This window comes from Vulpes lagopus, chromosome 4, assembly GCF_018345385.1.
Source record: "Vulpes lagopus strain Blue_001 chromosome 4, ASM1834538v1, whole genome shotgun sequence".
Lineage (NCBI taxonomy): Eukaryota > Metazoa > Chordata > Mammalia > Carnivora > Canidae > Vulpes > Vulpes lagopus.
The window spans coordinates 50,574,091-50,625,700 of record NC_054827.1 but is presented as its reverse complement, the minus strand read 5'-3'; the positions used below and the strand labels follow the sequence as shown (position 1 = coordinate 50,625,700).

Genomic DNA, 51,610 nt, shown 5'->3' with positions numbered 1-51,610 from the left:
AAAAAATTTATTCATAGAGACACACAGAGAGAGAGAGAGAGAGAGAGAGGCAGAGTCACAGGCAGAAGGAGAAGCAGGCACCATGCAGAGAGCCTGACGTGGGACTCGATCCAGGGTCTCCAGGATCACGCCCTAGGCTGCAGGCAGCGCTAAACTGCTGCGCCACAGGGGCTGCACTTTTCTTTTAGTTTTTTAGAAAAGATTTTATTTATTTATTTTAGAGAGAGAGTGAGAGTGAACAGTAGAGGGAGAGGGACAGACTCTGTACTGAGCCTGGAGCCCCAAGTGGGGCTTGATCCCATGAACCTGAGATCATGACCTGAGCCAAAAATCAAGAGCTGACATTTAACATGACATTTAACATTTATCATGACTTGAGCCAAAGGCAGATGCGCAACCACTGAGACACCCAGGCACCTCAACCTATTGCCTTATTTTCTATCAACGCTTTGTTCCTATTGCCAACAACACAGTATTGTGTTTAGTTGTATATAATCCTTTTGGACTGAGTTCCTTAAGGGTCAGGACTGTGCATTATCTATCTTTGCATCCCTAGCTCCTAGGATATGCTTGGCACACAATAAAACAATAATTAGATGGGAACCAGAATTATATGAGGTCAGGTCTCATAAGTCTTTTGTTCTACCATCTATGATATGCTTAATTAGTCAGTGAACAAGTATCTGTGAGCTTTCTTGTGCAAGGTATGGTACTGGCTCTAACACTTTTGAAATGAGCTATGACTCAGCAAAGAGCCAAACGGAATATGATCAAACAGGAACCACAGCCTTAGTGGACAGGGCTTCTAAAAATATATCTACTTTCCTCTCTCATAAAGAGTTAACTGTGGAGCCCCAAACTTTGTTTTTCCCCTCCATTCTGAAAGAGGAAAGAGGAGAAGGTAGGGCACCTGGGTGACTCAGTGGTTGAACATCTGCCTTTGGCTCAAGTCATGATCCTGGGGTCCTAGGACTGAGTCCCACATGGGCTCCCCATAGGGAGCTGCTTCTCCCTTTGCCTATGTGTCTGCCTCTCTCTTTCTGTGTGTCTCTCATGAATAAATAATTTTTAAAAATTTTTTTTAAAAAAAGAGGCAGGGGAAGGCACATGACATACCCAAGACCTGCATTCACCGCACTCAACAGAATACCATAAGACCAAATAATAAACTTTAATTTGAGTATATTGCAGTACAATATAATAATTCTTTTGAAGTACAAAAATAATTTTAAAAATTTTCCATTTGCAAGTAAAATTTGCTACCAACTACATTGATGTTCTGAACTGTACATATGACACTACATTCCTAAGCCTGTACCCTCTTCTCTCCTGTATCATCACATATAAGAAAAACTACCAAGCAATCTTGAGACCCCGCCAATAGTTCAAAAGTAGCTATCCTTACTAACAGAATTGGATGGTATCCCTCTTAAACTAGACTATGCTTTTTTGGCTCAATACTATAGATTAAAAACTTTTTAGAAATTAGTTTAAAATTCCAGGAATTGCTAGTTTTGGAGTATCTGCTTTTCTCAAAAGACAGGACAATGGCAGGGAGAAGCTAGATTGTTAAATTCCACAAAAACTCATTTAACAGTAAATCACCATCAATGGAAAAGCTTATTAAGTCTAGGAAATTTGAAAATAATAGCAATTAACTGGAAGACAAATTTCATTGCCAAAAGCCACTGAGGAGTTCCATCTGTCTTTTTCCACTATTATGTTTCCTAATATTTTACGTGAGTGCAAGTAAAAAATCACAAGATAACTAAATTTAAAGCACGCTCTGTCCAGCTCTCATCTAGTACCCTAGATGCTGAGAACCAACTACTGAAAAAGTAGGAAAATGTAATGACAAAGCAGCTTTGGCATATGAAAAATGATACGATTTTGTTTTCTAAAATTCAGTTATTCAGGCCAGTTTGTTTTGACCCGTGCTCTGAATGGGTTAGATCTGGGTCTAAGATAAAAGGAACTAAAAGAACCCCTCACAACCATCCAGAAGGCAAAGGCTCCCTGCAGAACCTGATCTTCTCCCCTAGGCTGCTCCCCTGCCCTGTTTCCAGCTCCGTTCTGCATAACTTCCTCAGCCACAGTGTGGCTGGGGGCACACTGGGGGCATAGGTGTATCAGCCCAGGCAGTGCAGATGTGAATTCTCTAAGCTGTCTGGAGTGCTCCAAGGAATTAGGACTTTCTTTCAGTTCGCATGCTGGAAGGGGACGGCTCTGCACTTTCTACACCTGTAATGCTGCAGACCTTACACTAATAGAAACAAAATGCATGGTATAGAAACAAAGGTAATCTGGTACAGAAAAACATGTACATCTATTTTCTGAACATCAGTTGCCAGTCTAAAACTGCTCAGTTGTATAATAGGTTTGTGTTGCAAGAGCTCAGAAACATGGGGCTGGAATATGACTTAGGACAGAGTCCAGCCATTAGGAGATTCCTCAAAGGACTCCACACAATCCATGCTTTATTATCATTACATTAATTAACAGCTACACTGCATATGTTTGATCTTTGCAGCCCTACTTTCAAAATTGATGTCTATTGAACAAGATATATGAAAAAACAACGCCTAGCCTGTTTTGTTCCCTAAAATATACTGGAGGAGTGACTAATGCAATCGGTATACTATTTCTTGAACATTTGTAGATGTACCACATGGATTTTTTTCTATGGTACGCACCTTCTGAAAAACTGCAATACTCCTGTTGCTTCAGTGTACCATGTTATTTATCATCAGAATTACTGAAAGAGTAATCCCTGAAGTTCATTAGCCATTAACGAGTTTGATAAGGGATCTTCCTGCCACTCTTAGAATCATATCACTATTTATGACCTCTGCTCTCCCAAGATTCAGAAATGCATTACAAAATTCTTTATGGAATTTTCTAGTAAAATGGGATAATGTACACATGGGCAAGATGAAGACTACAGAATGATGGTGCCTCTTGAGCATTAAAGGCATTTGTTATTGCAGCGAGGGGAAAGTATCATGGAATGCCAATATTAAAAAAAAAATGATGCCATTCTCCTTAAAGTCAGTAAATTATATAAGAGTTCTCTGAGTACTTTTGGAAGAAAGGCACCAGACAAGTCCAAAATCTTATTGCTAGTTGGATCATATGGGGACCATAGCATGGACTATGGTGCTTAGTTCAGCCAGGAAGCTAGTTCTAAGCAAGTCAGTCACTGATCTTGATGCTTGAAGGGCAAGGAAGGAAATGTCAAAGAACAGAGCCCTGCATCTTACATTAAACTAGAGGAAAATGATTTCCAATTTCACATCAAAGTGGTGACTGGATCCCTAGGACTCTGGAGCTATTTTAGATAGGCACTCTGTTTTCTTTGGCCCATTTCTTCATGATCCGGATGATGTACTCCACTTGGGTGTTACCTGTGCTTCTCAGTAAATGGAGCACTTCTCGAAGGGTCTCTCTGAGGAAAAGATTTGAAAGGACAAAGCGTTTCAATAAACCATGTAAATTAACAGGTAAAATAAACTTGTACTTATTCTTCACATACTTCCAGTAGGGCATCTTTGGTAACAGATTATTTTACTGTGTATTCACAAATAGTTATGAACTTCCAAGCCTTCTATTTTTACAGTGGTATAGTAAAATGGAAATTCTATGAAATCCTTCTAACCAACCCAAATTTCCCTTGTTTACTTATACTATCTATATACATGCTGTTAATCTTTCTGTCTTAATATGACATTAGTATTTCTATTTCTACGCCTATTCTTTTGACCCAATAGAAAAAGGGTGTATCAAGGAGCTAGGTTCAAAGAGTTGGGTTCAAATTCTAACTCTGTACTAACAAGTTGCTTCTCTGAATCCAAGTTCTTCTTTCTTTAAGGTGGCAATCACCATAAACTGAGAGTCAATGCCATATTTGTTAAATTTTACAAAGACAGGGCACCCTGGGTGGCTCAGCGATTTAGTGCCGCCTTCAGCCCAGGGCCTGATCCTGGGGACCCGGGATCAAGTCCTGTGTTGGGCTCCCTCCATGGAGCCTGCTTCTCCCTCTGCCTGTGTCTCTGCCTCTCTCTCTCTCTCTCTCTCTCTCTGTCTCTCATGAATAAATAAATAAAATCTAAAAAAAGAATGTTTTACAAAGCCAGAGGAACGAATGATTTCTTCAAGAAAATTAATATATTAATACATATAGAAGACAGGAAAGTTCAAGGCCAAGATTTAGCAAAAACCCAGTAGTTATGTTTTTTGTTTGTTTGTTTGTTTAAGTAGGCTCCCAATGTGGGGCTTGAACTCATGATCCTGAGATCAACACCTTGAGCTGATAAGAATTGGATGCTTAATTGATGGAGGCAACCAGGTACCCCACTCTCAGTATTTATGTTTTAAGTAATTTAAATTTAATTAAAATTAAAACTCATGTTTTAAGTAATGCATACTAAAAACTTTCCTATTGGGGATCCTTGGGTGGCTCGGCGATTTGGCGCCTGCCTTTGGCCCAGGGCGCGATCCTGGAGTCCCGGGATTGAGTCCCACGTCGGGCTCCAGGCATGAAGCCTGCTTCTCCCTCTGCCTGTGTCTCTGCCTCTCTCTCTATCATAAATAAGTAAATAAATCTTAAAAAAAAAAACTTAAAAAAATAAAAAATAAAACTTTCCTATTGCCTTATCAAATGTATAGGTGACTGCCCACTGATCCTCTTTCCTAAGAGTTCACTCATATTTTCTATTTCCTTTTTCCCTCAAGCATCTTCTTTCACCTAAAATTCTTTAAACTTGTGTTTAGGATTGGAAGTAGACACAAGGCAGGAAGTAATTTTTGATACATTATTTACTTTTAAAAAATAATCACATGTCCTATTCATATACTAATAAATACATTCCACAAGGTTATTTTTAGAAAACTGAATTTAGTTTTAAGTATTTTCAGTTTTGTTACAAGTGGAGCTGTATGTTACTTAATTTTATGTAAATCTACCGTCTTAGTACTTCCTGGAATATGAGAAGGCAAAAGAAAAAAAAAAAGAATTAACAATTATCAACCATACCCACTCCATTCCTAATTCTTTGAAGCCGAAACTAAAAGACATGAAAAAAACAATAGGCAAAGAAGGAGTACAAGAGACTGAAAAAGACTTTGTTTATGAAAATGATTCATTTGGAGCCAAATACAGATCTTGCTCTTACATATGAAAGCTATAGTATATAGTATAGTATAGTATACTCAATGTCCCCAGTACATATGATTTGGGATGACCTGATTTTACGACATAAAAATTTCTGGAGGATAAAAGTCAGATAGAAACATGAAACACCTTAATCTTTTATTCATCATTATAGTTTTGGGTTTTCAGAACATGGCATTTAAGAAAACAATTCTTTTCCCTCACAAACCAGCAAAAGAATAGAGGTAGTGTCTCTTGTGTGATTACTTACTTGGGTTCTCTTCCAGCTAAGATCATCTGGAAAATGCCCACACAGGCACCCCTCTTGCCTTCCCAATATTCAGGGTTGGGATCCAGCCTCTCTAAGACATCAAAAGCTTTGGCTGAATAATAGAACTGGCCCATCTGATTAAAAGAAAGTATTGTGATGATACTTGTATCCAAAAGATTGCACCAAATGAAACTAAATGTAAAGATACCATGAAACAGAACTGTATAAAAGAATGTATGGTTGGTGATAACATTTTCAGTAGCAGACTAGATAAATTTCAATTTCTTATTAAAACAAAAAGAAGGAAAAGCACAATTTAAGTACACGATTCAATTTATATCAGCACCTTCATTCAGTTTTTGACAAAAAAAACATTTTTTTTTACATATAAGTCAAGTTATGCTGTAATCACATTTGTCATTTCTTCTAATTATAGTGTAATCTTTTTTTTTTTAAGACTTTATTTATTTAGGGACGCCTGGGTAGCTCAGTGGTTTAGTGCCTGCCTTCCGCCCAGGGCGTGATCATGGAGTCCCGGGATCAAGACCCACATTGGGCTCCCTGCATGGAGCCTGCTTCTCCTTCTGCCTGTGTCTCTGCCTCTCTCTCTCTCTCTCTCACTGTGTCTCTCATGAATGAATAAATACAATCTTTTTTAAGGATTTTAGATTTTAAAGATTCATGAGAGACACGCACACAAAGAGAGGTGAGACACAGGCAGGAGAAGCAGGCTCCTCACAGGGAGCCTGTTGCAGGACTCGATCCCAGGGCCCTGGGATCACAGCCTGAGCCGAAGGCAGACGCTCAACTGCTGAGCCACCCAGATGTCCCTAATTATAGCGAAATCTTGATGATAAACTGATGATTGTGATTTGAGCAAGGTATCTTTCATGTTTCCTCAATACATTTTGTAGATTACTACTATATTTCATTTTATGCTAATTTGACCATGTTCAACCCAAGAGAACATTACTTTCCCTGACCTTGTTCCTAAATTCTCAAAATGCCTAGATGGATACTACTACTCTAAACACCAAATCTTCTAAACGTTTAATTCATTTTGACAGACTTCTTTCCCAAATATATTACACATCTCCTAGGCCTCATAAGAGCATGCCTAATAGGATTAAGTTTTGCTTAGATGAATTTTCTTGGCTGGCAATCATAAATGTAGTATTGCCATTTCACTGAAGGCTTCAAATTGCTGGGTAATTCCCCTTGATCAAGGTGGTTTAGTTACCTCTCCATTCCTGTAAACTGTTGTTCTAAACCTTTGCTAATTTCCTGAAGATCTCTATTGCATTCTTAGCTTAGTGTTTTCTATCCTTCAGGAGAGACACAACTTTCCTCCCTTTGATTCAAATTATACTTGCACTTTCATCATCCTTCCCTCATTTCTGCCCATTTTAGAGGAAGAAGTGTTCTTATTCCTTTTCACGGTTAATCTTTCTTCTTATGTTCTATTCAAATTATTTCTGGTCAAATAACAATGTGAGTGGTGTATGAAACATAAATGTACAGTTTAATGCCTATAAAATGAATGCAAGTATAATCACCACCCAGGTCAAAAACCAAGACATTGACAGCAAAACAGATGCTCTCTGTGTGTCGCTTCCAGATGGCAACTTTCTCCTTCCCTCCAGAAGCAACTACTATTCCAACTTTTATGGTCATCAGTTTTTGTTAAAAGTCTTTCACTTTGGGACACCTGGATGGCTCAGTGGTTGAGCTTCTGCCTTTGGCTCAGGGCGCAATCCTGGGATTCCGGGATTAAGTCCCACAATGGGCTCCCTAGAGGGAGCCTGCATCTATCTCCTTCTGCAGATGTCTCTGCCTTTCTGTGTCTCTCATGAATAAATAAACAAAATCTTTAAAAAAAGAAGTCTTTTTTTTACAGTTTTATTACCTATGTATATGCCTTTAGACAATATAATTAAAATGTGCTGCTCAAAACTTTATCTATATGACTACCTATATAGTCTTTTGTGTCTTGCATATGTTAAGATGCATCTATATTGCTGGATATAGCTCTAGTTGGTTCATTTTTTAGAACTTTTTATTTCTAGATTTACAGGAAGTTACTGAAGATAGTACAAAGAGGTCCCATGTACCTTTCACCCAATTCCTCCAGTTTATTATAGTATAATATCACAGTATCGAAACCAGGAAGTTGACATTGCTACAAAGTGTGTGTTTAGTTCTGTCATTTTATCAAATGTGTAGATTCACGTAACTACCACTGCTATCAAGATACAGAACTATTCCATCACCACCAAGCTTTGCTACCTATTTATAGTCACATGTGCTCCCCTCCCTGCTCACAGTCCATAACCCCCAACAATCACTAATTTGTTCTACACTTCTACAATTTTGTCATTTCACAAATGTTATGTATATATGAAATCAAGCAGTATGGGACCCTTTGAGATTGGCTTTTCTTCACTCAGCATAATGTCCTTGTTATTCCTTATTAGTCCAAGTTATTTTGGTACAGTGTAAGAAATAGAATCAATGGTTTATAATACTGTTGTATAGTGACAGGCAGTAGCTACACTTGTGAGCATATATATAGTTGTTGAATCACTATGTTGTATGCCTGAAACTAATGTGATATTGTGTGTCAACTATACTTCAGTTAAAAAAAAAATCCAAGTTATTGTGTGTACCAATAGTTTGCTCCTATTATATAACTCTGAAAAAGCAGGAGGGATCTCTGCCCAAAGTTTGGTTTGGATGTCAAGAGTGGTGATACACTAAGAGAGCATGGAAAGATTTCTTACTTACATAATTGAGGTCTGCGGGGGAAGTAGGGCAGGCCTCTCAAGCAGGTTCAACATGGCCTGATAGAACAAGGCAAGGAGACTGGCTGGGTTTTTATTGCAGTTGGGGGTGGGGCTGGGATGAGGTTCCTGAGCAGGAGCAAGGTCTTGTGTGGTTTGAATCATCTGATGGCGCCAGAGGAGTGTGTAGCATTTCTTATCATTTTGTCCAGATATGGGGTACAAGGGGAAGAGGGAAGGGTGGAACTTAAAAGCTGTCAGCATTCACACATCAAGAAATGGAGTCAGGCCTGTCATCACCATTCCTGTTTATTAATGAGTAGTAGTCCATGCCAAACCAGTTTGTTTAACCATTCACTACCAAAGGACACTTGGATCATTTCCAGTTTTTGGCTATGACAGATAAAGCTGCTGTTAACATTGGGTATAGGTATTTGTGTGGACACAGTTTTCATTTCTCTGAGATAAATGCCCAGAAGGGTGATTGCTGGGTCATATGGTAAGCATACGTTTGTTTGTTAAAGAAGCTGCCTGTTTCACAGTATATATTTTTTTCATCCTTTTACTTTCAACCTACCTATATCATTATATTTGAAGTGAGTTTCTTATAAAATGCACATAGTTGGGTCATGGTTTCTTATCCACTCTGTCAATATCTGTCTTTTAATTGGTATATTTAGACCATTTACATTTAATGCAATTATTGCCATGTTAGGACTTAATTCTGACATTTTTTTTTTCCTCTTTGCCCTTTCTGTTTTTCCTGGACAGGGATATCTTGCATATATCTCTGTAGTTTGCAGCTGAAGAAATACATGATTGTGCAATTAGCACAGGAGGACAAAAAAATCTGACTTGACCTCTCCAGTGTGCTATATATATCTTTTTCCTGCTTTTTCTAAATTGTAATAAAACTTAGCCATGAATGTAACTTTGAGTCATGTGAACCGTTCCAGTGGCTCACCAAACTAGTGGGTGGTCATGGGACCACTGAGACAATAGGTAATACTAAATTGTTTATTGAGATTGTTATCTTCCTTTGATCTTTACTCCATCTTTCTCTCATCTCTTTGAGGGCCTTCCTCCATCAAAAATGTTCCCACTCTCTTGAATCTTTAATCTCCCTGTTTAACAGCTCCTCTGGCTAAGGATATACTTTTACTCCCTACTGTAAAAGAAAAAAGAACTCCCACCATCTGCAGAAATACTCCCCTACCCCTAAATCTGTGTTTTCCCTTTTAAGTTAGCAACACATTTCCCCCTTATCTTTAGCACTTTTTTTTTTTTTTGACTGTCGTCTACACTTACTGAGTCTGCTTTCTAATCTCATTCTCTTCTCTATCCACTATTGTTTTCTCAGGTCTCATACAATTCCATCAGGTTGCAGATTTAACATTCTCCTCCCTTGGCTTTTGATAAAATAGGAACAAGAAAAAGAGGAATGAAAAGCACTTTTTATATCATTCCTGGTTCTTTTCTTTCCTTTATGTCCATCTTCATCCTCTGTCTCTTGCACTGATTCTTCTATTTCTATCCCTTAAACTCTGGTGTTCATGTGGTTCCTTACCCCATTCACTGGTTAACCTCATTCTCTCCCATACTCTGCCGCTACTACTGCTGCTGCTACTATTACTACTACTATTATTACCACTACCACCATCAGCATTAACTACTGTTAACTTTTTTTTCCTTTTTTTTTGGTGGGGAGGGGCATGTGCATGGGTTGGGAGAGAGGAGAGGCAGAGGAAGAGGGAGGAGAGGACAGAGAGTGACTCCTAAGCAGCCTCCATGCCCAGCACATGCAGAGCCAATCCCATGACCCTGGGATCATGACCTGAACCAAAATCAAGAGTTGGATGCTTAACTAAGTTATCCACGTGCCCCTACTGTGAACTTCTAAAACTACATCTCTAATTCTGACCTCTCATATGAACACCCTGATAATTTCCCACATGTAATATCTCTACATGGAGCCCCAAACACACTTCAGATTTAAAACATGTACAAATGAACTAAATTCCTCTCTGAATGTTTTCTTTCCCTTCTGCCTCCTTTAACTCACTTCATCTTTGCCATCTACGAAGTCATATCAAACATTTTTTTTTTTTTATGATAGTCACAGAGAGAGAGAGAGAGAGAGGCAGAGACACAGGCAGAGGGAGAAGCAGGCTCCAGGCACCAGGAGCCCGATGTGGGATTCGATCCCGGGTCTCCAGGATTGCGCCCTGGGCCAAAGGCAGGCGCCAAACCGCTGCGCCACCCAGGGATCCCCATATCAAACATTTTTAAGTTTCCTATGTTTTAAAACCTTTTCCAATGATGGTGATTCACTTTCTTTTAGTAGTGATTCACTCTAAAATGAGCTATTATTAATTAATTTAACACTAGACTCTATACCTAACATTTACCTAACAGGAAGAAATATTCCAAAAAAGGAGTTTCCTATTTGAGACTAATTTGTAAAAAAGCTTTTAATATATAGGATGATATATAGGGCCTAGCTATAGAGCCCAAAAGTCCTCCCTCCTTCTCTCTGCTTTTTCAACTCCCTACATGCACATACACACACCCCTGTTCCCACATACATACATAAAGAGCCAGTCCTTTACTAAATTTGGTTGCTTTTTTATTCTGTTTCTGGTTCCTTTGTCTCTCATCTACTATCTGTACCTAAGTATTTCCCCAGGATTGGTTTGCAACTCTCTACTCTTCTCACTTTACTTCCTTACTTGGGTAATCTCATTTTTGGAGGCTTCAATTACTATTGAAATGGTGATGATTTCTCTAAATCTAGTCTCTAGATGTCAGAGGACATCTTTCTTGAGTTTTAGAACCAAAATTCCAACTACCAGATGAATACCTCTACTTGGATGGTATCTAAAGACTCAAACACAACCTTTAGAAATCTAAAACAATCTCCTTAAATCATTGTTTCATATATATTGTGCTATATTTTATTTATATGTATACATTTTGATGTACATATAAAACCCTAAAATGCTGTCTAACTTTTGAGTTCAGTTTGTTTCTAAAAGGGATGATATTTTTTTTTTAAGATTTTATTTATTTACTCATGATAGACACACAGAGAGAGACAGAGACACAGACACAGACAGAGGGAGAGGCAGGCTCCATGCAGGGAGCCTGACATGGGACTGGATCCCGGGATTCTGGGATCACGCCCTGGGCTGAAGGAGGTGCTAAACCACTGAGCCACCCGGGCTGCCCTATATTTTTCTTTTTTAAATATCTTATTCATTTATTTATTCATTTATTAAAGTAGGCTCCAGGGCAGCCCGGGTGGCTCAGCGGTTTAGTGCCACCTTCAGCCCAGGGCGTGATCCTGGAGACCAGGGATCGAGTCCCATGTCAGGCTCCCTGCGTGGAGCCTGCTTCTCCCTCTGCCTGTGTCTCTTCCTCTCTCTGTGTGTCTCTCATGAATAAATAAAATCTAAAAATAAAATAATAATAATAAAAATAAAATAGGCTCCACATCCAGCATGGAGTCCAACAGGGGGCCTGAACTCACGACCCTGAGATCATGACCTGAGTTGAGATCATGAGTCAGCCACCTATCAACTGAGCCACACAGGTGACCCTAAAGGTTTTATTTTTAAGTAATCTCTATATCCAACATGGGGCTTGAACTCTAAATCCTAAGATTGAGTCACACGCTCTTCCAACTGAGCCAGCCATGCCCCAGAGATGACATTTCTGATAGTCCGATGTGAATCCTCTCACCAATGGCCATTTAATCTCTAGGCACCTCTCCCTAATACTTAATCAGTGTAGCACTTGAGACTGATCTTTAGTTTTCCCTTTAGATCTCACTCAGACTCACCTTGTAGCAGTCATTAGCAATGAGCTGTAAGAGGCTAAAGGACTCTCCAGAGGTTTCCATCTTGAGATAAAGTTCCCAAGCTAGTCTTGGTTTCTTGTTCATGATATCTACAAAAAGAAGCAAAGATTTGTGCCTCTTAAACGTATAGGAAATACAATTCTACAACTTCTCTTCTTTGCATTTGGTTGTATGTTCCAAGCAAACAAAGAAATGGTAAACAGCTCTTATGGAGAAAGTTTGCAATGTTACATTAAGCTGATTTTCCGTCAGAATTTTACCATATATAAAATAGTTACTGATTTTTTAGATTGGGTTGATTTTCAGTAGTTCCCACTTTGCTCATCTGCTTAAAAGGCACTATCATTCATTCAATCCTACTTAGAGCTTCAGCCTCACTTAGAACATCTGATTACAGAAATCTTCCTATGACTTCAAAAACTCTGTGAACATTTTAAATCCAGGTGAAAAAAAGGAGCAAGGAAACATAATGAAGAGGTGGTAGACAGACAAGACAGAGGTTTTGGGCTATAAAATATACAAAAATAGTTATGTTTTTGACATTTTACCACTTTTCAGGTCTGCATCATAATAAAAAGGTAAAATTAGCATAACAGTCTCATTTAGAAAAGGACCCTGTAAACTGAGATTCTGAAAACTTTAACAGGGCTGATGGGAGAACTTGGCATCTTTCAGGCTGTTGATGCTAGGCCAACACTGTACGGCAGAACTAATCACGATATAAATGTATGTAATGCAGGTATATGACCATCCTTACTGAATAGTATTAATGATGCTTAATTTCAGTGTTTACTCATCCTATGAAATGAAATTAGAAATGTTTGCTGTAATTTCCATCCAGAAGATTATGCAACAGAGAATAAAAAGAGAGGAAGATTCCTCTGTAACATTTAAAAGAAGACTCACAGCACCGAGCTAACCAACTGAGGTAAATGTAATCATTTTTCATCTTCTCACTTTGGATTAAAAGGAAAACCTGCAAGAAGAGGAAAGAAAATGAATAAACATGAGTTTATTTTTGCAGTAAAAATACCGTGTTGGGTTGCCTTTGATTAGTATTTAGTGTAGCCTTACATACGGTCAAATCCTCTACAGGCTGCTAAGGAAAGGACAAAACTGGGGGACACCTGGGTGGCTCAGTGGTTGAGCGTCTGCCTTCAGCCCAGGGCGTGATCCTGGAGTCCCAGGATCGAGTCCCATGTCGGGCTCCCTGCATGGAGCCTGCTTCTCCCTCTGCCTGTGTCTCTGCCTCTCTCTCTCTCTCTCTCTCTGTCTCTCATGAATAAATAAATACAATTCTTAAAAAAAAAAGAAAAGGACAAAACTGTGGTGATGTAGACACACTTCTCTCAGTTATTGATATCACAAGATGACTGAAAAAGGTTGGTAAGGATATAGAAGATTTGAACAAAATAACAATTGCATAACACCTATTTTGTTCAACGGCACATGACTATGTTACTGAGCAGTAAAGCAAGTCTCAACAAATTTTGAAGGACTAGTGTAATACAGAGCACACTGGATAACCACAATATGATGAAGTTAGAAATAAAAATGAAATAGCCTGGGAAAGATAATACACATACTTGAAAATCATGACACACATTTTAAAATAACTCCCAAAGAAGACAAAATCGTGTAAGGTAGAATTAGAGTTTGAATAATAACAAGTGGAACAATTTTGCTAAATAATAACAAAATAGAATAATTCAACTTTATTGCTTTGAATGATTCAGGTAAATCAGTTTATGGAGTTAGAAGTCAAAACAGCAGTTAGCCGTAGGAGAAAGGGACGGATTCAAGGAGATGAGGGGTTCCTACAATTACAGGGTTAGGGTAATGCTGTTTCATGATCTGAGGACTGATTATTTGGGTACGTTCACTTTAAAAAATCATCAAGCTGTATACTTTTGTGTTGCTTTTATAAAATATATCAGAAAAAGGAAAACATTAATATGGTTATAAAATCTGTTGGTCTATTCACATTATACTTTTTATTTTTTATTTTTTTAAGGATTTTATTTATTTACTCATGAGAGACAGAGAGAGAGAGAGAGAGGCAGAGACACAGGCAGAGGGAGAAGCAGGCTCCATGCAGGGAGCCCAACGTGGGACTCAATCCCGGGTCTCCAGGATCACACCCTGGGTTGAAGGTGGCACTAAATTGCTGAGCCACCTGGGCTGCACACATTGTACTTTTTTTTTTTTTGCACTTTTTAATGTAACCTAAGAACATAGGAACTTTTCATAATCCTTTGCCCTTGAACATTTTATTTCAGTGAGAAAAAGATAACAATGTTTTTCTTTTTATTATTTTTTTCAGTTTTTAAATTCCAGTTAGCTAACATACAGTGTAATATTACTTACAGAATTTAGTGATTCAACACTTAACATACAACAGCCAGTGCTCAGCAAAAGTGCCCTCCATAATCCTCATTCCCCATTTAGTCTATCCCCCACGTCTTCCCTCCAGCAACCCTCAGTTTGTTCTCTACAGTTAAGAGGTTTCATGGTTTGCCTCTCTCTTTTTTTTCTTTCCCCTATGTTCATCTGTTTTGTTTCACTCTGGAAAACAGTATAGAGGTTCCTCAAAAAGTTAGATAACAATGTTTTTAAATAGAATCATTCAAATGCATCAAAAGCATGTACCCACCTCTTCACCCTCACTGGTATTGCCTGTTGCAGCTTTGGCTTGGGCATAATTAAAGTTAAAGATGTCATCATTGTAAAAGTAACTCTGAAAAACATCCCAAGAATAGGTCACATTGAGTATTAACATAGAATATATAACATATCGGTTATACTGGGTAAACTCAAAGATAATCTTAAGGAATTAGCAGACACCATCAATGCCATTGTAGTAAAAGGGCCATCTCTAAAACTATCTTACTTCTGACACATTATAAATAGTATTTGGTAGACAAACTCATCTAGAAACTTCTATACTGACCTTAAATGAGTTGAGGTAAATCAAGACATCATCGAATTGCTTAAGCAGAAAGAAACAAGAAGCCATGCACTGCCTCCCAGGTATTGTATCTGAAATGGAATAGGAAAAGAAACCAGGTAAATTAATGAAACTGGAAGTTCTCTTAGCTAAAATTTGAGTTACTTTATAATTTAGAGATAGGAATATATTCCAAGACGTTTTTCAGGACTATGAAATTATAGTTTCTATTCAGTGGACAAAACCTCAGCATAATGGAGGTCACAGCACTTGAGAGTAGCCAATAATCTCTCGGGGCTAACTTACAGACTCCAGAAAAACACACACCCTGCAGTCTACAATATTCCTCAGATTTTTTTCCAGAGCTTTGAGTCTTTCACACACTCTGACATGTGAACATTCAATTAACAGGGCTTAGTCTCCATCATCACTCATCTAAGACAGCCTAGCACTTCAATGGAGAAAATAATTTGCCATGGAACCATCTGATCCTGATCCTGACCAACTTTCTGTGTTAGTGGATTCCTGTTTGAGATAGAGAATTAGTATAATGCCCACCCTTGCCACTGGCACTCCTGTTTGTTCTTGCTCTGTTCAATTTTTTCCCCATAGCACTTAAATTTTTTTTTTTTAATTTTTTTATTTATTTATTTATGATAGTCACAGAGAGAGAGAGAGGCAGAGACATAGGCAGAGGGAGAAGCAGGCTCCATGCACCGGGAGCCTGATGTGGGATTCGATCCCGGGTCTCCAGGATCGCGCCCTGGGCCAAAGGCAAGCGCCAAACCACTGCGCCACCCAGGGATCCCTCCCCATAGCACTTATTACAGCATATATACCATATAATCTCTTTATTTTGTTTATTGTCTGTCCCACTAGACTGTATGCTCTACAAGGATGGAGGACTTGTTTCTTTTGTTTACTACTATATCCCCAACACCTCAATAAATTTTTCTGTATGAACGAATCAAATGAAGAAAGGAAATATTATTCAGTAAATGGTTTTGGTGAAATATTTGAAAGAAAATGAATATCCAGGTTCTAAAAATATTTAACAACTACTGTTGTTCACCACAAATACTGTTCATCAGAATAGATGCTGGCCTTAGACAACTAGTACAAACAGCCATATTGGTTCATACTGGCTAACCACCAGCCCTTTTAATAACCCTTTCTGAAATCTTACAGTCAATCTTGACTGATGAAGTCAATATTTTAATAATGAAAATGAAACAACAAAACTACTGATGGGAAATATAAGTAAAAATTATATAACTGTGGGGGTACAAAAGCACTTTTGAAGCTAGATACCAATGTAAAATATCATTATAAAAAGATAAGCTTAAATAAGATTTAAATATTTTTCTATGTGAAAAAATACCATAAGCAAAATTAAAAGGCAAATGACCCACTGGAAAAAATATCTATGGGGCAGCCCCGGTGGCTCAGCAGTTTAGCGCCGCCTTTGGCCCGGGGTGTGATCCTGGAGACCTGGGATCGAGTCTCATGTCAGGTTCCCTGCATGAGCCTGCTTCTCCTTCTGCCTGTGTCTCTGCGTCTCTGCCTCTCTCTCTCTCTCTCTCTCTCTTTCTGTGTCTAAAAATAAATTTAAAAAATCATGAATAAAATCTCTAAAAAAATAAATTGAATAAATATTCTTTAAAAAAAGAAAAAATATCTATGACATGATAAAACTTGAATATATAAAGAGCTCTTGAAAAATCAGTAAAAGTTAACATTTTAAATTGAAAACAGAATCAAACTTTAAAAACTCTCATGAGGGAGATCCCTGGGTGGCTCAGTGGTTTGGCGTCTGTCTTTGGCCCAGGGTGCGATCCTGGAGTCCCAGGATGGAGTCCCACAAGGGGCTCCCAGCATGGAGCCTGCTTCTCCCTCCTTCTGTGTCTCTGCCTTTCTCTCTCTATGTCTATCATAAATAAACAAATCTTTAAAAAATACCAAAAACCTCTCATGAACTAAAGATTACATTCATTCTCTTCTATTTATATAATTTCTCATCCCACCTTAGCTGAAATGTTGAGAAGAGCTAACCCAACATTGTCTTCTGTGTCTCTCCCACGGGACCTCCTACTTGATACTTTTATACTTTGCTGTTAAGCCTGACAGATGTATCCTGGGACAGGAACTCAAACTTCACCAGTCAATATATGACCAACTCCAATTATGAATTATGTGAATGAGTACTGATTTCAGACATACCACACTCACTCGCTGACCCTCCCACCAGCTGGAAGAACTGCTGGGCAATTTTCATATGGTCCCTCTGAAAAACAAAGCAGAGCTGAGATAGCTGGTAGAAAGTGAAAATATTTTATTTGTATTAAACTTTAGGATTTTAAAATATTTGCCAGGACTTAACGTACACTCTCATTTTAAATCCTCTCCCAAACAAACTAATTCTAATTAGTGTAAGCAACTAGAGAATTATAACCTGAAACTAAGTTAAAACCTACCCTGGGTCACATAAAAAAGAAGAAAGAAAAATCCAATCCCCAAACTCTATCCTAAAAGCAACTTAATTAAATGAATTTATTTATTTAGTCATTCATTCACACATTCAACAGATACTTATTGCTCTTTTACCACACATCAGATCTTATGGTAGGAGCCACGGTTATAAAAAGGAGTATTAATTCAAAACACTCATTCACTTACTCAATAACTATTTACTGCCTACCCACTATATGAGGTGCTATAGAGTGAGCTAGAGATAAAAATATTTATTTATATCCCCTCCGTTCCCAGAAGAACTTAATGTGCCATATTCAGATAAGAACTTAATTTTAAACAGTGTTTTGATGTTTAAAAAAGTCTTTGCCAAAAAAACAATTATCCCCATTTTATAGATGTCAAAATAATAGATAAGAGGTATGCAAGGCTAACCAAACACACTGGAAATAAGAATGAAGCTGTGCAATGTTTTGTAGTTGTTATTAGATATAAACCTTGTTTAAGGGACCCCTGGGTGGCTCAGCAGTTGAGTGTCTGCTTTCAGCTCAGGGCGTGATCCTGGAGTCCTGAGATCGAGTCCCACATCAGGCTCCCTGCATGGAGCCTGCTTCTCCCTCTGCCTGTGTCTGCTTCTCTCTCTCTCTCTTTCTCTCTGTGTGTGTGTCTCTCTCATGAATAAATAAATAAAATCTTAAAAATAAATAAACTGCTTAAAAATTGGGTATTTAAAAGGTGAAGCAGCATTAAAGCTTTCTCTTTGTCTTTAAATAACAGAATTCTTTTTATAATGGAATCTGCATTGGGAGATATGGAGAAAGAAAAGGAAATTCATGGGATCCCTGGGTGGCGCAGCGGTTTGGCGCCTGCCTTTGGCCCAGGGCGCGATCCGGGAGACCCTGGATCGAATCCCACGTCGGGCTCCCGGTGCATGGAGCCTGCTTCTCCCTCTGCCTGTGTCTCTGCTTCTCTCTCTCTCTCTCTGTGACTATCATAAATAAATAAAAATTAAAAAAAAAAAAAAAGAAAGAAAAGGAAATTCAGATGAGCCTATTTGTAAGCTTATTGCTGGTTGAACTTTAATATTCATTTTGATCTTTTCCACACACTATAACTGCAAACTATAGATTACCAGTAATTTCACACTCACCGAACCCATTTCCTGGCCAAGGGCCGCATTGACCACTCCTTTGAGGATATACTCCTGGCAACATGGAAATAATACTAATGAATTTCCAAAGAATGTGTAGCTACAAGATCTCTCTCAAATTAATTTCAATTTGATGCTTTATATATATTATCAAAAGTTACCCAGAGTCACTTTTCTCTGTTCCATCTCTGGCTTGAATGAATTAGGAGACTTTCATTTGGTTTTTAGGAAAGTGGCCATATAACAGAATTCACCATATTTGTAAATTCACAGTCTTAAGCAGAAAAACTTAGTGGAAACTTCGAGAAGTTAAGTTTTATTTCAACTCAGTGGAAAAAATTAACAATAAAATATTTACGTAATTGTTTTTATCAGTTTATTAGCTACTACCATTCTTTGTGACCACATCATATATATTATTTTCCCTTTCCAATCAAATAATAACTTTTGTTTGCTAATACTCTTTTTCCTAAAAAATAAAAAGTATCCTCTGATCTCCATTCGTAAGGTATGCTCTCTTGTGGAGCCCTGGGGTCTCACTTCTACCCCTTTCAGACTTGGTTCTATTAAATATTAAATGTAAATATTAAATAGATACCTTCCTTAGCAGCTTTATTAATTTTTTTTTTTTTTAGCTTTATTAATTTTTTATGTAAGTACTATTTCTATTTAAGAAGGCTCATAAAATGAGCAGTAGAAAAGATGCTGAAGCTTTTAATACATCTAAGAAATATACCTGTTTAGATTTCATAGGGCCTAGAAACATTTCAGTCTTTCATTCAGTAAGTGTAATGTCTGTTACATGCTTAGTGTACATGGTGTTGGAAATACAAACAGGCAGAGGCCCTGACTGCAAAGAACTAACAATCTAGTAGAGAAGAAAGACAAGTTACAGACAATTATACTAGTGAAATAAGTTTCTATAATCTTGTTTCTGTATCTTGTATCTAGATTTCAGTTTTTTCAAAACTCATCCCTTTGGAGGAAATGACCACATACAAGGGAGCTTAAAAATATTAAAAAAGGGACTCCTGGGTGGCTCAGTGGTTGAGTGTCTGCCTTTGGCTCAGGGCGTGATCCCAGAGTTCCAGAATTGAGTCCCATATTGGGCTCCCTGCATGGAACATGCTTCTCCCTCTCCCTGTCTCTGCCTTCTCTCTCTGTCTCTCATAAACAAATAAATAAAATCTTAAAAAAAAAAAAAAACATTAAAAAAGTCCAGAATATTCATTCTCATCGAAAGTCTCACAGGACATTCCTAGATCAATATATATGGTCTTTCCCAAGATTCTACAAGCTGGAAGCTTGTCTAATATGACTTCCCACTACCTTTCTGAAATTCTTTTAACATAAGTAGGTTAGTAAAAAACACATTTTCAAATACCTGAGGAGTAGTAGGTTCCAAATCCTTAATTAAGTTATAAGCTTCTTGTACATCATCTGAAATACAAGAAATAAGTAGCTAGACTAGTCTGTATTCCAACAAACTGCTCTGAAACAGTCCTGAAAAGGTAAGATCCTTTAGTATTCAAACGTTCGTGGGAAGTATGATTTGTTCTATGTCTTCTAACTCTCCATCAAGTTCAATGTGGAGTAATTATCCTAAAGATAACCAAATATCTTAGGAAACCTGTAAGTTATGAAGCACCTACAAAAATTCTCAAGAATATGGACTGAGTATTATATAGCAATGGCATTGTAATTATATAAGTAAAATGACCAATTTTTTTAAAAAGACAATATAAAGTATGTATGAGTCAGATGACAGGAAGTCTGGGATTTGCTTTAAGACGTTTCAACAGTAAAAAGGGACAGGGAGAATGGATGAATGAATGGTAATATTTTGAAGACTGTTTGAAACTGAAATGAATATTTAGGTATTCATTTTGGGTGTTTTGACTATTTTGCTTAGAATCTGAAAAATTTTGTAATAAAAATTAATTTCTAAAATATAAAAGATATTTAATTCTTGTCCAAATGCCTATTTCTTTGTGCTTATATATCAAATAGAACTGTTTGCAAGTTCATGTTCTTATTTTAATAAACACTCACATTTTCCGGATGCCTGGGTGGCTCAGAGGTTGAGCGTCTGCCTTTAGCTTAAGGCATTATCCTGGCCCCGGGATCAAGTCCCATAGCGGGCTCCCTGTGAGGAGCCTGCTTCTCCCTCTGCCTGTGTCTCTGCCTCTCTCTCTCTCTCTCTCTCTCTGTGTCTCTCATGAATAAATAAATAAAATCTTTAAAAAAAAAAAACCACTCACATTTTCCTCGATGAGGAATATGTTGTCTGGTTGGTTTCTACCACGCACCTAAAAAGGCCCACACTGTTAGTACAAGGCCCATGACAGTGCTACCACCAATGCATGGTAGCTACTCTCCTATACTCAAAACTGTTAGATTGAAGACTGCTTAGGCATATGTCTAACATTTTTAACCTTACTTAGGGGCAGTGAATACCACATTCTCTTTGAATCATAATATTTCTCATAAGAAACTGGAAGTACAAAGAAACAGAAAGGCAGACAACCACGGCAAATAAAAAATAGTTGATAAAAAAGACTCAAGAAAATGTGGATGTGCACTATAGGTAGGGAAACACCAGAAAAAGAACCACAAGAAAGGGGAGGGGAAAACAGTACAAAAATAGAAAGGAAAAAAAAAAACTGAAATAGAATGGTTAGAGAACAAAAAGACAGAAAAAGAAGAGGAAAAAAGAAAAACAGAATGAGGGAGAAGGTTGGAAGCAAGAGAAGAGGAAAGAGAGGATAAAGAGAAAAGATACAACAAATAAGCACCAATAAATTTGTTCCCTCCTATGAATTTCAGCTAGAGATTAGATGTTCTAAAATATCTCATTATAAGCAAGACCAAAACAAATTATTCTTACCTTGACGAAGGTAGTAAATCACTAAGTTTAACCGAGCTTCAGGAATGACATCAACCAGAGGAGGCAAAACCTGCAAAGCCCCTTCACCTCCTCGAAAAACCACCTAGAGATAGAGTGAGTCTGTTATTATGGCAATAGGTATTAATACATTTATTGGTGGAAATGTTTAATTAAGGAGATACAACTTATAACTGGGCACTCAGTTATTCTTTGAAAGGTTGAATATATTTCTGAAGTTCTCAGTATACACATGACCTTGACCCCATTGAAAACAAGCTATTTATCAAAATTGTAAGAAACAGAATAAAGGCATAAGCCTATTATACATTTCCTTTTCACAAGAACTGCAGAAAACTCTTGAAGTACCCAAAAATTAATGATAAAACTTTTTTTTCTAGACAGATAATCTGTATCAAAAACTCCACAAAGGGCAGCCCGGGTGGCTCAGGGGTTTAGTGCAGCCTTCAGCCCGGGGTGTGATCCTGGAGACCAGGGATCGAGTCCCACATTGGGCTCTCTGCATGGAGACTGCTTCTCTCTCTGCCTAAGTCTCTGCCTCTCTCTCTCTCTCTCTCTCTTTCTCTGTGTCTCTAATGAATAAATAAATAAAATCTTAAAACAAAACAAAAACTCTACAAAGGGGGGCACCTCGGTGGCTCAGTTGGTTAAGCATCCAACTCTTTTTGTTTTTTTTTTTTTCAAAGATTTTATTTATTTGAGAGAGAGAGAGACAGAGACAGAGACCCCAAGCACGGGGGGAGGGGCAGAGGGAGAAGCAGACTCCCCACTGAGGAGGGAACCCAACACGAGGCTCCATCCCAGGACCCTGAGATCATAACCTGTGCCAAAGGCAGAGGCTTAACTGACTGAGCCGCCCAGGTGCCCCAAGTATCCAACTCTTGATTTTGGCTCAAGTCATGATCTCAGGGTTGTAGGATGGAGCCCCACATCAGGCTCTGCTAGTCATGGAGTCTGCCTGGGATTCCCTCTCCCTCTGGTCCTCCCTGCTCACTCTCTCTTTCTTTCACTAACAACAAATAAATGAACAAACTCCATGAAGGAATTTATATAACTTTTCCGAGCCTGTTTCCTCATTTCTAAATAGCGCTGATAATGTCTACCTTTCAGGATTATTATAATTGAATGAGTTAAAGTGGGCTAAATGTGTGGTACACAGTAGATAACATTTAACTCAGAAAATACTCATTAGCACCTACTATATGCCTGGGATTGTAGCAGGCACTGGGATTACAGCAGGAATGGATCACTCCCTTGTCACTACATAGGCTATACTCAAGTGGGGAGAGAGCCTCACACTGCAAACACATAAGTATATTGTCACACGACAGTAAATGCTATAGGGAAGAGCTAAAACAAAAATACCATTCAGAAAGGCAGTTTTGTGTGCTGCTATGTACCAAGAGCCTAGCACAGTGTCTGGCAAAGAGCAGTTGTTTCACAAATAAATATACAGAAATCAAGGCCATCAGGCATGAACTACCTAATCTCTCTTTTGTAACTCAAAAATATCTACTTGGTCATCTTTCATGATTCTTCCTTGTCTGAGATTTTCCCTTCTTTTGCCAAGATTCTTTTACCTGTTTTCTTGATATTGTGATTTAAAAAATAATAATTCCAGTATAATTAATATACAGTGTTATATTAATTTCAGGTATACAATACAGTGATTCAACAATTCTATACATTCCTCAGTGCTCATCATAAGTGCACTCTTGATCCCTATCACCTATTTCCCCCATCCCCCCACCAAATCCCCTCTGGTAACCATTGGTTTGTTCTCTATAGTTAAGAGTCTGTTTTTTTGGGTTGTCTCTTTTTTTTTGTTTCTTAAATTCCACATGAGTGAAATCATAGGTTATTTGTGTGTGTATACAGTTTTATATATATATAAAACCTCTTCTTTATCCATTCATCTATTGATGGACATTGGGTTGCTTCCATATCTTGCCTTTGTAAATAATGCTGTGAAAAACAGGGATGCGTGTATCTTTTTGCATTAGTGTTTTCATGTTCTTTGGGCAAATATCCAGTAGCGGAATTACTGCATCACATGGTAATTGTATTTTTAATTTTCTTTTTTTTTTTTTCTCATTAAACTTTTGTTTTAATGGGTCTCAAAATTCTGTGACAGATTTTTGGTCAAGTTGTTTCCATTAAAAAGTACTGATTTTAAAAACTAATAACTTAAAACTGCGACACACGCACACAAAAAAAAATGGTCCACAAAACATTCTCCTTTCCTTCTGAAGGTTTTACGATGCATTGTTATCATTAACCAGTCTTTTACTATTAAACTTAAATGGCCAATTGACACAAACAGTTCTGAGACCGTTCTTCCACCACTGATTAAGACTGGGGTGGCAGGTATTGGGGATAATATTCATTTAGCCTTCTGAGCTTTCTGGGCAGATTTGGTGACTTTGCCAGCTCCAGCTGCCTTCTTGTCCACTGCTTTGATGACACCCACAGCAACCGTCTGTCTCATGTCACGAACAGCAAAACGACCCAGAGGAGGATAGTCAGAGAAGCTCTCAACACACATAGGTTTGCCAGGAACCATATCAACAATGGCAGCATCCCCAGATTTCAAGAACTTGGGACCATCTTCCAGCTTCTTTCCAGAACGACGATCTATCTTTTCCTTCAGCTCAGCAAACTTGCAAGCAATGTGAGCTGTGTGACAATCCAGCACAGGTGCATATCCAGCACTGATTTGGCCTGGATGGTTCAGGATAATCACCTGAGCTGTGAAGCCAGCTGCTTCCATTGGTGGGTCATTTTTGCTGTCACCAGCCATGTTGTCACGACGAACATCTTTGACAGATACGTTCTTGACATTGAAGCCCACATTGTCCCCAGGAAGAGCCTCACTCAAAGCTTCATGGTGCATTTCAACAGACTTTACTTCAGTTGTAACATTGACTGGAGCAAAGGTGACCACCATACCAGGCTTAAGAACACCAGTCTCCACTCGACCCACTGGGACAGTACCAATATCACCAATTCTGTAGACGTCTTGGAGACGCAGATGCAAGGGCTTATCAGTTGGACGAGTTGGTGGCAGAATGCAATCCAGGGCTTCAAGCAGTGTGGTTCCGCTGGCATTCCCATCTTATCGGGTGACTTTCCATCCCTTGAACCAAGGCATGTTAGCACTTGGCTCCAGCATGTTGTCACCATTCCAACCAGAAATTGGCACAAATGCTACTGTGTCTGGGTTGTAGCCAATTTTCTTAATGTAGGTGCTGACTTCCTTAACGATTTCCTCGTATCTCTTCTGGCTGTAGGGTGGTTCAGTGGAATCCATTTTGTTAACACCAACAATTAGTTGTTTTACACCCAGTGTGTAAGCCAGAAGGGCATGCTCACGGGTCTGCCCATTCTTGGAGATACGTGCTTCAAATTCACCAACACCAGCAGCAACAATCAGGACAGCACAGTCAGCCTGAGATGTGCCTGTAATCATGTTTTTGATAAAGTCTCTGTGTCCTGGGGCATCAATGATGGTCACATAATACTTGCTGGTCTCGAATTTCCACAGGGAGATATCAATGGTGATACCACGTTCACGTTCAGCTTTCAGTTTATCCAAGACCCAGGCATACCTGAAGGAGCCTTTTCCCATCTCAGCAGCCTCCTTCTCAAATTTCTCGATAGTTCTTTTGTCGATCCCACCACATTTGTAGATCAGATGGCCAGTAGTGGTAGACTTGCCCGAATCTACGTGTCCAATGACGACGATGTTGATGTGAGTCTTCTCCTTTCCCATTTTGGTTTAGGTTTAGCAGTGGTTTTCACGACACCTGTGTTCTGGCGGCAAACCCGTTGTGAAAAAAGGTGTATTTTTAATTTTCTGAGGATCCTCCTGTCTTCCAGAATGGCTACATAAGTTTGCATTCCCACCAACAGTGCATGAGGGTATTTTTTTCTCCGTACCCTTGCCAACATTTGTTGTTCGTTGTGCTTTTCATTTTAGCCATTCTGATAGGCAACGAGGTGACATCTCATTGTGGTTTCGATTTGCATTTCCCTGATGATGCTGGGAAGTGATGCTGAGCACCTTTTCATGTGTCTGTTAGCCATCTGTATGTGTCTTCTTTAGAGAAATGTCTGTTTATGTCTTCTGCCCAATTTTAGATTATTTGGGTTTTTACTCAGCCATTACTCAGCCAAATACCCACTATTTGCTTCGACAAGGTGGAGGGACCTGGAGGGTATTATGCTGAGTGAAATAAGTCAATTGGAAAAGGACAAACATTATATGGTCTCATTCATTTGGGGAATATAAAAAATAGTGAAAGGGAATAAATGGAGAGGAGAGAAAATGAGTGAAAATATCAGTGAGGGTGACAAAACATGAAAGACACCTAACTCTGGGAAATGAATAAGGGGTAGTGGAAGGGGAAGTGGGTGGGGGGTTGGGGTGACTGGGTGATGGGCAATGAGGGAGGCACTTGGAGGGATGAGCACTGGGTGTTAGACTATATATGTTGGCAAATTGAACTCCAATAAAAAATTTTTTTAAAAAGATTTTTGGGTTTTTTTGGTGCTGAATTGTAGAAGTTCTTTTATTTATTTATTTATTTATTTATTTATTTATTTATTTATTTATTTATTTATTTTAAAGTAGGCTCCATGCTGTGTGGAGCCCAAGGTGGGGCTTGAACTCATAACTCTGAGATCAAGACCCAAACTGAGATCAAGAGCCAGACACTTAATCAACTGATCCACCCATGTGCCCCGAGTTGTTTAAGTTCTTTATACATTTTGGATACTAACTCCTTATTGGATATGCCATTTGCAAATATCTTTTCCATTCAATAGGCTATCATCTTTTTGTTTTGTTGTTTCCTTGGCTGTGCAGAAGCTTTTCATTTTGATGTAGTCCCAATAGTTTAATTGCTTTTGTTGCCCTTGCCTCAGGAGACATATCTAGAAAAATGTATGGCTGATGTCAGATTACTACCTGTGCTTTCTTCTGGGATGTTTATGGTTTTAGGTCTCACATTTAGATTCTTAGCGCATTTGGAATTTATTTTTGTGTGTAGTATAAGAGAATGGTCCAGTTTCACTCTTTTACATGTAGCTATCCAGTTTGCCCAACACCATTTGTTGAAAAGACTTTTTCCCATTGCATATTCTTGCCTCCTTTGTCGAAGATTAACTGACCATATAATTGTGGGTCTATTTCTGGTCTATCTATTCTGTTCTGTTGATTTACGTGTCTGTTTTTGTGCCAGTTTCACAGTATTTTGATTATTACAGCTTTGTAGTAAATCTTGAAATCTACGTTTGGAATATCTCCAATTTTGTTCCTCTTTTTCAAGATTGATTTGGCTACTTGGGGTCTCATGTAGTTCCATACAAATTTAGGAATGTTTGTTCTAGTTTTGTGAAAAAAAATGCTGTTGGTACTTTGATAGGGATTGCATTAAATATGTAGACTGCTTTGGGTAGTATGGACATTTTGACAATGTTTGTTCTCCCAATCTGTAGATCTCAAAACTTTTTTCTTTTTATCTCAAAACTTTTAACTCGACCTGGATCTTGTTTCTCTATTAATTATTCTACCTTCATTAGTCCTGGTGTTACTTCTCAACTTTAAACATTCACAAGGGTTTTTGCTCTTCCTCTCAGCACCATCATTCTGCCTGGAGAGTGCCCTGTTTTTCCTTCCTTTCAATGCCACACTTCAAAAGTACGTGGCTTACTGCTTTAACCTTATTGTTCTTCACTCCTTAAGTCTGTTCTTAGCACACTAGTGAACTTACCCTCACAAGTCATGAATTAATCCCTATGACCAATTCAATGGACTCTTCTGTCCTCTTGCTCAATGATGTGTCTGTAGTTTAGACACTGATGGCCATAGAATGACCACAAAAGCATGATTTACTAAATGCTTACTATATGTGCTAGATATTGTGCAAAGCATCTTATATACATTACCTCATTGAATCCTCCTAAGAAAATAAGGTAGGTACTGTAATTTCCCCGAGGACACTGAGTCTCAACAATGCTAAGGGATTCACCCAAAGGGCCAAAGCTAGTACATGGTATAGCTTGATTTTGACTTTAAGTCAGACTACAAAAGCCAAGGCTCAGAAAAATCATTTATATTGCTCAGTATATCTAGGCTTTGTTTTAAACTGTAAAAGTGGTATGTAATCATTGAGGAAAAAAACTTACATATAGTTTTACAAAAGGAAAAAGGACAATTTGCATACTCTCACTTGTCTCTTTAATCCCACTTTCCAAGGCTAATCTCTATTTGCTAGCTGATATACCCCTTCTAATCATATATACATATGGTGGTTCTTTACTCTGGCTGTATATTATTATTTTTTTTTTGGCTGTATATTATATCCACCTGGGAAAACTTAAGAAAAATATTGATAGCTAAGCCCTAGCCCAATCATTAAAAATCTCTGGGGGGTGGAGGCCATGCATCATTATTTTTAAAAACCTCCCAGGTGATTAAAATGTGTAGTTGTAAATGGCATTGCATTATTTGGGTGCTTGTTCCCATCTCCCCTTTCTTGTCTTATCTGCTTATTCTCCTTCCTTCAGCTCCTTAAATACAGATGCTCTTTTGGGACCATCTTTTTCTCTGTTTTTAATCCTTTCTTCCGTGTATAGTTGTCAAGACTGAAGCTATCACTTCTCTTATGAAACTTATGAAACTCCTGAACCTACTCTCTAGTCTTGATCTCTCTTCAAGCTTGATTTCCAGACTACTCTCTCTAACACATCATTCTCCACAAAAATTTAAGTTGATAAACTAGACGAGAAGTGAAAAGAGGCAGAAGCTCATAAAACAAGCAATCCAGAGAAAATTATATCTGTGATGGAGGCCTGAATTAGAGAAGGAATGGAATAAATATAAGACTTTGCCAAAAAAGAATCAAGAGGATTAAGTGAACAATCAGGTATCAGATAAAAAGGAGAGGAGAGAGTCTAAAGCAGTTATGGTTTCATCATGGTACCAGGAAAACTAGTGGTAAAGAGAGGAATAGAGAAATCAGAAGGAAAAGGTGTAGCTATTATTAATGCCATTTTCAGATGAGGAATCTGAAACTCAGCAATATTATGTGATTTTCCCAAAGTCTACAGGTGTCTGAGTTGCTCTGTATCCACAATATTGCATGATCAATTAAACTTAATGTGAACATGATTTTATCTATGGCCATCATAATCCAGCCTTAAAACTGACTGCTTCTTCACTTTTTCACTAAGACCTTCTTTTTTTACTATGCCCCAGCACACACCTTCTGTTCTACTAAGCTTAGCCTGCTCACACCCTTTCACATATGTCATTTTCGTTCAAACTCCATATCCTTGACTTCAACGAACCCTCTAAATCTCAGCCATCCTTCAAAGATGAACTCAAATTGGACTTCCACCAGAAAATCCTTCCTGTTTATTTTAACCCGCAGGGGTTACATGTTCCCTGGTCTTTGCCAACAAAATGAACACTTGGACCTACACTACCTTGCACTTCTTTCTCAATGTTATGTATGTATTACTGCCCTCCCAGTAAGGGTTTCCTTGAGGAAAGGATCTGATATCTGAAATTTAATTTTCTCTCCCCCATAGCAAGGAGGAGTCCACTTGGAGTAGAGAAGTATCTGCTACAATATCTCCCTTCATTCATATCATCTAACTGCTGTGATATTACTGAAGTAGGATAAGCTCAGTTCAGTCAAAACAGGAAACTGCTATTCACCAGATTGTGCCTGATGAGTTCTTTAGCAAATTCAAAGGAAGAAGAAGCGTTGTCCATCAAGCTTTTGAGTTCTGCCTGAAATGGAAAAAGGAAAGGCTTAGGAAAATGACAAGTATATAGTTATTATACCACATATTTGTACAATGTTTTATAGTTTATGAGAAATTTAACATGCCATTTCATTCATATTTCATCTGTTCCTCAGGACTCTTACAGTCAGTATGATTTTTAGCCTCATTTTACAGATGAGAACATTGGGGCTTATAAATAGTAAATGATGTGAACATTACAACAAGTGGCAAGTTTGAAACTGGTAAGCCTAAGTCTGAAGGCTCCTACTTATTAATCTTTTCTTAAGAGTCAAAGGTGATAAAGGAACTAAACTTTTGACAACTGAGATTGATTCTTAAATCTGACCATTCTGCCTATATCCTAACTTCTCATAGTACCTTCTTCCTGCTGCTTTGGCCTTTATTTACATAGCAAAATTAAAATATTTTCTCCTATTATTATTAGACCTATCAGATCTCTTCTGTATTCTCTTACCCCCTTAAGTCCCCATAGAATAAATGCTCCGCCATTTCCAGCATCTTCACTGACATCCTAGATTCACTTACCCTACCTCATCTTTCTAATTCCTACCTTGCCAATCTATAACTTTGAGTAATCTTCCTCTCCTCTTTTTCTACTTTCATCAGCTAGGCAGCTAAACTTCTCAGGATAAAATAATTAAATTCTTGATTGTTCTCACTAACCACTACAAACTTGTTCTACTAGTCTTTTTTTTTTAATTTTTTTTTTTAAATTTCTTATTTATTTATGATAGTCACAGAGAGAGAGAGAGAGAGAGGCAGAGACACAGGTGGAGGGAGAAGCAGGCTCCATGCACCGGGAGCCTGACGTGGGACTCGATCCCGGGTCTCCAGGATCGCGCCCTGGGCCAAAGGCAGGCGCCAAACCGCTGCGCCACCCAGGGATCCCCTGTTCTACTAGTCTTATATGAGATTGCACATCTACCTCAGCAACCTTTTTATTAATCCCTTTTCTTGTCCACAGCAGCAATTTCCAAAGTGTTCAATAATATTAGACTAGATCAGCAGTTTTCAAGCTTTTTGATCTCAGGGTCTCTTTTATAATCTTAAAAATTATTAAGGATCCCAAAGAGCTTTTGTTTATATGGGCTATAGCCCACATAAATAGCCCATAGTACAGTATATACTGTATTAGAAATTAAAACAGAAATTTGAAAGTATTCAATTAATCAAAAATAATAATATGGGATGCCTGGGTCCCAACCACTCAGCGGCTGAACATCTCCTGTGGCTCAGGGTGTGATCCCAGAATCTGGGATCAAGTCCCAAATTGGGCTCCTTGCATGAAGCCTGCTTCTCCCTCTGCCTGGGTCCCTGTCTCCTGCCCTCTCTCTTTGTGTCTCTCATGAATAAATAAATGAAATATTTAAAAATAATAATAATAATAATAAACTTACTACACATTAACATAAATATTTTTCATTTAAGGAAACTGCATTTACAAAACAAAAACTTAGAAGAGTAGTACTGTTTTGTATTTTTGAAAATCTCTTTAATGTTTGGCTTAAAAGAGGACAGCTAGATTGGAATGTTTGTTTCTGCATTTGATATATTTTAAAATTATGCTGTCTCTAGAAAGCTTCACTGCACACTTGAGCAAATGAAAGTGAAAAGACAAAATCTTACAGTATTATGAGGACAGTTCTGATTTCAGACAGGGCCAGCCAGAACCAGGGCTGAGCCAAGTGAGATGCCTAGGGCACAGAATTTAAAGCAGTACTCACTACAGATGAAAAGATGTTCAACATCATTAGTCATTAGAGAAATACAAATCAAAACCACAATGAGATTCCACTGCATGTCCAACGGAATGGTTAGAATAAAAAAGTCAGATAATACCTGCTGGCAAGGATATAGAGAAACTGAATTCCTATACACCGCTGGTGGGAATATAAACTGGCATAGCTACTTTGTAAAATGGTCTGACAGTTTCTCAATTAAATACAGAGTTCTAGGGCAGCCCCAGTGGCACAGCGGTTTAGTGCCACCTGCAGCCCAGGGCATGATCCTGGAGACCCGGGATCGAGTCCCGCGTCAGGCTCTCTGCATGGAGCCTGCTTCTCCCTCTGCCTGTGTCTCTGCCTCTCTCTCTCTCTCTCTCTATGTCTATCATAAATAAATAAATAAATAAATAAATAAATAAATAAATAAATAAATAAATAAAAACAGTAATATGTAAAATACACACACATAATTTCAAATGAAAAACCACGTCTTTTGGGGGATAGGAAATGCAGTGTGGTGCCTCCTGACTTGCATCATGCTAGAGAATATCAGTTAAATATGCTACCCATACCAGACTATGGAAAGAACACGTGCAGACAAAATGTAAACATCGAATAGACTGGAAAAAACTGGCAAAGTCCCCAAGATTAACTCAAGGGAGAAAGGCAAGAATGTATTTCTTTTATTTGTTCTTACCACAGGCCAAAAACTCTGAAGAGATCAAATTGCAAACCAGCTTACTATTGAACTGCTGATGCTATTGATCTGCCAATTGGGCAGATTCCAGGGACTCTTTAGTTGAAGTAAGTACACCCAGGAATGTGTTGTAGATAACATATAAATGGACTGCTCAATTGCACACTAAACAATTGAAGTGGCTGGCATTTGTACGGCCACAACAGATCACTTTTATTGACATAAGCCACAAAAAGTGAATCTGGGCCTATGATAAGGACACATGCTTTCCACTCTGCCCCTCTCTCACAATTACTAAATACTGTTTCACTCAGGAGCTGAGTCTGCTGTCAGCTAAAGTATGGCAATAATGTCCCTTGCTATTAAATTTTCACAGTGAATTTTGCCTTGATGGAGTTAATTTGTTGATTTCAGTTCCTTTCCCTCCTCCTTCAGAGGCATGATGCCAGCTAGAACCACTTTTTGGGCAAGGGTAGGATTTTAAAATTTTGACACATGCACAAACATTACATTTGAATTTTGGTGGCTTCTGACATCAACTAAAGTAATGGTTGAGAAAGTAATTTCCAAACATGGTGCCCCTCACACAGTTAACTTAACAATAACCTGTATAGGGGCATCTGGCTGGCCTAGTTGGAAAAGTGTGCAAGTCTTGATCTCAGGGTTGTAAGACTGAGCCCCATGGTAGGTATAGAGATTACTTTTAAAACTAAAATCTTGGGATCCCTGGGTGGCGCAGCGGTTTGGTGCCTGCCTTTGGCCCAGGGTGCGATCCTGGAGACCCGGGATCGAATCCCACGTTGGGCTCCTGGTGCATGGAGCCTGCTTCTCCCTCTGCCTGTGTCTCTGCCTCTCTCTCTCTCTCTCTCTCTCTCTGTGTGTGTGTGTGTGACTATCATAAATAAATAAAAATTAAAAAGAAAACTAAAATCTTTTTTAAAAATCACCTGCTTATTATATAAATAAATATCTGTAAATAGATATAGTATAGAATATGTCCTCTTTTTTCTCTCTCTGTATATGTGTGTGAGTGTGTAGTGAAAAATAAAAGAGGGTCCCACGTATGGGATAAAGAGAATTTATCCACAGGATTGTCAGGGAAACTAAATAATTGATACAAAGCATTCTGCAAAGTGCCTAGAAGTTAGGTAATTTCTAAATATTTATAAAATGTTTACCACTAATGCCTTTAAAAGAGATGCTAACTTATAACAAACAGAATAAGGCATTCCAGGAAATGAGAATGTCATAAGCTATGATAGTAGGAGAGCATGGTGTGTGGAACAATGTTGGTGGCTAGACTAGAAAGGACAAGGCTAGAGGCAGGGAAATTATTTAAAGAACCGAAATAAGAGATGTACCCAGACTAGAGCAGTGGTAGAGGAGAAGGGACAGATCAAAGAAATATCTAGGACATAGAACTTAATAGGAACTGGTAGGTGATTACATAGAGGGGGAGAGTGAAGAAAAAGACTGATGGAAATCCTAGGTTTATGACGTGATTTACATGCTGGTGACAATAAACCACAGAGCCACAAACCTATTTTAGAGGAAGAAGCAGAACTGTTCAGTTTCGACATAAATTTAAGTTAATGTAAAGCATCTAGGTAAAGATCATCTACAATACATTAGACACACAATATTCAAAAGTCACCATTTTTTTAGAATATCCAATCAATATAAATAGTTGATTCTCATAGAATCACCTTAGCAATAACAAAGGGATATTATATTTATCAGGAATTACAGATAGTAGAGTCTTATGAATAACCCAGAAAGTATAGGGTTATTCAAACTGGAATTAAAAACACATTTCCATCACTACCTCAGCTGCTTTGCCGTTGTAAAGGCGAAAATGATTACAGGCCTTAAGATTGAGTGCGATGGTGCTATCAGGAATTTGCTGAAGGTAAACTGCCAGAACTTCTTGAGACACATCATAGTAATCCAACTTGTAGTAACATAGGGCCACATAAACATTGAGGGCAAGGTATTCCCTATTAGATGAAAGAATTAAGGGTTAAAGTTTAAGTCTACTTCATAGTAAGATTGTCAAACTACAAAGACTTTTTTAATGGTTCAAATGGACAGCCAGGTGAAGAGAACATGAATTTGCCTTTTGAAGAAAGAAGGCAAGATATCATTAGTGCAGTATTTTTCTTTTGTATTGTAATATTTGGGTGTTTTAATTTAAGTAGAATGAGAGATGACAACTAAAGAAGAAAGGGAAGCTTCCAACTCCTACTAGTTCATGTTAAAAAGACTAACATATGCTATCACTGGGCAAAACTGTAAATAAGCGTACACCATACAGAGAACAGACACTCAAAGCAAACAGACTTGATGACTGAGAAGAGGAATGGGTGAGGTGCAGGTAAGGAAAAGAGGAGAAGGCAGGTGGATGAGATCTTTTTGGGAAGTGGAAGAGAGACCCAGTGGGCAGTGATAAAGTTGGAATCCTCATTCTTCAGAATGGTTTATTTCTAATTTTGTCAGCAAGTTCCCTTCAATCTAATACAATGCTGAAATGATACATTTAGACCATGCATTTTCAACAGGGGCCAGATCATCCCCAAGGGGTAAAAAAATCCTTATGAAAAAGTGGAAAATTATACTCATTTTAAGTATAAAGCATAGATATACGTTCAGTACATAAATGGACATACATTATATCTGTGGTTTTAAAATTTCATGAGAAAGTGATGGAGGCAGGAGGAGCCTAAAAGGGCTCCTTGGAAGGATGATAGTGAAATAAAAGTGGAGAAATCCTGATCTGGAGAATACGGAGTTCTTAATCTGACTACATTATTAGCTAAATGGATTTGAACACATGGTGATTAGATTGGAAGGACACTAGGTCCTCAGCCCAAACAGTTACAGAAAAAGCTAACAAAATGAGATTGTGAGTTTTCAATAGACATGGAAAGACACAGACCTGTTATCTAGCAGTATTCGCTTATAAATATCAATAGCTTCTTGGTAATGAGATCGCATATAGTGGATTGAGGCCAAACTGAGTTGATCTTCTGTGATATCTTGAAGATTCTGATGAAAGTTCATCAACTTCTTCTCATCATTAAACTAAAATTGTCAAAGGGAAGAAGACATGTAAAGATTCATACTAGAGTACAGTTAATCAACATCTATGGTACAGAGATTTTAATTCCTGGCCCTCCAGCCATCTTGTCTCTTAGTTCTCCCTCTTTCTCTTCAGTTCCTTATCTTCTTCTCCTCTGTCTCTCCTTCAAAAAAAAGGATGAAAACAGCCTGTGGAGGCATAGCCTTGACAATGGAAAGCCTTTGAGACACAATTATATTAATTATTTGACCTCTCCTTCATCTTCTTCCTTTCCTTTTTTCCCCTGTGTTATCCTTTTTATATCCTGTTTCATAGTAAGGTAGAAAATATTAAAGTATGTGAAGAGAGAGACACCTGGGGGGCTCAGTGTGTTGAATGTCCGGCTCTAGATTTCAGCTCAGGTCATGATCTCAGGGTCATGGGATCAAGCCCTGCATTGGACTCTGCTCACCGGGGAGTCTGCTTCTCTCCTTCTCCCTCTCTGTGGGTCTTTCTCCCCAACCCTCACTTGCTCTCTTTCTCTCTCTCTCAATGAATAAATAAATCTTTAAAAATGTTTTTTAAAAAGTATGTAAAGAGATATAATAGACAAATATTAAACAAAAGGGAGTGGTGTAGCTATACAAATATGACAAAGTAGACTTTATGTGGAGAGGAATTTTTAGAGATAAAGAGAGACATTTTATAATGATGTTTCAATCCACTGGAAGGACAGAACAATTCTAAACTTGTAAGTACTTTATGTTAGAGTCTGAAAAACATGTAACACAAAAACTGAAAGAACTAAATAGAGATGGATAATTATACTGTGAAATTTTTAAATGTGCTAAGAATAATTATTTTCATATAATGGCTATGGATGATTTGATAAACTTTTAGTAAAATAATTTAGCAATATCAATTAAAAACTTTATTTAAAAAATTTTATTTATTTATTTATTTATTTATTTATTTATTTATTTATTTATTTAAGAGAGAGAGAGAGAGAGAGAGAATACATGCCTGCAAGTGGGGAGAGAGGCAGAGGGAGAGGAAGAGAGAGACTCCCAAGCAGGCTCCATGCTGAGTGCAGAGCCCAATGTGGGGCTTGATTCCATCATCCTGAGTTCATGACCTGAGTGGAAATCAAGAGCTAGATGCCTAACTGAATAAGCCATCCAGACGACCTGTCAATTAAAGCCTTTAAAGTTGTTCAAATTCAATAACTCACTAAGCCCATTCCTAGGTTGTTCAGAATAACATTTTTATAATTAAAATTAAAACAATCTAAATGGGATTGATTCTTCTTTTTTTTAATTTTTATTTATTTATGATAGAGAGAGAGAGAGAGGCAGAGACATAGGCAGAGGGAGAAGCAGGCTCCATGCACCGGGAGCCCGACCTGGGATTCGATCCCCGGTCTCCAGGATCGCGCCCTGGGCCAAAGGCAGGCACTAAATTGCTGCACCACCCAGGGATCCCCTGGGATTGATTCTTTGACTTCTCTTTCTACTTTATTGGTGTATACATCTATTGAAATGATCATATGGTTCTTATCCTTTCCTTTACTAAATGTGGTGTATCACATTGATTAACTTGTGAAAACTGAACTGCCCTTGCAGCCCAAAAGATAAATCCCACTTAATCATGGTGAATGATTCTTTAAATGTACTATTGGATTTGGTTTGCTAATATTTTATCGAGAATTTCTGCATCCATGTTCATCAGGGATATTGGCCTGTAGTTCTATTTTTTAGTGGAGTCTATCTGGTTTTGGTACCAGGGTAATGCTCGCCTCATAAAATAAAATTAACAACACAAGAAACAACAGGTATTAGCAAGGATATGGAGAAAAAGGAACAAACCCTCTGCACTGTGGTGGGAATGCAAACTGGTGCAGCCACTCCGGAAAACAGTATGGAGGTTCCTCAAAATGGTAAAAATAGAACTATCCTAGATCCAGCAACGCACTACCAGGTATTTAACCAAAGGATACAAAAATACAAAGGATACAAAAATAATAATTCAAAGGGAGGGGATCCCTGGGTGGCTCGGCGGTTTAGCACCTGCCTTTGGCCCAGGGGGCGATCCTGGGGGCCCGGGATCGAGTCTCACGTCGGGCTCCCGGCATGGAGCCTGCTTCTCCCTCTGCCTGTGTCTCTGCCTCTCTCTCTATGTCTATCATGAATAAATAAATAAAATATTTTTTAAAAAATAATTCAAAGGGATACATATATACTCTGATGTTTATAGCAGCATTATTTACAATAGCCAAATTATGGAAAGAGCCCAAATGTCCATCAACTGATAAATGGATAAAGAAGAGGCGGTGCATATTTATATATGTTATACATATATAGATGGATATATATGCGTGTATATGCACAATGGAATATAACTCAGCCATAGAAAAGAATGAAATTTTGCCATTTGGGGCAAGGCAACATGGATGGATCTAGAAAGTGTAATGCCAAGTAAGATATATCAGTTAGAGAAAGACAAATACCATATGACTTCACTCATATGTGGAATTTAAGAAAAAAAAAACAGGGACACCTGGGGAGGCTCAGTGCTTGAGTGTCTGCCTTTGGCTCAGGGTGTGATCCTAGAGTCCTGGGATTAAGCCCACATCAGGCTCCCCACAGGGAGCCTACTTCTCTCTCTGCCTATGTCTCTGCCTCTCTCTCTCTCTCTGTGTCTCTCATGAATAAATAAAGTCTTAAAAAAAAAAAAAAAGAAGAGGAACAAAACAAATGAGCCATAGGGAAAAGAAGAGAGGGACAGGCAAACCAAGAAACAGACCCTTAATGATGGTACCAGAGGGGAGGTGGGTGGGAGGGATGGATTAAATATGGTATGGGGATTAGGAATGCATTTGTGATGATCACCGGGTGTTGTATATAAGTATTAAAAAATTAAAGATAAATACATATATATAATCTAAAAGTCAAATAACTAGGAAACATTAAATAAATTATGATGCATGCATACAATGAAATATAAAAACTATTTTAAAAAGTCATAGTCTTAAAGACTAGTGACTTGGGGATATGCTCATTGTATACAGATAAGTAAAAAATAAAAGCAGAATACAAAAATGTATATTCAGCATGTCTCATCATGCAAAACAAAAAATAAAATATAAATATGCATATAAAAATAATTATCTTTATTAATTTGAGAGAGAGAGAAAGAAAAAAGAGAACACAAGCAGGGGGAGGGACAGAGGGAGAGGGAGAAGCAGACTACCCACTGAGCAAGGAGCTTGACTCAGGGCTCCATGCCAGGATCCTGAGAACATGACCTGAGCCCAAGTCAGATGCTTAACTGACTGAGCCACCCAGGTATCCCAAGGCAGTTCTATTTGTAACACTTTAAAGAACTTCCATATCCTTCTCCAGAGCGCCTGCACCAGTTTGTGTTTCTACCAATAGTGCAAGAGGGTTCCCCTTTCTCTTTATTCTCACCAACACCTGTTGTTTCTTGTGTTGTTAATTTTAGCTATCCTGACAGGTGTGAGATAGTATCACATCATGGTTTTGATTTGTATTTCCCTGAAAATGAGTGATGTTGAGCATCTTTTCCTATGTCTGTTAGCCACCCGGATATCTTGTTTGGCAAAATGTTTATTCACGTCTTCTGCCCATTTCTTAATTTTTTAGGTGTTGAGTTTGATAAGTTCTTTGTAGATTTTGGATACTAACCCTTTACCAGATATATCGTTTGCAAATATATTCTCCCATCCTGCAGCTGCCTTTTAGTTTTGTTGTTTCCTTTGTTGTGCAGAAGCTTTTTATCTTGATGAAGTCCTAATAGTTCATTTTGGCTTTTGTTTTCCTTGCCTCAGGAGACATGTCTAGTAAGAAGTTGCTACAGCTGAGGTCAAAAAGATTGCTGCCTGTGTTCCTGCATTCTCTTCTAGGATTTTGATAGTTTCCTGTCTCACATTTAGGTCTTTCATTCATTTCAAATTTATTTTTGTATGTGTATTTTTGTATGTGTATGGCGTAAGAAAGTGGTCCAGTTTCATTCTGCATGTGGCTGTTCAGTTTTCCGAATACCATGTTTTGTTTTTTTTAACTTTCTTTCTTTTTAGTTTTTTTTTTTTTTTTTAGATTTTATTTATTTATTTATTGAGAGAGAGAGAGAGAGAGAGAGAGAGAGAGAATGGCTGGGACACAGGCAGAGGGAGAAGCAGGCTCCATGCAGGGAACCTGACGTGGGACTCGATCCCGGATCTCCAGGATCACAACCCAGGCTGCAGGCGGCACTAAACCACTGCGCCACCGGGGCTGCCCTCGAATACCATTTGGAGATCATGTCTTTTTTTCCACTGGCTATTCTTTCCTGCTTTGATGAAGATTAATTGACTATATAGTTGTGGACCTATTTCTGGGTTCTCTATTCTGTTCCACTGATCTACGTCCCTGTTTTTGTGCCAGTACTGTACTGTCTTGAGCACTATACTTTTGTAATATAGCTTGAAATCCAAAATCATGATGCCTCCAGTTTTGTTTTTCTTTTTCAGAATTGCTTTGGCTATTCGGGGTCTTTTGTGGTTCCATACAAATTTTAGGATTGTTTATTCCAGCTTTGTGAAAAATGCTAGTGGTATTTTGATGGGGATTGCATTAAGTGTGTAGATTGCTTTGGGTAGTATAGACACTTGAACAATGTTTGTTCATGGAATACTTTTCCATTTTTTGTGTCCTCTTTAATTTCTTTCATAGGTGTTCTATACTTTTCAGAGTATAGATCTTTTATTTCTTTAGTTAGATTTATTCCTAGATATATTATGATTTTTTATGCAATTGTAAATGGGATCAATTCCTTGATTTCTTTTTCTGCTGCTTTGTTGGTGGTGTATAGAAATGCAACAGATTTCTGCACACTGATTTTTTTTTTAAAGATTTTTTTTATTTATTCATGAGAGACACAGAGAGAGGCAGAGATATAGGCAGAGGGAGAGCCCAATGTGGGACTTGATCTCAGAACCCTGGGATCACATCCTGAGCCAAAGGCAGACACTCAACCACTGGGCCACCCAGGCGTCCCCTCTGCACATTGATTTTATATCCTGCGACTTTGCTGAATTCATGTATTAGTTCTAGCAATTGGTGGAGTTTTTCAGGTTTTTTACAGAATAGCATGTTGTCTGCAAATAGTGAAAGTTTGACTTCTTCCTTGCCAGTTTAGATGCCTTTTATTTCTTTTTGTTGTCTGATTGCTGAGGCTAAGACTTCCAATACCATGTTTATTAGTAATTGTTAGAGTCGACATCCTTGTCTTGTTCCTGACCATAGGGGAAAGGCTCTCAGTTTTTCCTCACTGAGGATAATATTAGCTGTGGGTCTTTTGTATATGGCCTTTATTGATGCTGAGGTCCATCTATCTCTACCTCCGGTTTTTATTAGGAAAAGATGCTGTAGGGCAACCCGGGTGGCTCAGTGGTTTGGTGCCACCTTCAGCCCAGGGTGTGATCCTGGAGACCTGGGATCGAGTCCCACATCGGGCTCCCTGCATGGAGCCTGCTTCTCCCTCTGCCTGTGTCTCTGCCTTTCTCTCTCTCTGCGTCTCTCATGAATAAATAAATAAATAAAATCTTAAAAAAAAAAAAAGATGCTGTATTTTGTCAAATGCTTTTTCTGCATCTATTGACAGGATCATATGGTTTTTATCCTTTCTTTTATTAATATGGTATATCACATTGATTGATTTGCAAATATTGAATCACCCTGCAGCCCAGGAATAAATCCCATTTGATTGCAGTGAATAATTCTTTTAATGTACTGTTGAATTTGATTTGCTATTATTTTATTGAGAATTTTTGCATCCATGTTCATTAGGGATATTGCCCTGTAATTCTACTTTTTAGTGGGTGTAGATGTTACTTCCTTCTTCAATTTTTGCTTACTTATATTTTAATATAATTAATATGTAACCTCTATAATGTGGAAAATTATTTTTTAAAAACCATTTTATAGGGATCCCTGGGTGGCGCAGCGGTTTGGCGCCTGCCTTTGGCCCAGGGCGCGATCCTGGAGACCCGGGATCGAATCCCACGTCGGGCTCCCGGTGCATGGAGCCTGCTTCTCCCTCTGCCTGTGTCTCTGCCTCTCTCTATCTCTCTGTGACTATCATAAATAAATAAAAATTTAAAAAAAATTAAAATTAAAAAAAAAACCATTTTATGATGATGATTGAAATTATTGCTATATAAAAAAAAAAGAAAAAAAGAAATTATTGCTATAAGGCAAGGGTACCTGGCTGGCTCAGTAGGTAGAGATTGTGACTCTTGATCTTGGGGTTGTGAGTTTGAGTCCCATGTTGGGTGTAGAGGTTACTTAAATGAATAAATAAAAACTTTTTTAAAAGGGGCAGCTGGGTGGCTTAGTCAATTAAGCACCCAACTCTTGATTTCAGCTCAGGTCATGACCTTACGGTTGTGAGATTGAGCCCCACATCAGGCTCCACACTAGGTATGAAACCTGCTTAAGATTCTCTCTCTCGCTCTTCCTCTGCACCCCTCACTCTTGCATGCTCTGTCTTTCTCTCTCTCTCTCCCCCTCTCTCTCTTTTTAAAGATTTTATTTATTTATTTATTTATTTATTTATTTATTTATTTATTTATTTATTTGAGAGAGAGAGAGAGAGCATGCACACACAAGCAGAGGGAGTGGCAGAGGGAGAGGGAGAAGCAGGCTCTCCACTGAGCAAGGAACCAGATGCAGGGCCCAATCCCAGGACCCCAGGATCATGACCCGAGATGAAGGCAGACACTTAACTGACTGAGCCACCAAGTCATCCCTCTCCCTCTCTCTTAAAAAAACAAAACAAAACAAACCTTATTCCTCTAAGGCAATTTTGAAAAATGTGTATTTCTAGGAGTTAAGACAAAGCTTCTTTCAGTCTGCTTCCAAGAGACAATAGGATAGTTGAAAGAAACTGATCTTCAATGACTATTACTTTTAAGAAGAACAATTGGGCAGCCCAGGTGGCTCAGTGGTTTTGCATTGCCTTCGGCCCAGGGCCTGATCCTGGACACCCGGGATCGAGTCCCACATCGGGCTTCCTGGATGAAGCCTGCTTCTCCCTCTGCCTGTGTCTCTGCCTCTCTTTCTCTCTGTGTCTCTCATGAATAAATAAATAAAATCTTTAAACAAACAAACAAAAAGAACAACAATTTAACATCTCTTAACAGATTAGTAGTGTAAAAACACTAAGGGTGAAAATCCTATAAAATTAATACCTATATTCTACTTGTTCTAGAACTATTATTAATAAGCATTTCTTATTTTTTTCACCATTGTTTTTAACAAGAAGGAAGAAAAAATATTTTCAAAACAAGAAGTGTGAAATGAGATCATAAATACCTTATGAGCCAAGTGGAAGAGGAGGCGGTTTTGAAGTCGGCTTTTTGGAGCTGAAAAAAAAAGTTCAAGCTGCTTATTACTGTCTATGACACTTAATCCCTTGCAAGAACAACAGGAGTGAGACTCAGATAATCTTCTCAAATCTTTATCTATGTGATCCTAATCTGTCTCTACCATCATATATATTAGTCTGGTCTCTACCTGCAGTGGCAGCAACAGCATCAGGAACCAGAAAAAAAAAGTTCTGTTCTTCCCTAGCACGTGTTCTACATCATGGTGTAGCCACAGCACAACGCCACACACACAGTTCCAGTACCAGCCCACAGCTGGGCTGTTCACACACTAACCAAACACTGGAAATAAACAGTTTTGTTTATTTCAATTCATGTAGAAATCCAGTGTCATTCAGCTGTTCTTCCAAGTATTCCTTGTCAATTCCTTCTAAAATCTCCTTTTCTACAATTATATGACCATATTTTCTTAAATATTAGCCCAATGGGATCCCTGGGTGGCGCAGCGGTTTGGTGCTTGCCTTTGGCCCAGGGCGCGATCCTGGAGACCCGGGATCAAATCCCACGTCGGGGTCCCAGTGCATGGAGCCTGCTTCTCCCTCTGCCTGTGTCTCTACCTCTCTCTCTCTCTCTGTGACTATCATAAATAAATAAAAATTAAAAAAAAAAAATATTAGCCCAGTCTCTACTCCATGTATCTTCTAGCATGATAATCTGCCACACTGAAACAGTCAACCAAGTGAAAAGGTAAACATCTTTCAAGTTCCAAATCCCCTTTTCACTGTTGAAGAATTTTCCTAAATCTAGATACCTAACCCTACGTCTTTTTACAGAAAAAAATCATACTTCAAAGCATAAAAAGAAAAAATTAAATGGAAAGATAGCTACCTTGATCACTTTCTATGTGTCTAACACCCTTTTAGGTGCAGATAAAGTCTAGAAACATGAGATAAATAATAACTTAAAGGCTCGTATAACTAAATTAAGAAAAACTACATTAGTACACAGGAAATAATTTGTGTAGTGATTAAGAAAGGCTTCAAGTTCCACAAGACCCATGAATCTGAGCTGGAATAGTTCCTAAATATGTATATATGAGTTATCTCATATATATGAGTTATCTCTTAGAATTATCTAAGAATTCTATCCTAGAATATATTCTTTCCTAACAAATTTCCTAACAAACATTCCCTTGGCCAGTTTCTCTACATTTCTTTGAATTTAATCTGATTCATACTCTCATTATTTTTATCTTTCCTCCCCTGTTTTTCTTTGTCCTATCCTTACTTGCAGGTTGATGTCCAGTTCTTCTTAGACAGCTGTCAGGACAAGTAAAGCAAATAAAAATAAGTCTGAATTCTTCAAGTGGAAATTACTTGGCTTTTCACTCAGAAGCAGGGAAAACAGCTATAAAATCCATACTGGTAGGGCTTAGACAAGTATCCTCAGCTCCTACAACAGCATGAATATCCTACCATGAGGGGGCCTAAGAAAGATAACTTGCCCTTTTGCTTCTCTTACCCTGCTTGTCTGCTATAGCTTCCGGGAGGTAGGGTGGGGAGAGGAAGCAGCATAGAGATTAACTCTCTCTTTAAAGTTGCTTAGATTCGGGGATCCCTGGGTGGCTCAGCAGTTTGGCAGCTGCCTTTGGCCCAGGGTTGTGATCCTGGAGTCCTGGAATCGAGTCCCATGTCAGGCTCCCTGCATGGCGTCTGCTTCTCCCTCTGCCTGTGCCTCTGCCTCTCTCTCTCTGTGTGTGTCTCTGATGAATAAATAAATAAAATCTTAAAAAAAATAAAATAAATAAAGTTGCTTAGATTCAATGTTCTTTGAAAATTAAATCTATTGTTTAGTTTTCTTTTCTTTTTAAATATTTTATTTTTAAGTAATCTCGACTCCCAACATGGGTCTTGAATTTACAACCCCAAGATCAACAGTCACATGCTCTACTGACTGAACCAGCCAGGTGCCCTATTTTTCAGTTTTCTAATTGTGCTTGGTTTCTCCATAGAAAAATGAATTAAATGTTTTAAAATCTCTAAAATAACTCATATCATTAGTGATGAGTACTAGATATTTAAAGGGGCCATTTTACCTTTAAATCCAGCTGCTTCAGCTTGTTTATACATTCCAAGAAAAAAGTAGGTACAGGCTAGGTTCACCCAGACTTCAGGATTGCAATTTTCCTCTTTTGTTGCGTTTTCATATTCCTGAAATATATATTAAGCAGGGATCTCATTTCGGCAGTAAAGCAACCGATGAGCCATTCTTCTATAATGGAATAGGATTTCTTACTGAGATTGGGCAACTTCACATTTAGGGAATCCTATATGCTCCTGAACTATTCTGTACCTGCAAGATTAAATACTGAAGCTATAGTTCAATCCTACCCAAGGGGACGGTTGTCCACCTAATTAATTTTTTTTTTAAGACTTATTTATTTGAGAGAGAGGGCATGGGCCCATTCATGTGCAGGAGGAGGGGCAAAGGAAGAAGAGAATCTTAAGTAGACAGCCTGCTGAGCATGGAGCTGGAGGCAGGGCTAGATCTCATGACCTGAGTCAAAACCAAGAGTCGGACACCGACTGCACTGCCCAGGCATCCCTGTTTTCCACATAATCTTAAACTTTTTTTTTTCCTTTTGAACAATGTTATGGGCTAACAAACTACAGAAATGAAAAGTAACTAAAATACTTTATTTTTGCTAACTTAAAAAAATAAAAGAAATGCATAGGTTCAGTTAACTTAATATTTGATAACCTTAATATACTACCAATACTATTTCATTCTAATTGTTTTCTGGCTTTACTTATTTGGCTTTACATTTTAAAAAGTCATTTTCATGCACCTGGGTGGCTCAGTCTGTTAAATGTCTACCTTTGGCTCAGATAATGATCTCGGGATCCTGGGATCAAGCCCCACATCAGGCTCCCTGCTTCAGTGGGGAGCCTGCTTCTCCCTCTGTTCCTCTTCCCTGCTCATGCACTCGCACACACACTCTCTCTCTCTCTCTCCATCTCAAATAAACAAAACAGTGTTTTTAAAAAAGGCATTTTCTTCCTGAAAAGAACACTTCCTGAGATTCGTTTTGTCAACCATGTTTTCCACATACTCTATTTATCAGACTTTACCAGTTACCTTTGTTTCTTTTTCTTCCTATACTGGGGCTACTCTCTTTCCCCTCTATCTTTCACCAATACCAGCAGCCTCTAATCTGTCTGTTTCATACCTTCCCTCTGCCCTCACTGATTTTGTTGTTTTTGTCCTTTGTCATACCTCCTCATTACCTAATCTTGGACACTTTCACCTGGTTATGCAGGTTTTATAAATATCCTTAGATTACATTTGGGGGTAAGGATATGTGGAAAATGTTCAAATAATTTCATTTATGCTTTAAAAACTGCTTGACAAAAGGCGACTAAAATTTTATCTAGATTCATAATCTTATAGGTTGCTCATTAGATAGGTGCTGTTTACAATGACCAAGAAAAACAATTTTTGAAACCCAACTTGCACAAATATAAAGATAATATAATCTTTCCTATGTCTAAAATTAGCCCAGCACAATAAAAGTAAACTTCTTTTGAGAAAAGCATCATGGAAATTTTATCAAAAGGATTTATTTCTCTTCTTCTAAAGATTTCCTTAAGAAATACTACTATAAATATTTTCAACAATCTCATTAGTACATACCTAAAAGCAAAGAATAAATTAGACATATAAATATATATATATATTTTAAATTTATAGAAGATTTCTGAAGCAATACATCAAACAAGAGCCAATGGTTGCCTCTGTTAACAAAGAAATAGGATTGGGGAAGGCAGACAGGTGATGTTTTTTCTTTTTACTTTGTTCCTTTGTGTAGTGTTTAAATTTTACCAGAAGCATGTATTATTATAATACAAAGCTTAAAAAGTTTTTCAAAATCCTTATGTTTTATATATATATATATATATATATATATATATATATATATATATATATATATTTTTTTTTTTTTACTAACCTCCAAAGCTCTCTTGTAGTCACCCAGGTGAAAAGCACAGTATCCAATCCACAAATTAGTATCCTCTTCTTGTTCCCCAACATGACGTTTGAACTTCAATTTAAAATTTCATGAAAAAAAGGAAGGGTGGGAGAGAAGGATGGAGGGAAGAAAGAAGAAAAGAAAGAGAGAGGGAAAGGAAGGAAGGAAGGAAGAAAGAAAAACTTTTAATAAATTCTCTTTAAAAAACTGCTATGTTGGGGTGCCTGGCTGGCTTATTCAGTGGAGCTCTTGATCTCAGGGTTATGAGTTCACACTCCACACTGGGTGTAGAGATTACTTTAAAAAAAATTAAAAACCAAAACCATGGGATCCCTGGGTGGCGCAGCGGTTTGGCGCCTGCCTTTGGCCCAGGGCGCGATCCTGGAGACCCAGGATCGAATCCCACATCAGGCTCCCAGTGCATGGAGCCTGCTTCTCCCTCTGCCTGTGTCTTTGCCTCTCTCTCTCTCTCTGTGACTATCATAAATAAAAAAAAAAAAAAAAAAAATTAAAAAAAAAAAAAAACCCAAAACCATTATGTTAAGCTACTGATAAAAAATAGGAAATCACAAGTAACAGAAGCTAGACAATAGTGTTCAATTAAGCCTATACATAGGGAACTTAGTACAATTACTTTTTTTTTTTTTTTAAGATTTTTATTACTTATTTATTTTAAGGTAGACTCCAGGACTCCTTGGGTGGCTCAGCGGGCAGGCTCATCTGCCTTTGGCTCAGGGCATGATCCCAGAGTTCTGGGTTCTTCAGTGGTTGAGCATCTGCCTTTGGCTCAGGTCGCAGGCTGGGGTCCTGGGATCTGTCCTGCATTGGGCTCCCCACAGGGAGCCTGCTCTCTCTCTCTCTCTGTGTCTCTCATGAATAAACAAATAAAATCTTTAAAAAAAAAAAAGAGTCAGAGGCTCAACTGACTGATCCATCCAGGTGCCCCAGCACAATTAATTGTCATGGAAACAGGGATCCCTGGGTGGCGCAGCGGTTTGGCGCCTGCCTTTGGCCCAGGGCGCGATCCTGGAGACCCGGGATCGAATCCCACATCAGGCTCCCGGTGCATGGAGCCTGCTTCTCCCTCCGCCTGTGTCTCTGCCTCTCTCTCTCTCTGTGACTATCATAAATAAATAAAAAAAAAAATAAAATTTAAAAAAAAAAAAAATTGTCATGGAAACATACTTACTTTTGAATGTTGCAACATCTAACTGAATATACATTTTATTTATTCCACTAAGCATCATCAAATGCTGGAACAATTAAGGCTACAGAACAACTGAAACATGCTCTAGTGAAACAATATATAACTGTATGATCATCTCAATTCCTTTCAATGTCAGGAATTAAAAGAATTTTAATATCTGCTTTATACATTATTCAAGAAAACTATAACACAGATAATTTCTTAGACATTCACAAGGTGAAAATTTCTAGTTCTCTTAATATTTCCAGTTGAAAGAAAATAATATATTTTCAAAATTTCACATTTGTTTCTCTGCATTTACTAACACCTTATTCTAGAAAGTATTTTAAGAGTTATCCCACAACAATTCTGGGGGCTATTAAGGAACACGAGAATTATGTGAAGTATCTAATGCCATATAATTGAAGGTTACTGAGATGATACAATGAACTCAAGGCCACCACAGCCAGGGGAGATAGAAGCAGGGACCACGACAGCCCACGGACCCCATTACCTGTGTTCTCACCCTCCATGTTTTACTTCACACTTCAAACCTGTCCCGTTAGGGCACACATATATTTATTCATAGGTATGACCTTTCACTGAGAGTAAGCCTTTAAATCATTCCATTATTCTTGAATAGGCTTACCAGAGCCCACAGGAATTACCGATATTCAGAAGACTAGCCTCATGTACGTCCACTGTGAAAAAATATTTATGAATTCCCCTGCCAACATTAGTCCTGTTTTGGAGGAAAGGAATGAGGCCTTGAAGGAGGAGTTTGAACTCTCATGGTAAGATGAGAGTTTTCCATTCTACAGGCTGATAAACCAAAAACATTGGGGAGAAAATTGAATAGGGAGCCAATGCATATTTATAGATGATTGTTACAGAACACTGGCTGCCTTGACTGTTACAAGATGAAGACATCCATTAATGCTTTCTGGTCTAGGACAAGAACTTACTCCTGTAGTTAATGCCCTAACATTAAAAATCTTTCTTTCACAAAATGCTGTGGATTTGAGTACAGCGCCTCAAGTCTGAAGAAATATTTATTTGAAGCCTCCCTAAATTTGCTCCAGAAATTGCCTGGAAGCACAAAAGAGCTCATGAGACCCTCTCCCTGCAAACCATAGCAATTCTCATCCCCATATATCATGGTGCTTTGGCTGGCCATCTAAGAGTATAAGCACAGAACAGAACCTCCTCAACAACTTAAAAGCAGTGTGGGATTCCATATAAGGAAAATGTGGTCATTGTCTTAAAGAGAGAAGAGAAACAAGAGACTGATAAAATATACCTACCACTTAGTCTATTGATTTGCAGAGCTAGAAAGTCTTTCTAAGCCAATTTCCCTACTTTAATGATGAGAAAGCTAACACCAAAAAAATCAAACAAGGTACTCAAGATCAGAGCTAGTGAGAAATAGGACTACTCATGGAAGACTAAGAAATATATGAAGCTAATTATAACAATCATTGTTGGGACACCTGGGTGGCTTAGCGGTTGGGGGTCTGCCTTTAACTCAGGGTGTGATACTGGAGTCCTGGGATTGAGTCCAACGTCGGGCTCCCTGCGTGGAGCCTGCTTCTCCCTCTGCCTGTGTCTCTGCCTCTCTCTCTGTGTCTCTCATGAATAAATAAATAAAATCTTTAAAAAAAAAAAAACTTAATCTTTTCATTCTTTGGTGTGCCCCTTCATTTCTCCTATAACGTGTGATGGTCACAAGGCAGTTTCTCAAAGTATAGTGTCCTTGGACCACCTACATCAGAAGCACTTGGGCTACTCGTTAAAAATATAGGTTCCTGAGCACCACAGTCGACTGATCTGTAAAGAATCAGAATCCCTAGGCAGGAATCCAGGAATATACATTTTAATAAGTACCCTAGGTGATACTGATGCATATTAAAAGTTGAGAACTACTAGAGATTTGAAGTATTCCCTGAACACACAGTAGTCTAGACAATAAGCATGAAGCATGGTGGTATTATTTAAATGACCCAAATTTTATAATATATAATAAGAATAAGAATAATTTAATTATTCTTATAATTATTATTATTATTATATATAATAATAATAAGAATAAGTCAAAATTGGCCAGGGGTCAGGATAAACATTGTCTGAACTAATGCTATATTAAATGTTCCTCCAGGGGCGTCTGGGTGGCTCAGTCGTTGAGCATCTGCCTTTGGCTCAGGTTGTGATCCTGGGGTCCCGGGCTTGAGTCCCGCATTACAATTCCCACAGGGGGCCTGCTTCTCCCTCTGCCTATGTCTCTGCCTCTCTCTGTGTTTCTCATGAATAAATACGTAAAATCTAAAAAAATAAATGAATAAATAAATAAATACATAAATGTCCCTCCATATTTTTAGCTGAATTCACCATCAGTGGGACTAGACATAATTAAGAGTATCCCTCAAGAAGTATATCGGGCAGCCCCAGTGGCTCAGCGGTTTAGTGCTGCCTTCAGCTCAGGGCGTGATCCTGGAGACCCAGGATCCAGTCCAACGTCAGGCTCCCTCATGGGGCCTGCTTCTCCCTCTGCCTGTGTCTCTTCCTCTCTCTCTCTCTGTGTCTGTCATGAATAAATAAATAAAATCTTAAAAAAAAAAAAGTATATCTTCTTAGTTCATCTTTAATCAGGTATATTGTTAACATGGAATCTGCAACATGTGCCTGACTAGATTTGCAGGAAGCCCCCCTACCGCACCCACCTGTTCCAACAGCATAGTAACCAGCATTCAACCAAGCATTCATCCACCAGCTCCTGGCATCCACTTCCTAAGAAGCAACCTTCTTTGGGCATTACCTCCAACAGGGTAATCGCTCCAGTGAAATCCCTTTGCGAAAGCAGCTCCTCCAGTTTCGGAATCTTCCTACCTTTCTTCTTTCTTTTGTCCGTGTGAGGCAGGTCCCCGCCTACAGCAGGTTTGGCCCTTGAAAGCATCTGTGAAGGAAGCAACAAAAACAGCTGTACATCCAATTCCAATGGTCAGCTTTATTTTTAAAAAATATTTTATTTATTCATGAGAGACACAGAGAGAGAGGTAGAGACACAAGCAGGCTCCCTGCAGGGAGCGTGATGCGGGACTCGATCCGGGGACCCCGGGGTCACGACCTGGGCTGAAAGCGCCTCTAGGATCAGTTTTTAAACTCAGAGCATCAGCATGTCAAATCCTTAACAACGAACCCAGGGAAGCCCATTCAAACTCTATACAACCCGTATTTCTCCAAAAGGGCCATCGCCCTGGACGTGGGCTGAACCTAACAGCTACTACGTCTTCTCTTCTCTGTCAATTCATTCGAGTGGGGACATCTCAGCCTTTCCTTGGCCTCTAACCATCCCGCGGGCAGCTCAGGGGCGGGGGTTGGGGGAGAAGCAGGGGAAGAAAGCCTGGAGGTGTTTACAGCTGCATCCCTGGCTCCCGAGAGAACCGGGGTAGCGCAGGGAGCTCCCCCTCCGCTCACACCTCTACGCTTAACCCACAGGCGTGCTGGGAACCTCCGATCTCCAGTCCTGGGATCTACTCAAAGTTCTCCCTCCCTGTTCAGAGCCACTCACCATCTTGGCATTGGTTCTGTGAGCCCCTTCCCCGGACCGATAGCCGAGGCCCAGCCTCGGCGCCTCTGGGCATCAGCGCAGCTCTCTCCGTCTCCACAGCAACCCGCAGGGAAGGTGGGGCGGAGCCCGGTCCTTCGCTGAGAAGCGCTCTCGGAAGCACCGATGCCCGCCGCTTTTTGGTTCCGCCTCCCTTCCGCCGCCGCAGGCGTGCAAGTTCTTTAGGATGGGAGGCGTCGTCCTCTGCTGCGGGAGCGGAAGTTTGTATCTCTGCTTACGGGTTTACTCTAAGGAAAAACAAAAACAAAAACAAAAACACCGAATCCCAGTGGCATTTGTTTTTCAAGTGCGAGTTTCCTGGGAAAGTGATTTTCAGGGACCACTTCCGGTTTGGGCCGCGTTGGGCTCCATAGCAACCCGCCGCGCGGACTTGCACGTGATCCCGGGCCTCGGGTCTCCCGGAGGCTTAGCGGGAAAGCGCTGAGCCCAGGGAGTTGGCGTTTGCAGGCGGGAATTCACCAAAATACAGTTTCTTATTTACATAGGTAAACGTTATAAGGAACTGTGATAATTACATGTTGATTGGGCGACTTAATTTATCTACTTGGCTCCCGAACTGAG

General features: G+C 38.7%; 1 protein-coding gene across 1 annotated transcript; it reads right to left on the bottom strand.

Moving 5' to 3' along the window:
- Positions 1-1,103: 1,103 nt before the first annotated feature.
- On the bottom strand, positions 1,104-51,115 carry TTC26 (tetratricopeptide repeat domain 26). Its single transcript, XM_041753554.1, has 18 exons — positions 50,993-51,115; positions 50,240-50,377; positions 46,221-46,313; positions 44,307-44,421; positions 42,201-42,250; positions 34,705-34,850; positions 33,595-33,766; positions 29,257-29,331; positions 21,513-21,615; positions 20,010-20,065; positions 18,626-18,679; positions 17,227-17,290; positions 15,010-15,098; positions 14,713-14,796; positions 12,966-13,035; positions 12,042-12,148; positions 5,421-5,554; positions 1,104-3,445 (listed from the first exon to the last, which is right to left on the bottom strand). The coding sequence occupies exons 1-18, from the start codon at positions 50,993-50,995 to the stop codon at positions 3,334-3,336; spliced, it is 1,665 nt and encodes a 554-aa protein (XP_041609488.1). The 5' UTR covers positions 50,996-51,115; the 3' UTR covers positions 1,104-3,333.
- Between the last annotated feature and the right edge of the window lie 495 nt (positions 51,116-51,610).

What these genes read in the sequence shown, in the direction of transcription:
- TTC26 (XM_041753554.1), bottom strand. An exon ending in CGAATACTGCTAGATAACAG is followed by an intron (nt 33,767 to 34,704) that starts GTCTGTGTCTTT and finishes TTCATCTAATAG; the next exon opens with GGAATACCTTGCCCTCAATG. An exon ending in ATACCAGTGAGGGTGAAGAG is followed by an intron (nt 13,036 to 14,712) that starts GTGGGTACATGC and finishes CTCTTCTTGCAG; the next exon opens with GTTTTCCTTTTAATCCAAAG.